Genomic DNA, 72,089 nt, shown 5'->3' with positions numbered 1-72,089 from the left:
CCAAATAAACTTTAAAGATTATCTTTCACTGTATTATGTTTGATTTTATGTTTGCATTCCATTTGCTAATTCGCCAGGAAAAAAAAAACGCTTTTACCATCTCAGAAGCACTAACGTTAGCTATGGCCGTATCAATTTCCAATCTTATGTCCTTTTTCTTAGACGATAGAAAAACCATAGATCGAGGAGAGAACCACTATAAATCTGGACATGAACAGTGCAGCTTAGATGCTGGTTTACTTGCCGGTATTGTACGGGCCAGCATGAGGGACCAGGTTTATCGAGTCTCGGTAAGTAAAACTAGGGAAAGATAGAGGAGTTATAGTAGTGTTCTATGTATTTAAGATAGCTATACAAATAATCTCTTAACAAGCATAACACAGTTAAATTCCAAACATTTAATATAATAGTTGTATATAATTATATATGTTGAATTTAAAGAGAATTGTCCAATAGCAAATGCTTATTATAATATATTATAATTAAACCATATATGTTCCCTAAATAAACCATATATACTCATTTTGTTAACATTTTCTTTATATTTTTACCTGGTAATCCACAAGCCCCAATGTGAGAGCCAGTGTAGTAAATTTGATCTCACATTCACATTACTGTGAGCTGACTGGAGTGAAGTTACAATAGTATAAGTAGTATACAATAGTTTAACATTTAATATGTGTATTTGTCAGACAGGCAACTTACAGTGCATTAAGGCTATACATATCAGCGTGTTCTCTGGGAATTGTCCACGTTTATATAGCACATTAAATATAGTTTAACATTTACTACTAAAATAACAAAGATTAATATTGTTACCGAATGCCTTAACTATACCGGTAATGCTGTTTACAAATACAATCATATTATTATAAGTGGGTAAAAGCCAAGTTCACAAATATCAGGGTGCAGGACCCACCCTTTCTATAATTATATCCAAACAAGTTACAATAAAAGTCAATAAACCAGGTATTATTTTTGAATATTTAATTAAACACATTTCTCAATGTAACGTTAGCCTTTAATAAAACTGCAGCGGAAACAGTGGCAAAGTAAACAAGCTTTTAGATATTTTAAGAGAAAGACAAAAGGTATTTTAGCTGTTGATTTGGTTATGAAAAACGTTTATTCTTGCTACTGCTAGCCTTTTTTACTCCATCTGGCACGAACCCAGAGTCTCCGCTGGGTAACATCGGACGGAAAACGGTAAAACGAGATTTCATTTTCATTCGATGACTTGTGGTTGCATCTCGGGATAAAACAAAAATAACGTTTTGTATATTAACTGAAAGGTAAACTTCTAAGAACGTGAAGCTGAACGTGAAGCTGAAACGCGAGCTAGTGAGAGATTTCATGTTTGTCATGATGACGTCTAAAGTCCCCGCCAAAGGATGTAGTCCCTTTTAGCAACGTGTTAGCAACCACCGTTTTTAAGACACAATAAAGTTTAAAAAAATCACAAGCAGGTTATAACTGGTGTGTTTTATGTCAAAGATCAAAACGTGAAAATATTTAGAGGCTTTGTTAACCACAGACCTTATTTCATGCGATTTAGCAAAAACCCAATCAAAAAACCCATAGACTTTAGGGCGAGGGAACCGGTAGTGCTAAAATGCTAACTCACTTCCGCGTTTTGGCATACAAAGTGACGTCATAACTTCGGCACTCTATTGCAGTGATAAATTAACACTGAATTGGGAATTGCAGTATTAAATGAAATTAAACAAATAAACACTAGGCGGAGCTCTTGCTCCAAGAATAGAACAGAGTCACCAGATTTGGTGCTAAACCAGATCAAATGGGCCTACTCGTAATAAATCACTGCAATGCGGGGCATGCACGATTCAGCATCGATGCGGCAAAGTGCCATAATCGATTATGTCACTGTTTTAGGGGTGTAACGGTATGCGTATTCGTACTAATTAACCGTTCGGTACAAGGCACGCATTTTCAAACCGAACGGTTATTTCAAATGTAAGCGCGTCGCGAGCGCGCTCATAATGTAGACGCTGGCGCGACCACAACATCAATTGGCTAACGCAATGTAAGCGGAACTAAACTGAGCTACTCGTGACGGACTGTTTATCAGTTTGGACCAACGCAGCGCGAGCCGATCTTATACTACACAGCGCTGAGAGATCCAGTAAAGAAAGCATTTGAACTCGCCACTAAGTAATAACATCGCTGCGAGATCTAGTGAGAAACATTCACATTTCTCCGTTATTAACGGATTAAACAGCGCTGACGTGGAAACCAGGAAGAAACATTGTGACATGATGAACTATCCAATGTCCACAGATCTGCAATATTCACCATGGATTTACTGTAGTAACACTAACTGCAACTTTGGAAGTTTGGCATGAATACTAGGCTATAATGCTTTCAAGTAACGTTATGTCGGATTTATTTCGACATTATGAATAACATTGCTGCCCTCAAATGTTAATCTGAACTAAAATAAACAACATTTGTTTATAAGCACAAAATATTACATTTAATTTTTTCCAAGGAGCTGTTTTGTTTTATATGCTCCTAAGAAGAGTCAATTATAGCTCCATCATTGCTCAAAGAAAAAAAAGTCATACTTTATGATGTTAGTTCTAATAAAAAAAAGAATAAAAAAAAATCAAGGAAATTTCTCTGGTATTTCTCTCTTTTTGCTGTATCGAAAACGTACCAAACCGTGACACAAGTCTATCGTATTGAACCGAACCATGAATTTTGTGAACCGTTACACCCTACACTGTTTATTTTCTGGCCTTGAGTTGGACAATAAAGTTGAAATTTAATTTCAAATGGTTCTCAAGCAGAGAGAAGAGAAACATTTCTCATTCAAAGCACTGAAAGCAGTGATTTATGCTTTCTTTTCCAGGTTTGAAAATGCCATATCCAATACCCTGTACCATTCAATTTTATTTTATTTAATGACATTTATGTCAAAGATACAGGAGAGTGATAATACACACATAGCAGCCAATAAAATCTGTTGTTCAATATCTGACTGCTTGTATTGCCTCATGACTGATGAAAATTTTGCCTTGTTGTGTGCAGTAGAATTTTGATGCATCGCAATGCATCGTAAAATTGAATTGAATCGAATCGTTACCTGGTGAATCGTAATCGAATCGAATCGTGAGGGCAGTGCCAATGCACACCCCGAATGGTTAACATATGCATCTGCAACACAGAACGTGATTGTCTATTTGTCAATGTCTGTTAATCGAAACTCTCTTCTTAGCACATGCATAAATATCACGACAAAACTCTTAATATAGAATTGAATAAACAACATACATATGTCTACTACTTATACACATACATGTTCACTTAAAGGGATAGTTCACCCAAAAATGAAAATGCTGTCATCATTTACTCTCCCTCAAGTTGTTCCAAACCTGTATGACTTTCTTTCTTCTGCTGAACACAAAAGAAGATATTTTGAAGAAATCGGTAACCAAACGACTGATGGACCCCATTGACTTCCATAGTTGGAAAAAAAAATACTATGGATGTCAATGGGACCAGCAACTGTTTAATTACCAACCTTCTTTAAAATATCTTCTTTTGTGTACAGGAGAAGAAAGGAAATCATACAGGTTTGGAACATCAGGGAGAGTAAATGATGACAGAATTTTCATTTTTGGGTGAAATATCCCTTTAAGGTCTATTAATGGAAACTTACATTGTCTAAAACGCACACAATCAAACAAACGATGTCTCGTTACAGCGGCAGATATTAGGCTTGTTTGAGATGCGCCTCGCCTTGCCTGAAATGTAAGCGAGAGTAGGCGGCTGCAGTGAGGGGAGGAGTTAAAAAAGTGCAGGCAAGCCGGACACTTCCTGAATCTCACTGTGTTGTGGACTGCAAACGTCAGCAATGGAAGAGTTCGCTTTCTTTATCGCAGATGAAGTGGATGCAATTGAAATGCCACTGCTTTTGCACGAAGATGGTTATGATGAGGAGAATCACCGAAGGTGAAGTGCTCATTACTTAAAATGGCTTTTTCAGTAAATAGTAGGGATATAAATCTATCTGGTCTTGGTATGTTGCAACTTGAATAGATCTAATGAAAATAAACAGTCCAGACTGCAGATAATTCAGCACTAAATAAAATAAAGGTTTAAAGGATTTCATTAAAACATAAATGAAGCTAATAGCAAGTTGCTTTTGAGAGAGAGGTCATAAGAAATGTTTTCTCTCTCATAGGAATGTCCCTAAAATTCCTCACTTTGTTGAGAATGTGGTCCATTTGTACAGTCCTTCTGAGTTTCAAAGTCATTTCAGACTTTCTAGAGGGCATGTGGAGGTATGTAGGCAAACAAAACATCATGTTAGGCATATGCCATAAGCGGCGGTTCTGTCATGTCAGTGTGGGTCACCCTGGTAGTTGGCATGATTCAAGGTCATTTCGGTTGTCAGAGGTAGGCCGACTTCTTGAGGAAGATCCACATTCCCTGGTTCCTGAGGGCATGCATATAATTGGAGATTCTCCATACCCTCTCTCGCTTCAGCTCATTTGGAATTTTAAAATCAAAATTCAGGAGACTCAGATGTCTGCACATGAAAAAAGTAAAGAACATTTATTCTGCAGTCACAGCCTGTTGCATTCTTCATAACATCTGCCTCAAATCCAATGACCAAATTGACAGGGATCAGCAGGCAGATGTTATGGAGGATGAGCCATACCCACCAGAAGCCCACATTCACAATGATGCATCACATTATAGAGATGCAATCTGTGGCCGCCTGTGAACATCACATTTACTTGTTCTACCTTCAACAATTCCCTCCATTTAAACTTATCTTAAGAAGCTTTTTGATTTGACTGTTTTGTGAGGTGGTGGATGATTGACATATATTCTGCTAGTCAACCACTGTACCCTGTCTAGGGAGGAATGTTTTGCGTTATCTCTATAATAATGATGTGATAAGCAATAAAATGATGATACACATGGGTATGGATTATATTTTTAAACTTTATTTTTTAATAGATCGAATATCATTTCCTGGGATTTACTGATTTTTTTTAGTTGTTCAATGACTTCTCCAAGGCAGGTAAGAGATATTTTTTCAAACATCCTTCTCCGCCTCTCTTTAAGCCTTCTTCGGCGCTCTAAGTCAGGCCGCACTAGTGACTCTAGAGCAGCTGTTCTCCTCTCTGAATGCGCCTCATAAACTTCACAGAATGTGGATGTTGTTTGTCTCCTTCTGTGCATTTCTTTGGAGGGCATAGCAGTGGAGGGACCTGGTTGTTCTTCTGGGAGAGGCTGTTCTTGGGAGCCTGTGGCCTGTGCAATTGAGGACTTGGTCTGGGATGAGGTAGTGTTGAACAGAGGAGTCGATCAGATTGTGCCTGATGGTGCACTCCCAACTCCAGATTTCCCAAATAAGTCTTCCATTTCCTTTGAGAAAACATGTAAAACAATGTAAATAGAGATGCTTTACAAATTATTTATGTAAACCCAGTGATTTGCAGTAATTTCAATACAAAAAGCACACCAACCTTGTAATACTCCCATGTAACTTTCCCTCTCCTGTTGACCGACACCGGTCTTTAGCCCTTTTGTACTGTAAGTGGTGATCATGTTGCCAAGTTTTTTGCAGTATTATTTCAAATCTGCCGGCAGTCGAGAGTAATCTCCCTCTCACATTCGTCACTGTGCCACTGCGTGTAGAAACGCGAAAGGCGAAGCTTGTATGTCCCTCTTTGGCCAATGTAGTTTCAAGATGGAGGGGCAACATGGCGACCGGCATTCGAACCCCTCACCCGTATGTACTTTCAATGGCAGATTATAAACTTACGAGAATACTTTATTACTTGAAAAAAGTAATTATACATTAATGAGCACATATATTTTTGAAAGAACTAAGTGTTTTTTACTAAGAATCAACTAAAAAAGTTACACAGTGTAGCTTTAAAAGAAAAATGCCTTACCTTGTTTCTGTGCTGCAGATCTCTCTTGTTGCATTATATATGCTGCATATTTTTTGTCTATAAAAAAAAAAAATTTCAATCAATAAAAATAAAATTCATTCTTTTTACATCATCAAGCAACCAATCTTTTTTTTTTTTTCTTTATTCTCTCAGCTATTTTTTCTTACTGTTAATGTGATTGCTCCCTGGAAGTCTGATAGTGTTAGTAACATATTCTCCATCTTGCTACAATTGTTAACTTTGTGGATGCCTTTTATAATCAAAGCCATAATGAGAAATGATGAGCAAACAGATGCTGCATAAAATTTACATTGTTATCCCTAATTATAGGTTAAACATTTAACCCTCTGGGGACCAAGGTGTTTTTGGGGCCCTTGAGATGTTCTGACATGCCTTGACATTTGTGCTTTTTTCAGTTATTTATAAACATGTTAATGGCAAAGGTGTAAATTCACTCTATATAGCACAAACAGGGCTACCATAATATGCGAGCAACGTGTATGTAGATGTTTGTATTTTTAAGAGAATAATGTTTATGCGTGGTTATTGGAAAAAATTAAAATGAAAGTTGCTGAATTAAGACCACAAAACACATATTAAATATGTGTCCACAAGACTTTTGACTAATGGATGTTGTCCCTTTGAGTTCTAGCTTCAAAATTATGTGAAAATAGTCTTGCTTTATCGTTCACAAAAAAAAAATACATTGATTTAAATGGTGTAAAACAGGTTTTGCTTGGAAAGCCAATATGCGAGGGGGAGGAGTAGTTTACACCTTAGATTACAATGTCCCACCCACTCTGCATAATGACTCTGCATAATTAGCCATTCATTCAGGTGTGACACTGACTGAGCCACAATGCAAGGACAAAAGATGTATTTAGAAGACTTATATTGACCATTTAAGATTTCGCTTACATCTCTCTTGTAAATATGTTTTGCTATTTTATTAAAAATGTTACAATTACAACAATAATTACAATTTCAACAATATTTCAAGTGTACTCTTTCTTTGTAAAAAAGAAAAAGAAAAAAGATTATAGGCCTACATTTTATCATATGTATTCATTAGTTTGAATATAGCCAACATTGGAACATCTAACATCTTAGTCTATGACTTTATTTTTGACAAATATATATATATATATATATATATATATATAACGTTAGATATGAGCAGAAATTGCTAAACAAAAGCTTATTTGATGTGGCAGTATATTCTACAGTAGCCTAAAAACTGTACCCAAATCTAGTAAACAAGTGACTGACTGTAACGTTGTTTTTATGAAATATTAGGGTATATAAATGCTAATTTGCAGTTTAATACGTTGCTTATACAAATACATTTTATTTCAACATATTCCAGTCGATTTTTACTCATCTCAGTAGGCTATAGCAAAGCAGTTTATTCTTTCACACACAGACGCGCGATTTATATTTAGGCTAAACAGTCTTTACAAATATGTACCCTTCATTCATCTCACAGAAAGGCGAGTCATATTATAGAAATGCGATTCATCTTTTTGCGGTTTGCATAGGCCTACACTAACGTTATTCCATAACGTTATTCCACACTTGAGAAAAGAAAACAGCCTACCTCACTCCTCAGCGGGATCTGCTCCTCATATCAGGAGATATTGCTCCTCATATCAGCACTGTTCTGAGGAATCGTTTCTCCATAAGGTAGGCTATATTATGCCTCACTCGATCGCGACTCGCTTTGTTTACAGCTGATGTGGGCGTTTCACAGATCTTCAATAGTTCTCAGAATTTGCGTTTGAAAAGCACACGCTCTCCGGGGAGTGGTCACATTACTGTGAATTAGCTCGTAATGAGCTCAACTGGAGTTGCTCTCTTTTTATACAGATTACAGAAGCTGAGAATATTTGTTTTTTATATAAGTTACTTCATTTAACAGATGCGATCTCAAGCTTTATGCCCGTGGGTCTGTTTGCCTGTTTGACTGAATTTTCGCGGAGTTATAGATCATTTTCGAACGCGTTTCAAATGGGAGTTTACTGACAGAGAGAAGGCAGAAATCGCATCATGTTAATTTTTCTTTATTTGTCAAAAAGCAAAACACTTTATTTTTATTGTGAGTATACAGAAAAAAAATAGAAACTGAACAGGATCGATTGATGTATTACACGAAAATGAAAGATCAAAATTAACAGAGCATTTAGTGTTTATTTTCATTGCTAAAAAAAAAAAACGAGCAAAACGCGCGGGCGCGTTTTTGGTCCCCAGAGGGTTAAGAGTGGGACATGACACAGCTGATTAACTTAATGATGACTATTCTACTTAAGGGATAGTTTACCCAAAGAAAAAAAAATCTTTGGGTGAACTATCCCTTTTTTACATGGAAAATATTCCATATAAATATATTACACAATTGTGTGTGACCTTAATGTAAGTTTGGATTTCATGTTTAATGACCAATAAAAGTGTGTACAGCTAATTAATATTCAAAAATTATATAAAACAAAAACACATTCTAAATTAAGAAATTAGCATGTGTGGGATTTGTTTACTGTACTCCTGGAATAAAACATACCTAGATAAAGATCTTAGATAAAAACACAAACATGAGGCCTTATTGTAAAACCGTCACATTAGATATACATGTTTGATTGACTAATTTATTTAATGGATTACTGTTGTACAAAAATGTCATTGTACAAAATTAACACAAGCATTCAATACAATAAAGAGAAAATTACAACAAACAGAACTTTAAACCAAGAAAATAAAAGGGTATATAAAGCACATGTCCTAAATACTTATAAAGTACTATAGAAAAAAAATGATAGTATTATGCTATAGGTGTCACGGACACTGTCACGGATTCACTCAACTCACCTCAGCCAGCGTCAACTCAGCACACCTGGTCCCGATCACACTCACCCGGATTCTGATTCACAGCACCTGCAGCTCATCACTTCACTTGCCACGCTCACTCTGGATATAAACCCCAGTCACCTCACAGTTCACTGAGTCTTCAGATGTCTGTGACTCCCCAGCGCTATTCCCAACGACCCAGTGATCCTGCAAGTATTCTCTAGTTCAAGACTTTCATAACTCTCTGTGTGTTCTCTGTCAGTATCAGCAATCGGTGATTCCTGGGATAACCTCAAGAAAGTCCAGTCCTGTTTGTCTCTGCCAGCGAAGCTTCATGAAACCCAGCTCTATGCCCTGAGTGACTTTATCTGTTTCATGCATTCTGAAGACTCTAAGTTCAACGTTATATTCCCTGAGTTTGACCTTTTAAGTTTCCTTGCTATCCGGAGCTGCATACCGTGTCTAAATAAACCTTTGTTATCATTAACTCTGTGTCCTCGTCCATACAGTGGTGTGACAATAGGTAATGGACTTCTTGGAATTAAGGAAAAAAAATATCAGCTGACATTCGCTGCCAATGAGCATTAAGCTGTGTCGTCAGCAAGTCGTTTCCCATCATGCTTTTGATCAGCGCAGTCGGTGGAGAGCGACTGCGCTCGACTGCAGAATCCGACAAGCCTGCCTTGCACTCGCGAAAGATTTTTGACATACGTCAGACACCGCACTCGGACACATTTCTAACCGCCAGGCATCTCGCGCTGATCACCGGTGATCGGTTCTGCGCAGATTTTGCTCATCTCAAACAAGCCTATTAACTTGTCTGTTCATGTCCCCAACTCCGCCCACATATGATGTCACAGAATAATTCAAATTAAGAGTTCGACAGGGAGTTCGACGTGGAAGCTACTGCCAAATGTTTCTCGTTGGGTCCTGCAGACCGTAGAAAAAGGGTATCAAATACAGTTTGGGTCTCGCCCACCTCAATTTATGGGGCCCTACCAAAGTGGTGGACCCCGAGCAGGTTCTGTTATAAACGAGTCCATCATGCAACTCAAAATGTTAACATGGAGACAGATCGTGCCACAGATCAGGTCCGAGCACAGGCGTAATTTGCGGGTGGGACATGTCCCCACCACTTTTTGCTAAGGTCGATATTGTCCCCACCACTATTGAAACATCATGTTTCAAAAACATCTTTTGAAACATCAACAAACGAACGAAATGAATGCTCTGCTAGTTAACTGGAGATGTTTTATTTATTTGTATTGCTACATTTGTGCCGAATGCAGTAATACAAATAAATAAAACATCTCAAGTTAACTAGCAGAGCATTCATTTCATTCATTTGTTAAATAAGAGGTGATCTAAAGCTGAAATGTTTTTTTTTAAATCAAGTGATCAAAGTGCACGTTGCCGCTGCGATCAGTGGCGCGGATAATGTTTTTGTTTTTGGCTAGCGCACAGTCTTCACTCGGACACGCGTTTCAATCCGTTGTGGAGACTCCATTCGTTCTGGTGAAATTACAAAACAAAATGCACACAAACGTGTCTCAGCCAGATATACAACCACTGATAAACATAATCGGTTTTGATGAGAAGGAAAAAAAAAACCTATATGAGTGCGGATAAGAACACAGAACCTCTGACATGCTTGGCAAAAGTTCTACCCCTGGACCATTTAAATACACGTTTAAAATTGTCGGATCTATGCATTTATTCACGTGAAAATTCTCGCCACTACCAACATAATTGGCATCATTAGACGACAAATTAAACCCAATCAATGTACTATTTAAATCGATTGCTGAATATCTTAATGTTATTGTACATACATCTGTTTTATGGTTTAGCATTGTGTTACCCTCCACCTGTCCCACCCACTTTTTAAAACAAAGTTACGCCACTGGGTCCGAGGACTGGTTTTTCACGATAGATCTCAAGGACACATATTTCCATATTTCCATCCGCCCATGTCACTGGAAGTTCCTGAGGTTTGCTTTCGGGGGCAAAGCTTACCAATATAGAGTTCTTCCATTCGGCCTTTCATGATAATATTTCTAAACACACTTAAGTGCATGTTTTAAAAAATGCACTTTTTAATAATGTCTACTTAAGTTTTACTTAAACATACATTTTAAATAATTATGATTTCATAGTGTTTTAAAGTTATAAGTTATTAAAAGTATTATTCTCATCATCAAAAGTCATTTCATGTACTAGTGACAAATCTGAGTAACTTTTAAACTTTTGCCTTTCTTCCTCAGAAGTGACACAAAGAAAGGAGAACATGTCACCATCATCAGTCCTTTATTTAGTTCACTGAAGAACATCAAGGGAAAGACCCTCAGACGTGTCATAACAGGATAAATGTGGCGACAGGTAAAATTAGTAGATGGTTTGTTTGATTTTGGTGTACCAAGTTGCTTTTTTCAAGCTACAATTGTGTGATGTGATGGATGACATGTAGCCATGATGTCCCCATACCTGGAGTTTGTGCTCTTGATTTCGCCCAATCAAGTGCACACACACAGCAGTGAGTATTGAACACACACACACACACTGTGAACACACACCCGGAGCAGTGAGCAGCCGTTTTTGCTGCTGCGCCCAGGGAGCAATTGGGGACCATTTTGTTCTTGTTGTCTGAATGTTTAATAATGACAAATTTTGGTACAATTTAAAAATGTTTTGTTTAATATTGTTTAAAGAAATGGTACAAATTAAATCTTTCTTTTTAAGGACTTATCAGCCCACTCCACCCCACCACAGATTGACCAAGGATCTAGATGAGTAGGCCTACTCGCAATTTAGTGGAGGATTGTTCATTATTTGCTACACTGCACTGTCACTTCTGATATGGATCCATTAACCTTTTGTTATGTGTGAGGTGTTTTGATTTTACTTCATTTAATAAAATTTACAAAAATAGATTTTACATAATTGACAGAGTAGTTCACTTTAAAATGAAAATTACCCCATGATTTACTCACCCTCAAGCCATCGTAAGTGTATATGACTTTCTTCTTTCAGACGAATACAATTGGAGTTATATCAATAAACACCCCGATGCTTCCGAGCTTCGTAATGTCAGTGAATGGCAACCATCAGTTTAAAGCTCAAAAAAGTGCATCCATCCATCATAAACGGCCATACGCAGTCTACTTGTGTATAAAGCACAACTTGCGCAACTTATGACGTCAGAAGTAGCGTAGTGCATCATGGTGTATTGTAAATATCAGCAGTTCGTCACATTACTCACATAAGTTGCGCTTTACCCTTAAGTGGATTCCATATGTTTGTTTGCTTGGAAGCTAGTTGTTTTACTTCATAAAGTTTTAAATATGAATATTTTCATACACAAACTCAGGCTTCGCTTCAGAAGGCCTTTATTAGCCCCCCCGGAGCCGCGTAGAGTTCTTATATAATGGATGGATGCACTTTTATCGGATGGTTGCAGTCCACTGCCATTATGAAGCCTGGAAGTGTCAATGTGTTTATTAATATAACTCCGATTGTATTAGTCTGAAAGAAGAAAGTCATACACACGCTTGAGGGTGAGTAAACTATGGGCTAATTTTCATTTTAAAGTGAACTACTTTAATACTATGTGTAGTTAGGATATTGAATTAAGTGTAATGTTTCTCTACATATCAGAAATACAGAGCCACATATATTATCAGAAATTAGAGCTGAAATTGTTGAAAGATTTTGATCTCGATTCAAATACCCACGCAATATTTTCCTAAATGACAACGATTTGTCTTAAACCTTTTGTCAAGTGAGATCACAGTGAACATTTATATCTGCGTTGGCACTGTCAGTACCCACATTGAATCTAAACATAGCTTTTACATGAATGCTAAGTCATCGGGTTGATGTGCATTTGTAAGTCACAAGCTTCAGATCTGATTTAATCTTTTGATGTGAACGTAATATGCAGTTTCCTGCTGTTGTCACAAACTAACCATCCTCCGTTGTTTTAAAAAGCAGACTTATATTTAGAGACACGGGGCACACAAAGCTTTCTGTGCTGCTTATATTAATCAAGCAGTAAAAAAACAATGCCCAGATGCCCAAAACAAGGCATCTACAGATGAGAGTCCAAAACAAGCACTTGTTGGACAACGTTGTCCTGCACCACTTCACAGAATGAGTGGGAAGATCATTTTAGATTGACACAACAGTCATTTATTATATTCTTAAATAATATTACAACAACATCAGCTCTTAATTCAAATGATCACAGAAGTACTGAGATAAAAGTTTATAGTTCAGATATAAACACTGTCTACAGTAGCAATCAAAATAGAGTAAATCAACTTTTGCAAGAAACTTGATACTTGAAACTTTAATCATTCATTTTAGAGATTCGTTCAAATACACTGATTCATCCAGTAATGAAACGCGTATTTTAGTCATTAAATCATTCATTCATTCAAACTTCTTCTTTTTTTTCATTCAGATTAAACATTTTAAATTGACTGCAGAAATTAACATTTGTAAGAACCTTTAGTAAATTACATGTTATGTTGTTAATTTATCTGAAACGCTAAAAGAATCAGGATTCTCATCTTAACTTAATTCTAACTTGTTATTAAAACTGTGACTCTTAAGTCGAGCCATCCTGGAAATGTAAGAATCATCCACACCTGTGATCACCTCAATTATTTTCCAAAGACACAAAGAATAATATTTTTATATTTTTACTTTTAAAGCAATCATAAATCATTAGCAATAAAAAAATCATTAAAATACTTTAACTGTGCATCATTTTGTCTGCCCATTCTATCATGGACTGAGAATCTGATTGTGAGAAACTACCTAATATTAAAATGACAAAAAAGTCTTGAGACAATTTGACAAATAATGTATTATAATAATTGATTTTATAAATATATATATATATATATATATATATATATATATATATATATATATATATATATATATATATATATATATAATATATATTACATTTTTTTTTTTTTTTATTGGTTAATTTGTATCAATGAATGAATTTATGCTTTCAAACATTCAATATTCATACTTTATAAACAGTTTTTTATTAATACAAAATTAAATCGGAATAGTCTGAATAAATAAACAGTAATTCTCTATTGATTTCCCAAATACCCTTCCAGTGACATTCCAATACCATGACCATTCCAATTGAAGTTTAATGCTGGGGGGTAATTCATATTTATAATTAATTAATTAGAAAAGCGATTTAAGGTAATAAAGAAAAAGAAAGGCTTATTGTATTAGTGAAATAATTGTAACTATTTGCAAATAATATTTTACTTTTAATTATGCATGCATTCTCTCTACATGAACCAAGGAAATTATAGCACATTTTCAATTCAAAAAGGCAAAATGTAATAAATAAATTAAAAAAGTTGAGTAATTTGCGTCACCGGATACCGTCGGTAGTTGAACATTTCTATTGTAAAACAGTCTAATAATAAATATTTTCCACTTACATTTTACCAGACATTCGTTTACTTCTTTAATCATTTTGACATTGATGAGCGAGACCGCTGAACTTTTAGTCATCCTAACAACAAACAGAGCGCTGTGTAATGGAGCGCATCGGAGCAGGATCAAGAATATCAATTGCATTGCAGTGAATCTCTTATTTGCATCTTAAGTTTATTGGCAATAATAATGACAGGCATGCCCGCCCACAGAAATGACTGGGCCCCTGAAAAGGTCCAGTGAATGGGCCCTCCCCAAATCTGCTATAGGCTACTCATATCATGCGTGTGCTCCCCGTAAGAAAATTTTGTGCTTTTTAATGTTAAATTCATCAATCTGGTGCACTTTGAGAGTTCAAAATTAAAACTCCAACCCATATTCAGTGTGCAAATTAAAAATTAAAACCTCTTTTAGTTACAGTGTCTGTCTACATTACACTACTACATGATAATAGTTATAATATTAATCCCATGATATAATAGCCATATATTGTAAAACAAATGCACTGAAAAATAAAGGAAACTTTCATAATAAGCCTAGTTTTGTACTAATTTCTATACTTGAAATAGTATATTTCTATACTTCACATTAAAGATGTGATTGGGCCAGCCCAGTAACCATCAAGAAAAGAACCGGTACTATACGGTTATCTGGACCATACGATGGCCTACCCCTAACTCCGCCCCTAACCCCGCCCCTAAACCTACCCGTCACTGGTCCGGATAACCGTGTAGTTTCAAAGAACCAATGGGCCGCTGATTTACTTGTTTCATAGGCCGGTGTTTCAGGAAAAAAAACTAACGCTGACTTTTTTTGACCAATGAATTACAGCGCCAGCGCCGCTGATTAAGCAAAAAAAAAAAAAAAACGAATGTACAGTTTTATAAGCCGTTAAGACAAAAAAAGAAAAAAAATATGAGATGCATCGGCCCAAAAAGCACGTCGGCCCACTGGGAATCTCCCGGTAGTCCTGAATCCCGATGGCCAGAGGCATCTACATGCCTGGACATCACACTTTAAATCCTACCTGTTGCCTTTCATCCACTTATTTAGCTGCTGTCTCATAAATTGACATGCCATCTCCTTTTCCTCTTTCTTTTTCTCTGTTTAGCCCCCACCAGCTATTTTGCTTTATTCATCTTTTTCGACGACAACTCACTACTCGTACCTGCTGCTCGCTCAGCACTCACGGCGCCCGCGCCCGCTCGCGATATTAAGTATAACAAAAAATAGCTCAGACCATTTTCAGGAAAGGGGTGTTTTATTATGACACAGGCTACATTTTACTCAAGCAACATTAAATAAAATGCATTTTTTTCTCACTTTCAACAATTAATGGTGCTATTTTGGTTAAAAATAAAATTTGGTAACTTTTGCTTATATTTAGGATGAATTACAGCTGGACTGTATGGGCCCCCTCTAGCGGCTGGGCCCCAGAAAACGTTCCCCTTTATCCCCCCTTATGGACGGCCCTGATGACAGGTTTGCGAAAGTGTAGAACTCGGTGAGCTCGCGCAAAACACATCTTTAGCACAGCGACTCATTTAAACGCCTCTGATTGGCCGATGCGTTCAACAGACATGTCTGTGATTGGCTACAATGCTCAACGCTGCAAACGTACGTGCTAAGTATCTTTAATGCAAGAGGAAAATGTAAATAAAACTGTAATATGCACTTTTCATGTAATTTTATTCACATTTGTTTTTTCCTGATTAATTGTATTGCTCTATGAAAAAGACAAGATAAAAAAATATTCGGGGCTTTACTTAAAACATTCGGGGCTTTACTTAAAACATTCGGGGCTTCAGGCTGAATCCTAATTCTCTGTCTTACCCCTTCCCCTCCCCCTACCCCTGCGTCTTACCCCTTCCCCTCCCCCTACCCCTGCGTCTTACCCCTTCCCCTCCCCCTACCCCTGCGTCTTACCCCTAGCCCTTGTCCCTCGAAACCGAGTGGTAAGCGCTAGGGGTGAAAACATACCCCTATGAAATGAGACGCCACTCCAAATGAGATTTCCTCCGCCGTCCCTGTGTGCTACAGGACAGTAACTTACATGTAAAGAACGTATCTTTTTCCCGGACATGTCGCTAGGGCTGGGTACCGAGTTTCGATACTTTTTAGGTACCGATCAAATTGCCTCGATACTATCGAGTATCGAAAAATTACATGTTGTTCGGTACCAGATTTCGATACCTAAGGGGTTAACTCGTCAACGTCTGTGCTCAAACAAATACATATGAAATGCAGAACGACACACATAAAGTCGCTCACGCACATACATGTGTAGAGTTTGCGTAACTCTACACACACGAGAAGCGCGGAACTCTCCGCGCACATACTCATATGAGACGCGCGCACGCACAAACTCTCTACGCGCATACTTATGAGACGCGAGCACACACACACACACACAAACTCTCCGCGCACATATTCATGAGACGCGAGCACACACACAATACCTTAAAAATGTGGAAAAGTCGATCAAAAGTGTGGCTACATTTCTCCAGGCTCGATGCCAACAGCGCGCGATGCAGTATTTGCGGTAAAATAATTGCTGCAAGACCGGTACTACGACAAATATGATGAAGACCTTGACAGTGCACGGCCACGGAGTAAACATAAGAGCAGAAAGTTGCTTCGCCTTCGACTGGTAAATGAAGAGGTACCTTGTTGATCACTCTGACAGTGTTTATATTGCAATAATAACCTACTGAGTACACAGCCGTTCAAAAATGTGTTGGTTAGTCAGATTTTTTTTTTTTCAGTAAGGATGCATTAAAGTTATCAAAAGTGACATTAAAACATGTGTAATTGAACAAAATATTTCGTTTTTAAATAAATGCTGTTCTTTTGACATTTTTATTCATCAAAGAATCATGAAAAAAATGTATCCTAGTTTCCAAAATATTAAGCAGCAAACTGTTTTCATATTTCTGAAGGATCATGTGACACTGAAGTAATGATTTTGAAAATTCAGCTTTGACATCACAGGAATAAATTACATTTTGAAATATATTCAAATAAGATTTTTTGTTCCTTTGTGCACTGGCTAAGAAGCATGAGTCAAACTGAAAAAATAAAACCAAAATTTTCTGAGGTAATGTGTTATGTAATCTTGTTAAAATGGATTTCATAAAATTGGTATCGAAAAAAGTATCGTTAGGAACCGGTATCGAAACTGAGGTATCGAAAATGGCACCGGATCGAAAGATTTTGAACGATACCCAGCCCTACATGTCGCCTGGATTTCGGGATCACCCAAAATGTCCGGGATTCGGCTTTTGCTTTCTGCCGTCGCTATTCATTATGTTTATGTAACCCCTAGGGGGCGCTCACACCGAAATTTGTATAGATAAACTAGAAACCCCAAAAACCCACGCTCCCTTCTTAGATATTGAGGCAGGTGGTATCCAATGAAGGAAAGGACATGGGACTGATGTACTCAATTATAAATTTATTAAACAATCAATATAATAATTGGCAGTAAAAATAGACAAATATTCCCTCCAGGTAACAGTAAGCAATTTTACAATAAATAGATCACAGTGAGTTAAAGCATCATAGTGCATGGATACAAGAAATAAAGTCTAACAATATCAAATCTACAGTGCATAAAGTCTACTAAATAAGTACTGCTCACAAAACACTCAAACACTGCAAGAAATACTCCAAACCAATACTACCATACAGACACACACAACACAGCATTTCACACTTCACTAGTGAACATTACATTACAAAATGGATACTGTTTCCAAGTGAAATATTGCACAATGCCCATAGGCCAAATGTTAGAATGGCTTAAGCCCAACTAGATCCAAGTCATCACTGGTAGTAGCCGCTCCTCAGGACGCACACATGCACACACAAAAATAAAAAATAAAACAATGATTAAGCTCAGGAAAAACAGTGGCTAGTGACCGACGTGGGCAATCCTCCTATAAATCACAAGTAAAGATGGTTTATGATGCTATAACAATTTAAAATAACTGATTAGAAAATTAAGGCAAAAAGCTGGATAAAACTTACATTTTTCTTTGCATCAAAGTCGTATGCCCCATAGCAATTTAATTAAACGATGTGGATGACTGAAAGCTGTGCACACTCTCTATTGTTGCTTCTATTCATACATATTAACAAAACAGGAAACAATCAGCGCTAACAATTATACATTTTATCTAAGAGGAAAAAAAAAAGGTCAGCGTTACTTACGTTGCTGCAACACCTGCGTAAGATCACTACGCTAGTTCTGTAAGCTCTTTACTGCTGGTACCATTTACTGGACACCATAAACACAGACCCCAGACCGAGCTACAAAACAAACAAACAATGAGCTGTGGTAAGCGGCTCAATGACTTTAATATCACGCAACGAACTGGCGTGAACTTCCACAAAGACTTGCGCCACTTACGTTGAGCGCAACACCTGTGGAAGATCACTCCTTACTATGATGACAGCAAGTTTCTGTACGTGCTCTACTGCTGGTACCATTTACTGGACACCATAAATACAGACACCAGCCCGAGCTACAAAACAAACAAAGAGCTGTGTTAAGCGGCTCAATGAATTAAATATCAACAACAAACCGGCATGAACTTCCAGCAAGACTTGCGTTACTTACATTGCTGCAACACCTGCGTCCAATCACTTGCTATTGTGAAAGCAAGTCTCTATAAGATAGTCACTGCTGGTTCCATTTACTGAACACCATAAAAGCAGCTGTCAGACCGAGCTCCTCCCGTTTGCACAACTGATACACAATAAGACTCACCCTTCAACTCACACCGCATGTTTTCCTTGTTCATATCTCCCCACATTTAAAGGGACACGTCACTTACGCCACCTGATCCCAATAATCAGCAAACCTTAAAGGTACACTTCCCAAACTCACCACCTGACCCACTACATTTATATGCACAGGGTGTTGTTTCAATCAGACTGAATCCATTCTAATCGGTGAATCTGAATGTAGTGTTTAACGTACATGAACGCTAAACAAATGATCGGTTTATGTGCGTTTTAGCATTGCTTAAATTCCTGTGTTTTTGTATCAGTCGGGATCCGTTTGAAGCTGAATGCATGACCTGCAAAGCTGGCACATATGTGTCAGTGTCAAATAATGTACACATAATGAATGGCGCCTGTAGTAAGCAAAAGCCGAATCACGGACATTTTGGGCGATCTCGAAATCCTGGTCGGACGTGTCCGGGGAAAAGGAAATGCCGGACTGATTGTACAAACCAGCAATGTATCGTTAGCACAGCCTAGCGTAGCAGACTAGTGATTTTTAAAAACGTTTAAAAACGTTTCAGTTAACAACATGGTTGCAAAAATATATGTACATGACTGTGTAGAACACTAAACAAGACTGTCATAATTTTTCAATCAATCATGTAAGCCGAAAATACTTACATTTATGGGACTCTCTTGATAGTATGCCCACCATTGTTGCCAGTTGCGAAGTGCATTCTGGGTACCCCTTGGTTTCAAGTAAGCTCGTGAAAATTCTTGGTTTTAAGGGGTATCTACCCCTTCCCCTTAGCCCTACCCCTAGATCAAAATGAGAATTGGGATAGCTCTTACTCTCACGTGCACGTGCAAAACTAAGGGGAAGGGGTAAGGGGAAGAGGTAAGACAGAATTTGGATTCAGCCTAAGCCCCCTTAGCCCAGCCCTAGCGCCGCTCCTTCACGCAAGGTCTCTTGCTTGCTTTCCCTCTCTGCCGTGCGTGCGCTACGCGGTTTGAAGCACAGTCTCTGTCTTCCATGCGTGCTCGCTCTAGATTCCGGGAGATTTTAACTAATTTGCGCCATAACTAGTGGTCCAATCAGTAGTTAAGAGCCTGAATTGTTTATAGTAATTTGGAAATTTTGTGCACATGAGTGAAAAAAAAATACAGCACAGAAGAATGTCTCATTTAGCGTGAGATTTCTTTGTTAAGCGTGAGAGCGTGAGATTGAGGCTGAATGCGTGACTGTCACGCCAGATGCTTGAGAGTTGGCAACCCTCTGCACCTTGCGCAAAACTTTTGCACTTTTTTCTAAATATCGATAAAAAACTATTGCCAAATGACGGCGTTTCCATTAACCGATGTTATGCGACTAAAACGTCATTTTTTCCTCTGGCGATAAGTCATTTCAAAAATCATGGCAACAGACGTTGGTAGGTTTATAGATTTATCACAGCCACGTACTGCACTAGTCATTATTATTATTAATGGAAGGAAACGTTGCCGTGTAATCCAAGCATCAATGGCAAGGAAAGACCCTTATACTGTGTCTGTGAGCGGCACATATGAGGTGTTTCTGGGTGTTTCTCACTCATTTCTGCTCTGAGGTCTTGATTGTGGCATTTCTTTGAGGTTTAGAATCCAGTATTCCTGTCATTCTATTGTCTTTATGAATTTAATAAAGAAGTCCGTCTCATATTATGTCCAAACACACCACGTCTTCTAAGTCAGCTGACCTGTAAATGCGCAAAAACTGTTTCCATTGCAGATTTGCGAAATATTTCTTTTTCGAATTGCCTGAAAAAACACCTCATGCGAGCGGAAAAACTTTTTTTGCCATAAATAGGAGTTTTTGCGAAATTGACGTGTTTCCATTGAGCGTATTTTCAATTCGCAATTTTAATTTGCGCAATTTGAAGGGTAATAGAAATGTGGCTACTGATTTAACATGCAGCTCAAAGTATTATGGGTAGAATCTCTCTACAGTCTATTCTGATTCATCAACAAGTTTCAATGAAGATCTAGAATAAAGCCTAAACCCAGGATACAGCGTCTGAGTGAATGTGGTCTGGACTGTGTGTATGAGGCTCAGTGTGTCAGAGACGCTGTAGAAGGACAGAGTTCCTGCACTGTAATCCACATACACTCCTACTCTCCTGATGACAGACTCTACAGGGAGTTTAGTCTCTATATTATTGTGTCTGAATGAGTAATTGGAGTAAGAGCAGAATAAACTCCAGGACTGATCATTAGATCCAAATCGACACTTATTACACCGTCCCTTCCTGTTGATGCTCTTATATGACACTGATATTAACACACTTCTCCCACTCCACTCAATCTCCCAGTAACAGCGTCCACACACACTCTCTCTACACAACACCTGATACACATCATCAAATCTGTCTGGATGATCAGGATACGGCTGCTTTGTGAGAGTGTCAGTGAATTGAATCACTCTGTTCTCCTCATACAGACGAAGGATTTTATGTGCTGTGTTCAGATCCAGATTGAGCTGATGGGAATCTGATGGAGAGAAAACACATCAGAATAAGGAATTGTGAATCTGATCTTTTAATATACACTGCAAAAAATGTTTTGGTGCTTGGTAAACAATTAAAATTAGTTAAAAACATATAATTACTGAAAATTTAGTTTTTACCTAATTTTATTGTGTGAAATCCACTTGAATATGTAAAACTGAAGATAACTTAATCCATTTGAACTATCTGAATAACTAGTGTTGAATCAATTTAAACTGGGCTGTGGATTTTTAGTTCCCAGAATGCATATCCCAGAGTTTGCATAGGTCTTGATCAGAAGAGTAAATGTTGATATTAAGTGCTATTTTATGTGTTATGCCTGTTAGTGTTTAATGTTCAGTTCTGTTTGACATGTAAAAGAGTTTCAGTTGTGTCAGTGTTTGTGTTCAGGCTGTGGGAGGACATCACAAACATCACGTGTGTCGCTTCACTCAATGAGGAAAAAACTGCACTCATGCCAGCACTGAGACGAGTCTCTTCAAGTTTCAAGTTTCAAGTTTGTATTTATTTATATAGCACATTTAAAAACAGCAAACAGGGCTGACCAAAGTGCTGAACAATAGACAAGATACAAAACATAATCACACATTCATGACAAAAGCTCACAATGTATTAAAAGCTAAAGAAAAAAAGTAGGTTTTAAGAGAGGATTTAAAAACAGTTAGAGATTGAGCCGCTCTGATGTAAAATGGAAGGCTGTTCCACAGCCTAGGGCCAGCAATCGCAAAGGCTCTGTCTCCTCTATTCTTAAACCGTGATCTGGGGACAGACAAAAGTTTCTGATCACCAGACCTCAGGTTTCGTGTTGGATTATGTGGACAGAGAAGCTCGGACAAATAGCTCGGTGCCAGATTATTTACGGATTTAAAAACAAAGAGAAGAATTTTAAATTCAATTCTAAAATGCACTGGTAGCCAATGCAGCGATTTTAAAATAGGTGAAACATGATCAAATTTGCATTTTCTTTTGAGAAACTTTGCAGCAGCTTTCTGTACTAATTGGAGACGAGCAGTAGAGTGTTTGGGTATGCCATAGTAGAGGGAGTTGCAATAATCCAACCGTGATGTAATGAGCGCATGGACAGCAATCTCTAAGGTTTTCTCAGAAAGAGATGATCTGATCTTAGAGAGAAGACGTAACTGGAAAAAACAAGAACTAATCACCGCATTAATTTGTTTTTCAAATTTGAAGTTCAGATCCCAGAAAACACCTAAGTTTTTAATGCAAGAGGAAGTTGGAGAGAGGTGATCCAGATCAATGTTACTGCTATTAAAGTTGTCATGGGGGCCAAAGACTATAACCTCGGTTTTGGAATCATTCAGAAATAAGAAATTTTGAGAAAACCACATTTTTACTTCTTCTAGGCATGCAAAAAGAGATTTCAGTGCAGTATCTTTGTTGCGTTTCAGAGGCAAATAAATTTGTGTATCATCTGCATAGCAGTGAAATGATACACCATGCTTTCTGAAAATGGAGCCCAGAGGAAGTAAATACAGGGAAAAAAGAATGGGTGCGAGAATAGACCCCTGCGGCACTCCACAGGAGAGTTTGGCAGGCGAGGAAGAAAAATTACCAAGTTTAACAGAGAAACTTCTATTTGTTAGATATGATTTAGACCAACTGAGGACAGTTCCCTGGATGCCCACAGAATATTCTAGTCGGGATAAAAGAGTTTTATGATCAACTGTATCAAAAGCCGAGGTTAAGTCTAACATTATTAGGATCACCGAGTCACCAGTGTCAGTCGCTAATAGAATATCATTAGAGACCCTTAATAAAGCAGACTCAGTGCTGTGCAGAGGCTTAAAACCAGACTGGAAAGTTTCAAGAATTTGATTTGAGCTAAGAAAAGACTGGAGTTGATTAAGAACCATTTTCTCCAATGCTTTTGCAATAAAAGGTAGTGTCGAGATAGGTCGAAAATTATTAAAATCCCTATCATCAAGTGAAAGTTTCTTGAGAAGAGGTGTAACGATGGCTTGTTTTAGGCTATCAGGGATAGTCCCTGTGCTCAAGCATTTATTCACAAAAGACACCAAACTTGTTCCAACTGAATCAAAAATTTGTTTCAAAATACGGGGAGAAAGAACATCAAGAGAGCAGAAGGAAGGTTTCAAGTGATCAACAATTTCTCTGAGAGACAGAAGAGAAACTGGGTCAAAGACGCTCCATATGGCTGAAGAACAACCCAGTTCAGGTGAGACAATAGCAGAAGGTTGTAACTGAGATCTTAGAGAGGTGATCTTCTCACAGAAAAACCTTGAGAAACCTTCACATAATGATACTGAGGGATTTGAAATCACATTTACAGGAGGATTTAGAGCAGAATTTAACACAGAAAATAAGGCTTTTGAACTATGATGGTTTTTTAAAATTAAATTAGAAAAATACTTAGACTTAGCAGACATCATGGCTTTCTGAAAAGCACTGAGGGAGTTTTTCAGCATTTCATAAGAAACTTGTAGCTTATCACTTTTCCATTTACATTCTGCTCTTCTACATGCTCGCCTCAGAGAGCGGATGGTATCATTGAGCCATGGTTCAGTCTTAGGTTTTGGCTTCTTCGTTTTTAAAGGAGCAATGGTATTTAAAACCTCGGAGCATACAGTATTGAACAGACTAAGATGTTCTTCAGCATCCAAGTCGGGTAAGGGTGACTCCAGGGACAGAGACAGACACACCTCATTAAAGGTGTTAGTGAATTCATCACGGAAACAGGGAGAAAAGGAGCGAGTCCATTGTGCAGTAGGAGTAATGTGCAATCTTGAAGGAGGAAAGGACATAGAAAACAGTACAGGCATATGATCAGAGATCAGAGTGTCAAAAACCTGAACATCAGTAATGGAAACACCATGTGAGAGTACCAGGTCCAGAGTGTGACCATGAGTATGAGTGGGATCTTTCACCCACTGAACCATGTTAAATGAATTGATGAGATTTAAAAACTCCATTGTTAGAGGTTTTGACTGACAGCACACATGAATATTAAAGTCCCCAAGCAGAAGAATATTGCTGTAATTAGTTACACATTCACCTATAAAAGCAGTAAATTCACTAATAAAATCTTTCACTAGGTGAGGGGGGTGATACAACAGCGCTAACAAAACAGGATCGTCAAATTCCAGTCGCAACAGCTGTACTTCAAAGCTACTGTAGACTGAAGACGGAACAGAGCGACTACTAAAACTGTTTTTTAAAATCACCGCTAGACCACCCCCGCGGCCAGAAGAGCGCGGAGAATTATAGAATGTGCAGCCTGCCGGAATCAGCTCAGCAAAAGGACTTAAATCACCAACCTTCGTCCAAGTTTCTGTGATGCACATAAAATCCAATGCGTGGGTAGTAAAAAAGTAATTTAAAATGAACGTCTTATTGACTAGCGATCGGAGCCATCCTGGAAGGTACCGAGTCAGAGATCGCGGGAGAGAAGACTCTATTCAAAGATCGAAGATTCTGTAGATTAGCTCCACCGCCGCGAATACAGATCGGAGGGTAGCAGGGGATCGTCGAATGAGAGTCCTGGAGAATGGTCCGAAGCCAGCGAACAGGTGGATCGAGCAAACGCCAACCAGCGCATCGTCCAACGCCTAGATTCCACGTCGTCATGGAGATGAAGCTGGACGCGCGGGCAGCGCGGCCGGTGTGTAGCGCCATTTTCAGTTTGACAGCAACCCCTCCGCGCTTGCCGCGTCTCCTGCGGCGCTTTCTGCGGGGAACACCATGAGGCCACAGATACTCTGGAATATCCCAGGTAGAGTTTGGAGATCAGGATTGTGAACCAGCCACAGAGCTTTTTAACTCTGGGTTATATGTGGCCACAAAAGAGTCTCGAATATCCAGAAGTAACTGGCGATCATAAACCAGAAGTGAGTAGCAGTTTGATGCAGATAGAAGCACAAAAATAGCACAAAGTAGCAGAGACATCAGACGGCATGCCACGTACACCGGCGCCATCTCCGGATGTCAAAGTCAGTAGACTGTTCTTACTTCCTCATCCCTTATGTTACACTCTTCTGCTAGACTCTTCCTGTATGCTAGACTCTTCTTACTTCCTCATCCCGTATGTTACACACAATTACAATAAACATAAGTGTCTTTAGCATTTGCTAGTTATTATCTACAGCAGGAACTATTATTAATATAACTATAATCTATTAGGTTGGTTCAATAAAACATTATTTGTGTAAATGAACTTGTTTTAGTCTTGTTGTACAGATCTTAACTAATTGTGTGGAAAAGTTATTCTTAATTTAATTAAGTTTATTGAACAAACAATTTTTGAGTGTACAGAATTATTTCAAACGATGAGATTCCTTTCGAGGGAACTTGCGCTGCATTGAAAGATGACACTTTGGGGAACGCCTCCAGAGTGATCGCATCTGAAGCCCGTACGGAACTAGTCCAATCTCAATTGGTGTAGCGTCATGACGTCACATATGATGGCGTAGTGGAACTATAAAGGGACACCGGCTCATAACAGCGTCAGCTTCTGTTCTTCAGCAAACGTTCTGTGTTGCCTTGTGTGTCTTATTTGGTGTTGTCTGTCCCATTATATCTTATCAAAGTGAAAAAGTATGGCGAGTCTAAAGAAAGTATTTAGGTGAAAGTGACACACACTTGCTCTGTGTTATGTGCCTGGGAGTGGAGCATGCACAGCTGTACTTGAGGGTGCTGTCTCTGCTGTCAAACTGATTTGCTGCCCATCAGAACGCTCCGCTCCTGCCTGGTTTTGTTTCATGAAGCAGGCCAGGCTTGTGCTCCCCGTGTTCGGGACCAGCAGCGCAGTGTTTACAATCATGAGGATCGCAAATGGAGCTGGCTGAGGATGTTAAGACAGCTTCGGCCCTTTCTCAGCATTCAGTGGCCAGCTCCACTGGTCCCATTCAGGAGTCAGAAGCCTGCCCCGCGGCTTCTTCCGCCCGAAATGAGGAACTGATGCCAGTCCCCCTGCCTTTGAGGAGCTGCTGGAGGTTGTGACCAGAGTGGTGGCCAATTAAATATTCAGTTTGAGAGAGAAGTAAATCTCTCATGTGCCTCTGCTGCCGACAAGAGCACTCCAATACATCCTCTGGCTCAGCGGACAGTGCTCTATTGTCACGATGCCAGGAAGAGCAGGAGATGTTGGTCGAGGGCGAGGAAGACGAGTCACCTGAGCCCTCACGACCTTCCTGCCCGGGGCATGACGATCTTTTGCATTTAGATTATATATACCCCGCTGATCAGAGTCTGTGCCCAGGCAGCCAGGGGGTCCTTGCCCAGCCCGGTTTGAGAACCGTCGCCTCCTGGGCCTCTCCCCCTCTTTCTCAGAGGCACAGGCGCTCTCAGCACCAGTACACGATCCTTCCCTCTGAGGATCTGTACATCGGCCCTCTCCTCTTCCTTTTCTCTCCCCCGTGCTCTTCTTCCTCCACAGGCACCCAGAACATCAGGCCTGAGACTGGGCCAATAATGAGTGTGTTCCATCATTTTGAAACTGTGAGTGTACCCTTTCAGGCTTTAAGAGTATTTACATTATGTACCTCTTTTACATTAAGGCCTCTGCTTCTCAAGTCACAGGTTGAGCTTTGCAGGTCTCTTCACCACTGCGAAAGATTATAGCAAACTCAGCTCCCTATAGTAAGGGAATAGGGGGATGTATATATATATACAGCGGGGAAAATAAGTATTGAACACGTCACTATTTTTCTCAGTAAATATATTTCCAAAGGTACTATTTACATGAAATTTTCACCAGTTGTTGGTAACAATCCAAGTAATCCATACATACAAAGAAACCAAAACAAATAAGTTCAGAAATAAAGTTATGTGTAATAATGTGAAATGACACAGGGAAAAAGTATTGAACACATGAAGAAAGGGAGGTGCAAAAAGGCATGGAAAGCCAAGACAACAGCTAAAAACTATCAGTAATTAAAAAGCAATCCAGCCCCCTGTCAGTGCAAATTAATAACAGCTGGTTCAGTCCCAACGGATGGCCTACAAAAAGGTCTCATTGCCAAGGTGTCACACAAGACACATCTCATGATGGGTAAAAGCAAAGAGCTGTCTCAAGACCTTTGCAACCTAATTGTTGCGAAACATAATGATGGCATTGGTTATAGGTGCCATTCTAAGCTTCTGAATCTTACATTTACATTTATGCATTTGGCAGACGCTTTTATCCAAAGCGACTTACATTGCATTCAAGGTACACATTTTACATTTTGTCAGTTCTTGCTTTCCCTGGGAAACGAACCCATGACCTTGGCGTTGCTAGCGTCAACGCTCTACTCTTTGAGCTACAGGAAAGCCTTGCGAGGAATCTTCCAGTGCTCACAGGAATCTTCCAGTGAGCACTGTTGGGGCCATAATACGGAAGTGGAAAGACAATCATTTCACCATAAATTTGCCTCGACCAGTGCTCCTCGCAAGATTTCTGACAGAGGAGTGAAAATAATAATCAGAAGAGTTGTCCAAGAGCCAAGGACCACTTGTGGAGAGCTTCAAAAAGACCTGCAATTAGCAGGTACTGTTGTCTCAAAGAAAACAGCAAGTAATGCACTCCATCGCCATGGCCTGTATGCACGCTCACCACGCAAGACTCCATTGCTGAAAAAAAAGCATGTTGAAGCTTGTTTAAAGTTTGCTGGACAACATTTGGAAAAGCCAGTGAAATACTGGGAGAATATAGTGTGGTCACATGAGAGCAAAATTGAACTGTTTGGATGCCATAATACACACCATGTTTGGAGGAGAAATGGCACTGCACATTACAATAAAAACACCATCCAACTTGGTGTTGGCTCTTGGACAACTCTTCTGATTAATATTTTCACTCCTCTGTCAGAAATCTTGCGAGGAGCACCTGGTCGAGGCAAATTTATGGTGAAATGATTGTCTTTCCACTTCCGTATTATGGCCCCAACAGTGCTCACTGGACCATTCAGAAGCTTAGAATGGCGCCTATAACCAATGCCATCATCATTATGTTTTGCAACAATTAGGTTGCGAAGGTCTTGAGACAGCTCTTTGCTTTTACCCATCATGAGATGTGTCTTGTGTGACACCTTGGCAATGAGACCTTTTTGTAGGCCATCCGTTGGGACTAAACCAGCAGATCTTAATTTGCACTGACAGGGGGCTTAATGCTTTTTAATTACTGTAAGTTTTTAGCTGTTGTCTTGGCTTTCCATGCCTTTTTGCACCTCCCTTTCTTCATGTGTTCAATACTTTTTCCCTGTGTCATTTCACATTATTACATAACTTTATTTCTGAACTTATTTGTTTTGGTTTCTTTGTATGTATGGATTACTTGGGTTGTTACCAACATCTGGTGAAAATGTCATGTAAATAGTACCTTTGGAAATATATTTACTGAGAAAAATAGTGACATGTTCAATACTTATTTTCCCCGCTGTATATGTGTATATATATATATATATATATATATATATATATATATATATATATATATATATATATATATATCGTGACACCCTTACTATATGCCTCCTCTAACTAAGAGTAGTTTATGAGGTTCTTATATGGTGGGTAACATTAGAATGAAACATCACCTTTAGTGAGTAGCTTGGCTTCCTCTCAATTAGAGAGTTAGTTTACTAAAGCCGTCGCTCATCTTAGCTCCAGATAATTGATATGGCAAGCGTCCGGCCCTCTTAGGAGAGGAATGCCTTGATTCCATTCTGTTTGAGTGAGTGGGCTTCCTCTTGTTAGAGAGTTATTCTGGAAAATAAGCCACTGCTGTTCTGAGCTCCAGGTAAGATCACTATTTCAAGCGTATGGGGCTCAGAGAGGCCTCCTTGATAAACCAGGTTGAGTAAAGTGATTTCCTCTCGCTAAGAGAGTAAAGGGCACTATCCACACAAGTGCGGTCCTCCGTGGGCCGCCTTGATAATCACCCTGTTGATAGTGTGTTGCCTTCCTCTCATTTAGAGAGTGATTATGTTGAAGCCACTGCTCCATTGAGCTCCAGGCCTATGCTGCCTTAAGTGTTGGCCTATTGTAGAGACACCCTGACTATCACCTTGTGGTGAGTCTGTGGGCTTCCTCTCATTTAGAGAGTTACTATGTTGAAGCCACCACTCCACTAAGTTCCAGGTAGATGATGTTTTCAAGTGGAGGCCTGTGGTAAGGCCACCTTGATAATTTCCCTGTGGTGAGTGAAGCTGGCTTCCTCTTACTTAAGAGAGTCGCTATGTTCAAGCCACCGCTCCACTGAGCTCCAGGTGGTCAATTCCCCTGTATTGAGTGAGTTAGCCTTCTCTCGTTCAGAGAGTCGCTATGTTGAAGCCACCGCTCCACCGAGCTCCGGAGGTCAGTTCCCCTGTATTGAGTGAGTTAGCCTCCTCTCGCTTAGAGAGTCGCTATGTTGAAGCCACCGCTCCACTGAGCTCCGGAGGTCAGTTCACCTGTATTGAGTGAGTTAGCCTCCTCTCGCTTAGAGAATCGCTATGTTGAAGCCACTGCTTCACTGAGCTCCAGGCAGTCAGTTCCCCTGTATTGAGTGAGTTAGCCTCCTCTCGCTTAGAGAGTCGCTATGTTGAAGCCACCGCTCCACTGAGCTCCGGAGGTCATGAATGCATGTGTGATCGACCCTCAATTTTTTGGGCTGCCCCGATATCTGGCCTAGGCTTAGTACTTTAGGAATGTGTCTCTTAGACAGAGGCGTTTTTTTCCAGTAGCATCTCCACCTACTAGCCTGGAGTAGCTCAGAGTAGGCCTCTCCAACCCAAGACTGGCAGCAAGTGATCCTGGTACTCCTCCTCTCACTGTGGGATTTACTCGGCCAGGGCTCGTCTTCTGCATTAGGCTAATAATGTGAGTTGCAGACCCTGTGGCCTCCTCTAGCTGCCTAGGTTGAGCTTACTCCTCTTGATACTAGCCTTTGTGCATCCTTCTGGACATTTTTAACTTTTTCAGTTTTGTTTTTATTGACAATTTCGCCTGTTTTTATGCTAACTGCATAAATTTGCTCAGGTGTGTATTTTTATTGAAATTTTACTATTTCACCCACATTTCCTTTAAAAAATATTTTTTGCACTAGGTACACAAAATATTTCCTCTCAGCACCTTTTGGACAAATATGTCTGCATTGAAAACCATTAACACTGAAATTTTTAATCCAAGGGCCATTTAATTAGGAAATGATGCAATCTTTGTTAAGAGGCTTTCATTCTGTTGGCAAGGCTTCAAAATGTAAATTTTTACTATTTTTTACCAGATGGTGACATTTTCTCAGGTTTGGCCTACAAAGCAAATATTCGTTTTATTACTGTTTTCTGCTTAGGCATATTATAGAGCCAATCGGATACATTAAGCAACGCTAATTGTGTGGGTGTGTTGGATTTCAGAGTGTGGTTTGTATGTGTTTAATAAAAAAAAAAATATATGTGTATGTGTGCATGTGTGTTTGTAATATTTGAGAGAGAAAACCTCTACTATAAATAACAAATCAAAAAAGTGTGTCCAGTGGAGTTTTGCTGCCATCCAATAGGGAAAATGTGGTACTGTGATACGCCCAAACAAAATCTTACTGATAGCTAATTTTTTGAGATATCAAGCTCACATTCTGAACGCAACTTGTTTAGATTTATGTCTTTGATTTTCTAGCCATTTTAGAGTTCAACATCTTTATAGTATTTAATATATAAAATATTTTTTTATATATAAAACTAGATTAAAAAGTTTGTCGAGACAAACTTTAAGTTGGCTTGAGAAAGCCGGACCAGAAAGTTTGAAGAAGTTTAAAATAGTTTAAAGTTTAAATTAGTGTGAAGTCTAAATTAGTTTGAAATTTAAATTAGTTTAAAGTTTAAATAAGTTTGATGTTTAAAGTTAAAAAGTTGTTTGTGGTTTAGTAGTGGGTTGCTAAGGTGTTCTGGGTAGTTGCTGTGTGGTTGCTAGGGTATTCTGGGTGGTTGCTAGGCGGCTACTAGGGTGTTCTGGGTGGTTGCTATGGTGTTGCTAGGGTGTTATGGGTGGTTGCTAGGGTGTTGCTAGATGGTTGCTATGGTGTTCTGGTTGGTTGTTATGGTGTTCCTAAGTGGTTGCTAGAGTTTTATGGGTGGTTGCTAGGCAGTTGCTAGGGTGTTCTGGGTGGTTGCTAGGGTGCTACTAGGGTGTTCTGGGTGGTTGCTATGGTGTTACTAGGTGGTTGGTAGTTGTCACAGATGTTACTATGGAGTTTTTATAGAATTCTTAGCATGATCTTGGCATGACTTAGCACTTAACTAATCGCTATTAGCATGCTAATAGCTATTCACTGCTAGCATGTGTAGCATGTTGGAAGTGCTGTTTGCTAGCATGAGTCAAAAGAGCATCTCTATACTATGCTCTGATAGAGATATAGATCTTGCAAAACGGTTGCTAGGGTTCTCAAGTTTGGTTGCTATGGAGTTGCTTGGGAGCTGGGAGCTTTTAACTTAAGAAGTTTAAAGTAGTTTAAAGTAGTTTGAAGTTAAAAGTAGATAGATAGATAGATAGATAGATAGATAGATAGATAGATAGATAGATAGATTGCTGTACTTTTTGCTTGCTGTACTTGCGATGCCTTAGGGCTTGGCATCGGATTGCTGCTTGCAGCTATATTTATTTCAGCCTTTAAATATTTTTTATACAAAGAATGAGTCAAAAAAGATAAATTACTGACATTTAAAATGCACATTAGCTTATCTTTTATTATTAATATTAAAATTTGGTCAGATTTTCCCGTGGCGTCTGTGCACTGCGCTCTCCACAACGACAAAGTTTTAGAAGCTAATGGTTTTCCACCACCGAAAAACGCTTGCTGTAGCTCTGATACAAGATTTATTTATGGGAAACTCTTCTTGCTGATGCCTCTACTCCTCCAGAGCTTCTTAGCTCAGACAGCAACCTGTCTTGGAGCTAGAGTCGAGTAATCGTTCTGGTGTCTATCCTTGAGTTTTTTCCTCGGGTCAGGCTGAGCTCATTGTGGCATGATAGCTCGGGCAGGGAGCACTTCTACCATTATTGTGCTTAGTCTTAGTTGGCATGTTTTGTGTCAGTCATTGTTTTGGCATGCACTCCCCTCAGCATCTCAGGATGCAGTGCAAGTTCCCTTTCACAAGGGAACATCTTGGCTACGACTGTAACCCTTGTTCCCTGAGAACAGGGTATGAAACACTGCATCTCGTTGCCATGCCTCCGGGCTGCCTGCACAGTCCCCTCGAATGATAAGAGGATGACATGTTCTCTAGGTGCCCCTAATATACTTCCTGGTCGCATTAGTATGATGTCATAGGCTGTCGTTGGCCAATACGATTGCCATGGTTTGACAGTTGCTTCAGATACCAGTCACAATGAGGTGTTCCCCTTAAGAGTCTCAGGTCGCAGGTTCTATTTAAAGCTACAATGTGTGATATTTTCCCCCATCTAGAGGTGAAATTGTATATGATTACCCAGTGAATATTAGTTTCTGTTCCTTTCAATTCCGTTGGCGTTGGACGCAAGTTATGCAAGAGGTCATTCTGGCATTATGCACAACCATACTATGGTTAGACAAGCAACTGTAAAACTTCAAATTTACACTAATAGGCTGAATTACCTGTGAAGAAGAAAGCAGGCAACTTTTGGCGTCCGTTTTAAAATCTTTAAATGAGCTCTTTCCATCTGGGAAAAGTTACTCCAATATTAATTTTGGTCATGCTGATTTTCCTGTCACGTTGACGTTTTAATTCTCTTTCGCTTCCTTGGCGATTCTGCTAGCAATATTTCAAATCTGCCGGCAGTCGCGAGTAATCTCCCCCTCACATTCGTCATGGTGTCACTGAGTTTTAAAACTCAAAAGGCGAAGCTTGAATTTCCAGGTATGTCCCTCTTTGGCGAATGTATTTTCAAGATGGAGGCGCAACATGGCTGCTGCCATTCGAGCGACTCGCTCGTATGTATTATAAATGGCAGATTCTATGCTTACAAGAATATTTTTTTAGTTGGTGGAATTACACATGAATGAGCACATCTACCTTTGATAGAACAAAGTATTTTTTTGTTGAGAATCAACTTAAAAAGTTACACAGTGTAGCTTTAATGCAACTACATTTAACCCCCTGGGGTCGGCTATCGCGCCTGCGCAATAATCTACCTTTTTTTTTCTTATCAGTGCAAAAGAGACTCAAATAACTCAGTCGATTTTTGTCATACAGGCAAGTGTTATACATCATTCAAAACTGTTAAATGTCTTTTTATTTATGTACACCAATAATAAAAACAAAATGGTTTGTTTTTCACACCAAATAAAGAAAATAAACATGATGCGCGTTCTCCTGTCTCTCTCAATGTGAAGATCATTCTGAAACGCGACAGAAAATTATCTGTAACTCAGTGAATGCTTGTCACTGTGACATGAAACATGTCTTTACAAAGCTTGAAGTCTCCATTTTTAAATGATGTAAATCATATCAAAAACAAATATTCTCTGTTTAAGTAATCCGTATGAAAGCAACGACATGTACAGTTTCTCCAGTCCGAGCTCAAAAACTCTGTGACCACGCCCACGCGCGCACGAGTGATTGACAAGCTAATAGTCCACGCGGGCCTGTAAACGCCCTCATCACCTCAAAACAAAGAAGCAGAGACTACAGTAACACATTTCTCTGCTTTTCGTCAAGACTGTGTTTGTGCTGTGCTCTTTACCTTGGATTTACCTCAGAATAATTAGAAGAACGCGATTTGAAGATTTTTAAGACATTTCCACTCCTAATAGTAAGCATGTTATTGTTGTATAAACTTTACATTGTAGCTACTAGTTAAACTGGTGCCAGACTAAAATGTATGCTATGAAATGAGATTGGAATAAAAACATGAAGCCTATGTCGTACATGTATATGTAGGATATATATATATATATATATATATATATATATATATATATATATATACACATAAACATCTTGTAATGTGAACTAGAGGCAACCTTTCAATGCTAAATGTATACATGTAAGACACGAGGATGTTTTTCGATAATAAAACACAGCATGATAAAAGTAGTCTAGTATGAGTGTTTACTCTAATATGGTGATTATTATAATGTTTAGACCCATGTTTACTGTTAATTACTTTGTTAGTGGATATCTGCTCAAACATAGATGGTAACAATAATGTTTCAGTTTGGAGCGGCTCGATCGCTTCAGTAAATGTTCTCCACACTCGCTGAGTTTGAGTCAGTCGCGCTGTGCATTAGGCTTCATGATTTTACTCCAATTTCATTTCATATCGTCATAACGAATGGAAACATTTGAAGTAACATTATGATTATCAATATTATCTCTAGTGTAGTGTTACTGATGTTCCTTTATAATGATGTATAGGCCGCCTGCTCTAGGCTATTGTTAATATTATTTTATGCAGCACTGCATGTATATGCCTACAAGGCACAACAAACCTGGTGTTCATTATTTCTATGTGTGTGTGTGTGTATTTTGTACATTTTAAATCGCAATTTTAACCAGTAAAATCTAAAATGTATTCCCAAAATCATGCAGCCCTATAGTTTCTCTTGATATCAGCATGTTCACAGGTGTTTATTTTTATTTTTTTATACAGGGACCAGATGCCACTGATGAGTCCTACTGACTTCAACATTCACATGAGTACATGAACACGGTAAATGAAAAATCAAACACCTTGGAAATGACAGGTATGTACTATGTTTCAGGAATGGCACAAAGGTGTGTGACTGGTTATCATTGTGTTAAATAATGTGCTTTTTGTCATTTGTTGTGTATCTTTGGATTATGTTGTTTTGTAAATAAATAAAACTAGCAACATTTTTGTAATAAAAAGCTATTCTTTTTTAACCCTCTGGGGTCTAAGGTGTTTTTGGAGTCCTTGAGATGTTCTGACATGCTCTTACATTTGTGTTTTTTTCAGTTGCTTATAAACATATTAATGGCAAAGGTGTAATTACACTCTATTTAGCACAAACAGGGCTACCATAATATGTGAGCAACATGAATGTACATCTTTGTATTTTTGAGAGAATAATGTTTATGCATGGTTATTGAAAAAACTAAAAACTAAAGTTTCTGAAATAAACAAAACACATACTAAATATGTGTCAATAAGACTTTTGACTAATGGATGTTGTCGCCTAGAGTGTTTTCTTCAAAATGATGTGAAAATCATCCTGCCTAATCATTCACATAACACAATACATTGTGTAAATATATATATTTTTTATTAAAAAGGTTACAATTACAACAACAATTCAAGTGTAATCTTTCTTTGTAAAAACTAAAGTATACATTTTATCATACATATTTCAAAGTTAAGGATTCATTACTTGAATATAGCCCAGGCTACATTGGAATAAACATTATAACATATTATTTGATTACTTTATTTTTGACAAAACATACTATATTTAACATAGGAGAAAAAATTGGCAAACAAAAGCTTATTTGAGGTGGCAGATATTTTACTGTAAAAATGTATAATCTATCCAAAACTAATCAACGAAATGTTTTCTTTCATATGTCAGTAACATAGGTCTTTCGTTTTTATTATAAAGAATATAAATGTTAATTTGCAGTTCAATACGTTGCTTATACAAATACATTTTATTTCAACATATTTCAGTCGATTTTTACTCAGTATAGCAATACAGTTTGCTAAAAGCGAAACATTCATTCACACACAGAAACGCGATTCAAATTTAAACTTTTTGCCAGTTGTGTTAAACAGCGCGCATCTCTGTCATTCATTCACACACAGAAACGCGATTCACTTGAGAATGAAAAATAAACTTACTACAGTATTCCATAGCTCAGGATCCGATGGTGTAAACAAGTACAATGATCTGAATAAGCTTGATGTGTTTTCTTGAGCTGATATGGGGCGTTCACAGTTTGCACGGATTGCCTCAGTCATTTACGTTTGAATAGCGCGCGCTCTCCGTGGGCGGGGTCAAATTTAAAATAATGAGCTGAGATGAGAACGACTGACATCTTTTTCTTTTCATACAGATTGCATAAACTGAGAATATTTGTTTTTTATAAAAAAATATTTCATTTAAAAGAAGAGAATTCAAGCTTCATGCCTGTGTGTCTGTATGCCTGTTTGACTGAGTATTCGCTGAGTTATGGTTCAATTTCGGACGCATTTCAGAATTGACTTCACTGGCAGAGAGAAGGCAGAACTCGCTTCGTGTTTATTTTTCTTTATTTGGCAAAAAGCACAACACTTTGTTTTTATTGTGAGTATACACAAAAATAATACACACTTAACAGGATCGATTGATGTATGAAACTCCTATGGAAAATCAAAGTCAACAGAGTATTTATGAGTCTCTTTTACTCTGATAAAAAAAAGCGAGCTGGTATCGCCGGCGATACCACCGACCTCAGGGGGTTAAATCTCCTCATTCTTGGTGCAAGGTTGCTCAGAATGATAGGGCCTAATAGCACCTGATAGGGCCATTATCCCTCCCTATGTCTTTGTCTTTCTCAGGTGTGAAATCAGGTTTCAATATTCATGATGTGTTCATGCCTATTCGCATAAAGCTTTCTTACACAAAACATGTCTTACAAATTTAAAATCAATATATCGTTTTATCTGAATGAGTTGTCAGGAGGATTTTCACATAGTTCTGAAGCAATTATTGTAAGCTACGTGATACAATTTTCAAAAGTCTTGTGCAGAAATAATCCGTGTGGGTTTCATGACCTTATTTTAGTGAACTTTTTTTTTTCTTTTTTTTTTTTTAAACCATCATTATCTCAAAACTACAAACTTTTACATACATGCTGCTAACATATTATTGTAGCAGAGTTTGTGCTGAATACAGTGTAATTAGACTTTAGCCATGAAAATGTCACAAGTAACGTAAATAAGAACAAATGTCAGAGCATGTCAGAACACCTCCAGGGCCCAGAAAACACCTCAGACCCCAGAGGGTTTATCTCTCTCTCATCAAACATCCACACTAATTAGTGGCTTGACACAAACCGGGGCAGAGACTATACAGAGCTTTCTTCTGTGTACACATACATTTGCGTGCTGTATTAAATATTAATTTACGTGACATCTGCTCTCACAACTACCCCTAGCCTACATATATGGTAGACTTATTAGCCTACTTATTTAGCTGACCAACTCTCAAAATCTGTGCGTCAAAGCTGCGTGACACTGGACAGCACAGAGAGAATGCATAAGCTACATTGTAGTGAAGCACAGAACAGAATCGATTCAAGGGTAGACTATGAAATAACAGTATTTTTTTATATCTATTGCCATTTATTACTGTCAGAAATTAATTAAGCCTAGATACCTAGATTTTTTTCTAATCTTATTCAATATGTAGGCCCATGACATCTTTAAATTTAAAATCTTAAAATGCAGTCAATAAAATTTGAGTTTGACACTATAGGCTGTTTCAACCAAAGGCATCTTGTGCTGCAGAGGTGGCATAAAAGCAGCGTCTGAAGTTGCTTTTAGATGTATGTACACAATTTAATGCTGCTTAGAGTTTTAAATAAATGCATTTACACAGCAACTGGAAATGCATAATACAATGAGATTTTTTGTTTTGTTTTAAACAACGTTTTGAATACAGAACTATTACATAAATTACAAGATGAAACGATTATGAAATATCACCAGTAGGTGGCAGCAAGTCACTGTGTTAAGGAATGAGTCATTTTATTTAATCGATTAGCTCGAAACGCTGATTCATTCAGTAATAAAAGGCTGTATGGCTGGTGAATCACTCACTCAACAGATTTGTCCGAAGACAGAGATTTCAAGAGTTGGTCAGCTAAATAAAACAGGTAGTGTGCCAAATATGTAGGCTAGGGGTAGTTAGGAGAGCAGATGTAACGTCAGTTAATATTAATATAACACGGCATGCAAATGTGTGTATACAGAAGAAAGCTCTGTCAAGCCTCTGCCTCAGCACAGTTTGTGTCGAGCCATTTATTAGTGTGGCTGTAGATGCAAAATACATTAAATGTAGTTGCAATAAACTCTGTAATACAACTGTATCAGATGACTATTATTCTGTTGCACAAAGCTGAATAAGAGCTGATGACAGCACCGCTTTATCTTCGGTTGACAAATCAGCGGAAAGGAGCATTTTAAGGAGCATTTTTATTCCCGCCTATGCAGAGATTAAATAATCAAGCTGTTTATCCATTTTGGTTTTATTGTGTTTCCATTTGGCAGATTAGAACAAAGCATAGATATATACACTAGATGTCACCTTGGGGTTCTAAGCATGCGTCAAAACCGCCGCCATCTTGGAACAAGGGTCTTGTCATAGGAAGTAGCTAGGTAACGCTGCTGTCGCCGCCTGTACTTCGAATTCATGGATGATGCCGGACTTTTGTGCTGCGTATGGATGTTCACGAACGAAATCTAAAAACCAGACAGCAAGGGATTACATTTCACAAGTGAGAATGTGTTTTATGATACTGAATGATACGGAGATATTTTTTTGGTTACGTTGGTTTGTTTCAGTCCTTGGTTAATGACCAATGTGCTGTACTCTTTAGATATTATTTTAAATTACCCATGTGTTTAAAATGTACAATATGAAGGAGTTGATCCTCAATACCCACTTTTGGCTGTTTTGTTCCTAACTTAGATTTTGACCGATTGTACTCAAACCTTTTAATGAAGGAGCAGGAGCTTCAGCACCCCCAAGAAAGACCAAAGCACCCCCAAAAATAATTTCTGGAAGCAATTATATACAGGCTGTATTCTATGGAAGCCCTACTTTATTACACAGTTATTTAATGTGGCAAAAGTATTGCGGGACAGGAATAAAGAAAAGATGAAACGGTCTTTGGCACCTCAACTATCTAATTTTCACATTATGTTCCTCTCAAATTTTTGATTTGCTTCCACCTGCAAATTACTTTGTTTATCATATTTAATAAACCAATACAATTTAAGTGTTTAAATTAACATGTATAGTCACACCATTGTAGCCATTTTGCATGCAGTAGGCTAAGGCTAGTGCATTCTAAGTTTACTCAAGTGGAAGAATGTGACTAATAAACTTAGGCCTACTAGCACTATGCATTATATTTTGAAAAAGAAGTAGATTATCTTAATATTAAAACCTTAAATTTTCTATGGACTCAATGATAAATACTTGTCTGACCATTGGAACGAACCAAAAAAAAATAGAAAATCGCATTCATGACGATTTATGGTGATTTTATTTCTGTTAGATCTTTGCCTAGATTGACGCTGATGCATTAAAGAGGAGGGGCTCCCCTGTTCCAAGATGGCGGCTCTATTGACGCATTCGTTCCAATGAACTGCCGCTGACAAGGCGACATCTAGTGTATATATCTATGAGAACAAAGTGTGATGAATACTATATATATATATATATATATATATATATATATATATATATATATATATATATATATATTTAAAAAAAAACGAAGCTAGATTTGTTTATTATGTTCATAAGAAGGGTTGAATATATGATAAATGAACTTCATGTTTCTTCATTTTTCCATTTCCATTTTGAAGACAAAAACTAATTATCCGAATGTACAAGGACCTAGAAGGCATTTACTGTGCATTCAGTTAACCATTAATTATTGGCTTTTTTCTGCTTATTTATCTTTCAAATGTTTGATAAGTTATAAATAATACTAATATCCCCTTAATATATGTTCATTATTAATTGCTGGTTTGTTAAAACTTAATTACCTCATAAATAAAGGCAAATGTGCCTTTAATTTATGTAAAGTTAACCTTTAACTATGTGTGTTTTAATGCTTAACTACCGCATAATTATGGACCCTTAAAATAAAGTGTTACTCAGTGTTATTTTTTTCAGTGTATCTGAACTCTTCATGTTCAATATATCAGCAGTGTACAGTATACCAGATATCCTGTGCAAATCATCATTTACATGATCAACTCTAAAACTTCTGTCATGTTTTCTTTCACCTTCTACAGGATGAACATGAACACACTCAGTGAGTTTTTCTGCTTGTGTTCTTAGTGACTTACATTGTAGGAAGTCGCTCCTGGTCTTGGGAACAATGTTGGTAAAAGTGACTGTGGAAATCAACAGACATGAAGAGTGTGATTATCATGTCAAGAGAAAATTATCCCTGCATCTGTTCCTAAGACATTTCTAATATGATCTTCTACATGATATGAGATGATGGAGGATCATTTCTGAGAGCAGAATCTCCTGGACTTTACCTCTGTTAGAGATCTTCTTCAGCTCCTCTTTGAAGAAATCCTCCAGTTTGTCTCTCAGCTGAAGGACAGATTCTTTCACTCCATCATCAAAAGAGGAGAGAGAAATGAAGGGATTGTCATTTACGTCTGTAGATTCAGGAGGAGCTGAGAGAGACTGGAAACTCTAGAGAAAACAGAAATCAAAGCTCATCACCTTCACAATTCATCAATAACCTGCACTACTGTCAGATTTGTGCGGCTCTTGTTGATCTTTAGTAATTCTCCTCAATCCAGCACTTCTTATATTTATTGTATGACATTAGATCTACAAATTCTGGCATTTGCCATTTACACTATTTGTGGACTTTCTAAGAAATCATTTGGATGATAAGGCATCTTCATAAATGTAACAGATCAAGTGCATCAGTGGTGTCACATTGAGGGCTGTTTCTAGACACTGGTGAAATAGTTAACACGGTAACATAATGACACTGCATTTTAGCAGAAAATCACCATGTGCTAAGAACATTTAATAATAATAATACATTTTATTTGAAAGGCGCCTTTCTGACACTCAAGGTCACCGTACAGGCCTACATAAAAGTTAATACATAAAACAAATGATAAAATAATGCAAGAAATAAATTAAAAACCAGTTAAAATCAATTAGAATTACAGATGAATTGATGTTACAATGAATAGGCTAGTTTAAACAGATAGGTTTTGAGTCCAGATTTGAAATGAGGGAATGAGTCCATATTTCTGAGATGAGGTGGAAGAGAGTTCCAAAGGCGGGGAGCAGAGCGGCTGAATGCTCTGCTCCCTATTGTGGTGAGACGGGCAGGTGGGACAGACAGGTATAATGAGGAGGAGGATCTGAGAGAGCGAGATGGAGTGGGAACATGGAGGAGGTCAGATAGATAAGGGGGTGAGAGGTTGTGGATGGCTTTGAATGTCAGCAAGAGGACTTTGAACTGGATACGGGACTGGATAGGGAGCCAGTGGAGCTGCTGGAGGACAGGAGTGATGTGATGGATGGAGGGGGTTTGGGTAATGATTCGGGCAGCTGAATTCTGGACTAATTGAAGTTTACGGAGGGATTTGTGTGGGAGGCCCAAGAGAAGTGAATTACAATAATCTAGACGTGAGGTGACAAGGCTGTGGACAAGAATGGCGGCAGAGTTGGGGGTAAGGGAGGGGCGAAGACGATTAATGTTACGTAAATGGAAGTAGGCTGACCGGGTGATGTTATTGATGTGTGATTGAAATGATAGTGTGCTATCCAGGATGACACCCAGACTCTTAACCTGAGGGGAAGGTGAGACGGAGGAGTTATCAGTTGTGATGGAAAAACTGTTGGTTTTGGATAATGTGGATTTGGTGCCAATGAGGAGAACCTCGGTTTTATCACTGTTAAGTTTAAGGAAGTTTAGGGTAAACCAGGATTTTATTTCAGCAATGCAATCGGTGAGGGTAGTGGGTGGGAGAGTGACTGAGGGCTTTGTGGTGAGGTAGAGCTGGATGTCATCCGCGTAGCAGTGGAAAGTAACATTGAATTTACGGAGAATATTGCCAAGGGGAAGAAGGTAGATGATAAAGAGAAGGGGCCCCAGGACAGAGCCCTGGGGCACACCTGTAGTGACGGGGGAGGGAATGGATTTGAATGACTTAAAGGGTTACTTCAGGATTTAGCATTAAGCTTTGTATTAGTAGAAAACCTGTAGTATTTTCGAATTACCATGCTTTCCCCCCTCATATCCCCCTGAGAGGAGAGATTTATGTATTTTTTGTCTGGAAAAAATCCTCCGATGACGCAAAAATCGTCATTTTGCGTCATCGGAGGATTTTCTGTCCAGAGGCTAAAGACTACAGCCAGTAGATGGCGTTGTTCCGCATGTTTACAACCCGCCAATAGAGGGTGGGATCTCACTCACAGAATGTACACAGTATCAGCCGTCTTTCTTTGGAAGCTAAGCTAGCATGCTCTTGTTCTGTGGAGAAAGCTGAATAATAGGAGAAAGCTGAGTAAGTAGGGGTTACCATCTTCCTTTTCCCGGACTTGTCCGGCGGGCGAGACTGTTAAAAATGTCCGGGATTCGGCTTTTGCGTTCTGCGGTCGCCATTCATTGTTTACATGCACACCTCTCGTTTCAATCTAACTGAATTAATTCCGATCGGTGAATCTGACTGTAGTGTTTACATGAACGCTAAACAAGTGATCGGTTGATGTGCGCTTTACCCTTGCTAAGAAAATTTCCGCTCCTCCGTGAGAGATGCGAGACCCGGCGCGTCTCAGTAATGACGCCACCGGCCTCGCGCCGTTCTCCCGCGGCCGTCAGCCTCGTCCTGCTCGCCACAGTAAACATGATGAATGGCGACTGTAGAACGCAAAAGCCGAATCCCGGACATTTTGGGTCTCTAAATCCCTGGCAAACTCATCACTTACTTAGGCTAGCCTTGTTTTCAACTGTGCTCTCTAACCGGTAGGCGTGGCCTCCTAAGGCAGCGAAGCAAGTGCATTCTGGGAGTTGTTGTCTTTCATCCACATAAGCCAAAAATACATTTTCTGGCTTTTCTCAGTCTAGAAAGCTCCAAATTCAAAAATTTCTCCACATTTCTTCTACTTAAATGACCTATTTTAAATACACATTCATCTTCCCAGAGGTGAAGTATCCCTTTAAGCTGAACGAACTGAGTGCGGCCAGAGAGGTAGGATGCGAGCCAGTTTAGTGGAGTGTGGGTAATACCAATTTATTTATTTTTTACTTTATTTAAGCATAAAGACACATATTAGTATGAGAAAGATATAATTTTTAAACGTTATTAGAAAGACTGCGATCATGAATCTAAATGTTTAGTGTATATTGAAATTATATATATAGCACAGGGCTCTCAAGCTCTAAAGTTTTATCAAAAGTTTGGATTGAGATCTGTTAGAAAAAAAAAAAAAAAAATAGCAGCATCTGCCCCTCTGCCCAAACAAATCTGCTCAAATTTTTGGTAGCAGGTCATATATTTCAAAAACACAAATTTTTCAAAAAATAAAAATAAATTTGGCCCCAAACGAGACAACTGAACAGCAGTTCTTCAAAGTGTTTGTGTGTGTCTGTGTGTTTGTGTTTGTGTGAGTGTACACATTTAGCTTATGATTGGTGTTTTGTGTTATAAGTGTTTGTTGCACATTTTGATGACAGGGGTAGGGGACTTCCACTTAAAGCACTGTGGCTCAAAGCCAGCCATTTTTCTTACAGTCATGATGGATGATAGCGTTCCACCCAGAGCCAAACTGTTACTAGTTTTGGTTTTGTTCAAACCCACCATGGAGAACACTCTCTCTGCATCTGCACGTGAGTGAGGAAGAAATAAAACCAGTTTGGCAATCTTAGACAGCCTTCCAAATCTGCTCAAACCGTTCACCTTTAAATGGGTCATTGGATTCCCATTTTCCACAAGTTGGTATGATTCTTTAGGGTCTTCATGTAAAGTTTGTAATATACTTTGGTTAAAGCAACAACATGGAACTTTTCCTCTGCGGTCGCCCTACAGGTTGGAAGCGGAATTGTCCATTACCGCTGTCGTAAAACGATTTACGGTTACTGTATATGAAGCATGCAGGTTTTTTTCATATGGGCAATGATAATATTATTAATCTTCCCCCTTTCATAATTTATACATGTTTAGTAGACTAAACATTTTAACTCAAACATTTGCGATTTGCATGTCGATTGCAATGCTCAAATCTAAACGAGAATGATAGCGATAGCATCCTAACCATCTAAAACTACCATGTTAGTGTTTACTAGCTACCAGATTGATAATTCGCTCATCTACTAGCTGATTCATGAAGATAAATAAATGGAGGACCAGATAGTTTCCGTAACGTAGCCAGGCAGACAACAGATTAGAAAAACTAAAGATAGTATGCAAGCAATTTACAGTTACTTACTAGTTCAACAGCATGACGGCCAAGTCAGCATCGGTCTGGTAACTCTCCTCCTCCATAAGCTAACGCCAGCGAGCAAACGCTCGACCAATATTGATCCTCGTCCTGCCTTTCAGTTTATCACTCTCCCTTTTCCTCTTCCGACTCTACTCCGACAAAACCTTGGACTTCTTACGTTTCGCTGCTGCTTCAGCCATGACGAAAACAGACGTACGAAAACAAACGCGCTGGTTGGCCACATTTGAGGAAGTGGTGGGCAAAGTGACGTATGCCGTAAAGCAGTCGAATTTTGTAGTTCTTTTTGAGCGCTGGTTACTACCCGCACCCCGAAGTTACATAGTGCCAGTAAAAGCGATACAGACCCCGTCAGGCTATGGCAGACGTCTCATTCAACCTATTGTAAGTCGATGTACCATCACAAGGGTCTTGGAAATATATTATGAAGGTTGAAAAGTTACATGTTGTTACTTTAAATTCCTTAATGGTTGTGTAAAACAACACTCTTTTTACCTTCTCAAAAACAGCTCTGTTCACAGCGACCCGTTTCGACCATGTCTCTTTAAATGATAATGAGCAACTGCCATGGGGCATGTCAACACAAGACACATAAAGTGCTGCCTTGGCAACCTGCCATTATCTCTACAATAAGTAAATCCACTTCACCAGCGAATTACTCCTCGACAGTGATGCCATAGAAATATACAGAGCGACCGCAAAAACAGGAGTTCAAAGACAAAATTCTCCAGATGGCTGCGCACTGGTTTCTCTGGCACATAAGGTCTATAGAAATGGCTGAGGGCGTAAATATGCTAATACGGGACAGTCCGTCAGTGGTCGTGGACAGAGCATGACCAATATGACACCATATTGCTCAGAAAATCCAAACGGCCTGATTATTGAGAGTGTTAAGGCTTTTTGAACATAAAAAAAAAAGAGTGAGTGGATTTTTTTCATTGTATGGCGGTTGTGTCCAAACACAGCAAAGACACATTTATATGCAAACACCATATAAAAGTGAATTTTGTATCCGATGACACCTTTGAAAGCAGTTGGAGAGTTTTAACAGCATCACAGTTTGGTAGGTGGCATTAAACTCTGTATAACTTGAGACAGCAGCTATGAACTCTGCAGAGAACTTCCCTCCGTTTGCCTGTGCCTTGTCCATTAATTGTATAGCGGGAGAAGTTATCCCTTACTCCTCAGCATGAGAAAAACAAGGTGTGGTGTGTGAGCGTGTGAACTGGTTGAAATGCGACTCGGGTTTGTAGAATAAGATAAGACTTGTAGTTGCCAAGTTACTTATAGTCAGTAGAATATCTGTTGGGGGACCATCACAATAAAGTGTTAGCAGATATTAAGCATTCAGTCTACTAATACTATAATGACTCTTAGTTTACATGTAGTTGCAAAGTTACTTATAGTTAGTAGAATGTCTAAAGTGGACTATCAAAATAATGTGTTACCAAAAAGTTTATATGTTCTGGGAGTTTTGAACTGTTCTTTGCACTAGTGGAGTTTGGCAGCTAAATATATCTCCCAGAAGATAGAGCTCAGAACATGTTTCCTAAGAGATTTCAAGAGCAAGTATCTCTGTAAGTAATACTTCTAAAAGTATCGTCTATTTTAAAGTAAGATAACCAGATGAGAATCTACCTTAAGATTATATAACACAATACTTCAGTCAACAGCTCATTCTGCTCTCATAAAATGTTTCTCTGTGAGTCTCTTGCTCAAGTCCACTATGGCCCTGGGTAGGGTTGCACCAGCCGTTCGTAAGTTCTCACTTAAACTGGAACGTAAAGTCCAAACTAGAGGCTTAGTAACTACTAGCTAGTTTATAACTAACTCTGTACTTTATTCGGTTGCACCATTTGTTCTTAAGGCAGAACGTAGCTAGTAGGTCGTAAGCTCTCCGTAAAGTAATGCATTGTCGCATAGAATGACGTCTATTTTTCTTAACCCAATCACAAGCCTTCTAATAGGTAAACAGGAAATAATCTGAACAGCACGTAATTTCAAACTCATTCTTGACTGGCCTAAACTGAAAGTTAAAAAAGACATTAAAGCACACGTTATCGAACTCAAAACATTACACTTTTAATTGAAAATATCTATCCCACAGATGGAGGAGAAAAGAAACAAGAAGAAAAATTTCAGTCATGAAGAAATTCTTATTTTAATTGATGGATACAAAGAAAACAAAACAGTCCTTGAAAGCAAATTAAACTCATCTGTCACAAACCGGAAAAAAGGTGACATTTGGCAGGACATAACAAACAAAATAAACGCAAAAGGCTGTGAGCAGAGGGAGATAAAGGAAGTTAGGAAAAAGTGGAGCGACCTTAAGACACAAGCAATCGAGGATTTTCCTCGCACAAAACATGTGCCCACTGGAGGTGGTCCGAGACCTGAGCCTAGCCCATATTCAACCGTTATCCTGGAAATAATTGGCGACAACTCACCCACCGTCTGCGGAATCACTGGAGTAGAAAGTGGAAGTGAAGCCACAGACGACATTGCTCAAAGTATTCATAGTTTCTTATTATTTTATTCTTATAATGTTTCCTAAAAGTACATATTGTGCCAGTCATATGAGATAATGAGCAAATATGAAAGCCACGGAACGGAAAAAAACTAACCTGTATTTTCTGACTCGCAGTTGTGAGAGAAAAAAGTCAGAGTAACATTATTATTATTATTATTATTAGTAGTAGTAGTAGTATTATTGTTGTTGTTGTTGTTGTTGTTGTTATACACTTCATACTTTAATGCAAAGCGAATTAGGACACAATTCTGTAAAGTTACAAAAGCAAGTTCTTGTTTATTCATCGGCAGGTGTTGCATCAAGTCAGCCAACTTGCGACAGCCAACTCGCAACAGAAACTTGCACTGAAAACACTGTAGCGCCAGCATCAGCGGGAGATCTCCCTGTCCTTCGTACAGACCGTCCAGAGAGCACACAAGACAAAGAACCGCTAGTCGAAAATACAAGGAAAAGGAAACGTCCAAATGAGCAGGATGAAGACATAAACTATAGCCGCTGTAAGCTTATCAAACTTGAATGTGCGAAAGTAGAAGAGGAGATCTTGAAAATAAAAAGTGAACGGAAAAAGCTAGAACTCGAAAATGTGAAATTAAACCTAGAAATCATTAAATTACAAGAGGAGTTAAAGCCTCTTGGCTACTCCTTCAACATCGTTGAAATGTAGTCATATTGATAGTTTATTTGCCAATTGTTGAAGGGTAATGGTTAAAGTGTGTAATTGTTGAGACCTACAGGCTACTGCTCATTATTTGTATATTTAATAACTTGTTTGCACTACAACATTTATGTTTTAGTATTTATTATTCTTGTACTTTAATACACCTTGTATTGTTATTGAATATGTGTGTGCAGACACCATTAAATAAATTTGACAAGAAGAAATATTTTACAATAAATGTTTTCGGATATGTCATTGAATTCACAACTGAGAGATATTAGATTACAAATTGTGTTGATGCAGAATGAGGTGAGATGAGGAATATTTACAATGAATGGAGGTTACAGTTTAATTAATTAAAAATAGTATATGAAAACAATACAGTTAAAAAAAATAGTTATTGTAAATAATTTGTGTATGGACATAATATATAAAAAAAGACTATTATGTGTTATAGTGTAGTTTAAGTGAAATGATTCTGTGTGATGAAACGCCTGACAGTTACACCCTCTTGCACTTCTGGGTCTTGAAATTGTCTGCAGTGCTCTTCCTGTGGGACCTCCTCAATCTCTTCACCTCCCAGATCATCAAGTGGCATTTTCCACAGCATGGCTAAATTATGCAATACAATGCATGCTCCTATCACCTTTGCTGCTCTCTCTGGCTCCATTGCAATTCCTAACGAGCACATTTGGAGTGTATTCAAAACTTGTACTTTATTTGAAATATTAGCCAGTCTAAACTGATGAAATAATCAAACAAATTAAAATCTGCAAGCACATACCTCTATGAAGACATGACCACCTCCTTTTTAATACACCTATACTTCTTTCCACTGTTACCCGTGTTTTGGTATGTGCAGAATTGAATTTTTCCTCTGTCTGTGTGGAAGGGTTTAAGTATGGTGTCATCAACCACTTTTTAAGTGGGTAGGCAGAATCACCCAGCAGAATGCCACGATACTCCCCAGAATCAAATTTTTCAAAGATGTTTGACCTTCTTAGGATGAAACTGTCGTGCTTTGAACCTGGCCAACACAGTTTAAAAAACATAAACTTGGGTCACAGATGACTTGGGTGTTTAGTGAATGGAAGCCTTTCCTATTCACAAACGCATTCTCATCTACTGTGGGTGCTTTTATCCTGATTTGTGTCCCATCAATGCAGCCGAGTACATCAGGGAAACCGGCAATGGCATGGAATTTTTGCCTGTTCGTATTTTGTGCGTTTATGCTTGGCATACACACGTAGGTATTCATGTGGCGACACAAGGCTAGCGACACCCTGCGGATCACTCTACATACTGTAGATTTATGAATCTGTATGCAATCGCCTATTACATTTTGCATCGATCCAGTTGCAAAAAAACGTAAGGCGACACACACTTGAAGGCTTGGGGAGAGAGCGCCGTTTCTGTCTGTCTCGTGCTGAATATCAGACGCTATCAAGTCCGTTATCCGCATTATTCCCTCTCTTTTAAAGCGCAAACGAGCATATAAGTCGACATCATCATAAATATCCAACGGATGATGTCTGTCTCGTAAAACTCGTTGACGAACTTGCGGTTCTTCATGATCAATTACGAGCTCATCGATGTGATCTAACCTGGCTGACATCTTATTCCGACCGTTATTCATGGACAGAGGCTTCCGTAAATATTTAGTTACAACGTATAGTTACGTTTAAACTAAGTTTAATGGTGCAACGCAAAAACATTTAGTAGTGCATAAGTTGTAACTTAGTGTCCATTTACGTCAAAACTAGGCTAAGTTATAACTTACGCACAGCTGGTGCAACCGGCCCCTGTTCTTCTAGATCTCTGTTACCTGCAGGAACTGGATGTGATCCTGTGTGTGTGAAAGCTGCTCCAGCTCAGCGTCTCTCCTCATCAGATCATTGATCTCCTGCTCCAGTCGCTCCAGTCGTTCTTCAGCTCGACTCACTGCAGTCTTTTCCTGATCTCTGATCCGCTCTTTCGCCTCAGAGCGGCTTCTCTCAATGGAGCGGATGAGCTCAGTGTAGATCCTCTCAATGTCCTCCACTGCTGTGTGTGCAGAGCGCTGTTAGGACACACATCACAATCACACAGTGAGCTTCAGTGAGTCCTGACTGAGACTTCTCAAACTTCTCTTCTCCAGACTCACCTTATGAGACGCCACAGCCTCTTTCAGCTGCTGAAGATCTTTCTCTCTCTGCTGGATCCTCTGCTGGAACGACCTCTGCGTCTCCTTCAGCTGCTTCTGCACCACAAATCAAGAACAGAGATGTCAGTTTATACTGCTGTCACTATATCTGTCAGGCTTCTGTCACTTTGGTCTAGATTATTCTTGGTTTTGTACCAGAGTCCTGACACTCCTGTATTGTCTTGTTTTTGTGTGAGAGTACTATCTTTTGTCTGTATAATATTCTTATCATGATGGTCGGATTCCAGCACTCATGTCGAGTTTGGTTTCGATTTTGCCATGATTCGGACATTCATGCTCCGTGTGTTTGTATTCTGTTGTGAGTTCACAGGATGAGCATTCGCTCGTTCTCATACACTCTGTCTTGTTGTGTAGGCATGCGGTTTGGAGTTTGCTCTGGCTGTACTCTCTTCTGTCTGTGTGTGGTGTTATGTTCTGTGTAACACACGATTCACGTTTCCATCGGCCACAAGCTTTCATGTTATGTTTGGTCTTGTGCTAAATGACATGCACTGATTTTGTTACCTGATCATTGGTTAATTTGCCCCACCTGTTTTCCCTAATCACCTGCCTTGTTTGCTTCCCATTTATTCTCCTTGTGTTTGCAGTCCTGTGCCAGATCGTCATCAAATGTTCCCCCTGTGTCCTGCCCTGACAGATCCTATTTTCTTAGCCAAGTCATGCCTTGTCCAGTTGCTGGTCTGAAAAGTGTTTTTGTCTTTTGCTACATTTAACTTGTGTTATTGTTGACAGAGATCTAGTTTGTCAAACAATCTGTGAATATTTTCCATTATTTTATGTTGCTTCATCAAAGCCTGTTTTACAAAAGTATGTTTACGGTGCATTTTCACCATATTTTCTGTTAAGTTCAGTGCGGAGCACAAATACACTCAGCAATGAAAGTCCACTTCTGTTCAGTTCTGCTGACGTCTGCAGTGTGAATGATGTTACCTGATCATATGGGTGCCAATATAAATAATGTCAACTTTATTTCATCAGTGTCTAGTTTAAAGTGCATACCTGTTTCTCTGTCCTCTGAGCTGCAGCTGATACAGTGTCGTGGTTTTTATGTTCATCCATCGTACACAGCAGACATATACACTTCTGATCAGTGCGGCAGAAAACCTCAAGGAGTTTATCATGTGTTTGGCAGATCATCTCCTGCAGTCGTCCAGTGGCATCTGTCAGATTGTGTCTCTTTCTTTTAAAGAAACTCTCATGTTGTTCAAGATGACTCTGACAATAAGACTCCAGACACCCCAGACAGGACTTGACGGCTTTGCGTTTTCTTCCAGTACAGACGTCACACTGCACATCTCCAGCTCCAGCGTAACAGTCAGCAGGAAGTTTAGTCTTCAGTTTCTCCAGCACTTCAGCCAGCATGGTGTTTTTAGCTAAAGCAGGTCTTAGACTGAACGTCTGTCTGCACTGAGGGCAGCTGTAGACTCTCATCTGATCCTCCTGATCCCAGCAGCCTGTAATACAGCTCTTACAGAAACTGTGTCCACAGGGAATGGTCACTGGATCCTTCAGGAGATCCAGACACACTGAACACAGGAACTCATCTTGAGAAATTCTGACTTCTGCCATTTTACTGCTTGAATACAGAGACACAAACACACACCAGCTCAACTTCACTTCAGTTTCAGTTTCTCTGAACAGAAGAGTTTCCTGTTTCCTGGTTCTGTGTTTGAGTGATGTGTGAAAAACATGTGTCTGCAAATCTGTAAAGCAGGTTCCTCACTCCTGGTGTAATGGGTTTCCGTCTGAGTTGTGTTTTCTTCTTAAAAAAAGAGATTCCACACAATGATGCAGTTGTGATGTGATTTACTCTCGGCTTCTTCCAGTTTCTGTATCAAAATATAACAGACCCAAACTCTGATCTGTGCCTCTCATCACCATGACATCCCGCAAAAGAGAGAGGGCGCCCGGAAATAGCATCAGCTTTAGCCTCACGCTTACATGATGTAACTTACGTAATAGTGCTTCCTTAACATTTTATACAGATAAACACATTTATAAAATGAGTAAAACAAAGACAATAACAAGGAAATACAAATGTATATGTAAAGAAATTAAAATAATAACATATTTTGCTTATGGTCACGTGACCATAGATTACTCGATTGTCCTTTCTTCCAAAACAAATTATTTCAAAATAAAATGCGTTTAAATTAATACCATTAGTTTACAGTTATTCCAATAATCAAGAGTAACAACATACACTCATCACATCCACCCCCACTGTTTTACACTAGATTACTGGACGGACCAACATCTTGACATATCAGTGATGTCATTTCATATAAACCACCTTAGGTTGTACAGCTTTAAAGCCATCTTGTTAAAGATTGAGATAAATCAAGGGTAGCTAATCCCCAATCTGTCTGGTAGCTCAGATAAATGGAGGACTCAGTTGCGGTGATAAACATAAGTAAAGTTAATTAGAAAACTTTGGGAACAATAGAAATAGTTCATGAGATACAATGCAAATTATTTGATTCTATGTATGGTGGTTCCCGTACGCTCCGCACATACAGCGGACACACAGACAGAAGATTGTGTGCACAGTGCTACAAGACAGGGCCATAACAAACAAAGAAGAACTGGTGACACACACGGAACTATGACACAATCTACCATTTCAAAAACCATGCCATGTACATAGTCCCAATTATGACATACACTAGCAATCTTCTCTAGATCAATCAGGTTTCTGGGCTGTCGCTGAGAAACACGGAGTTTGAGTTCCCTCCAAAGATTCTCTATTGGGTTTATGTCTGGAGACTGGCTAGGCCACGCCAGAACCTTGATATGCTTCTTACAGAGCCACTCCTTGGTTATCCTTGCTGTGTGCTTTGGGTCATTGTCATGTTGGAAGACCCAGCCTCGACCCATCTTCAATGCTCTAACTGAGGGAAGGAGGTTGTTCCCCAAAATCTTGCAATACATGGTCATCCTCCGGTCATCCTCTCCTTATAAAAGAGATTACTTAGCACACAGACACGAGAGATATGTCTTTATGAAGCTTGATTTCTCTTTTTTTAAATGAAGTAATTTATATAAAACACAAATATTCTCAACTTATGTAATCCGTTTGAAAGCAAGGAGAGGTACCGTTTTTTCGTTCTCCCTTCATTATTTTTTTTTTTTTGTGATCAATATTTTTATTATAAGTTATCGTACCAGAAAGATATCAAAGCTCACTGAACTATATACAGACAGATGCCATGAAAACTGTCCATATACAAAAAAAAAAAAAAAAATATATATATATATATATATATATATATATATATAATAAAAAATAAAATAAATAAAAATAATAATAAAATTACAGAGAGAGGGAGATGTAAGATGTCAAAATCTCAGTTTATCTAACAGAATGTCCGCAATTTTTATCCAGCTCTGAATAGTATTGTCCTTTGCACCATTGACCTTTGCAGTGGTACCTTCCAGCAATACAATGTCTCTGAAATAAGATAGCCAAATGAAAGTTGTTGGTATAGATGGCTCTATCCATAGCTTTAAAATAGTCTTTTTGGCAGCAGTGCTTGCTGTCAGTAAGGTCCTTTTTTGATGAGCATTCAACTGAAGAGCGGAGTCATCTAAAAGTAGAAATAGCAACGGGTCTTGAGGTATATCCAAATGTAGGATTTCCGAAAGAACAGTACTTACAAAGGTCCAAAAAGGAACCACCGTTGGGCATCCCCAAAACATGTGCAAATAAGAACCTACTGTAGATGTGTTGCATAGATGACAGTATGGATCCGATCTAACCTTCATCCTATATAATACACTGGGAGTAATATAAGCCCTATTAATACATTTATAATGAATCATCTGGTGAGCCAGGTTCTTAGATGCAGTGAAACATCTGGCCCATACCACATCCCAGTCAGGTTTAGCTAAACCATCCCTTTCCCAGGAGTGGACAGCTGGAATATATGAGTATTGCAATACAAGAATTGAATTATAGACCTTAGAAACTAAGCCACTAGAGGAGATATTAGGGTCCAGCCATTTCCACAATGGATGTGGTAAAATGTTAGTGGACCAAGGAACGCCATATGCTTTCAGGGCTGACCTCAGTCTCAAATATAAAAAAAAAGAAAATCCAGGTAAAGAAAATTCTAAGCTTAATTCCTGGAATTATTTGATGCCTTTTTTACAGAAAATATCCTTCAAGGTATAAATACCAGCATCAGACCAAGCTTTGAAGACCAAAAGGTTTGTTACCAGTACACAGACAAGTATTGTGCCACAATGGTGTTATTTCGGTGTATAAGAAGGGGCCTCCCATACTTTTCTCAACCTTTTTCCATACCTCAAGGGAATACTCAATGATTGGTCCATAATTTTTCTTAGAACATTTAGAAACACCTGCAAAGGGTAGATTTTGTAGGCGAACCGGATGGGTGATATTTACTTCTAGATCTCCCATTGGAACCCGGGAATCAGGATTAACCCAGGTTTGGATTGTTCTTGTTTGGAAGGCTAGATTATAAATCTTAAAATCAGGGAATGAAAGACCTCCATCAAGTTTCTTACGCTGCATTGTCTTAAGTCGGATTCTAGGTTTTTTCTTTATCCAGATAAATCTAGAAATAGCCGTGTTGAGTTCTTTGAAAAAAATTTCAGGTGGTGATAACGGTAACATAGAGAACAAAAAATTTACCCTTGGAAGTACATTCATTTTAATAGTAGATATTCTTCCATGGAGAGCTAAACATAAGGGGGACCACCTATCTAAATCTTCCTTGATCTTATTCAGGAGAGTTTGATAGTTGGATTTAGGGATAAGATGAATTGAAGGGGATATAATGATGCCCAAATATGTAAGCTGTTTAACTATGGGAATCAAAGGAGGTAAGCTACTGGATTCCTGATTCGCTGCGTCATTAAGGGGCATTAATGCTGATTTATTCCAATTAATTTTGTAACCCGAGAGAGTACCAAATAAATTAAAAAGATTTAAACATTCAGGAACAGACTCAGAAATATTGGAAACATAGAGCAAGATATCGTCAGCATAAAGAGAGATTTTGTGGGGCTCCACTGATAAAGTAAAAAGCAAAGGCGATAATGGACAGCCTTGGCGAGTACCCCGACTAAGGGCAATGGGCAAAGATATTAAGGATCCCGTAAAAACACGAGCTGAGCAGCTATTGTAGAGTGTTTTAACCATTTTAATAAATCCTTGTCCGACCCCTACATATTCAAGAACTGCCCAGAGAAAGCTCCATTCAATTCTATCAAAGGCCTTCTCCGCGTCCAGTGAGAGAACTGCGGAGGAGGCTGGATAAGAATCGGATTTTTGAATGATATGTAATAGTCGTCTGATATTGTCTGACGCCAAACGGCCTTTGAGAAAACCGGACTGATCAAAGTGAACAATACTGTCTATGCATTTAATCAGTCTAAGAGCTAGAGCTTTGGCGAAAAGTTTAGCATCGGTGGTGATTAAACTAATGGGACGGTAACTAGCACATTCTAAAGGATCTTTTCCTTTTTTAAGTAAAAGGGTTATCAGAGCTGTGTTTTGGTCCCTATGTAGGGCTCCGTTTTCAACTGCAAAATTAAATGAGTTTTAAAATAAGTGGCGATACTATATCCCAAATAGCAAAGATCAGTTCAGGGGGAATTCCGTCAATTCCTGGAGATTTATTCTTTGGCATAGAGTCCAAAGCCTACTTCAATTCTTCAAGCGACAAGGGACAGTTTAACATCTCCTGATGATGTTTATCAATTTTAGGAAGATGAAGCTGTTAAAGAAAAGATGTATGTTGCTGGTAACTTGAAGAATTTGAAGTGTATAGTTGTTCAAAGTAAGTTTTAAAAGTCTGATTTATATCTTCGGGTTGGGTGCATAAAGTGTCTTCATTCTTTATAGCGTGTATGATTGCTCTAGATTCCATCTGCTTGATTCGTAATGCTAATAATTTACTTGGTCTCTCTCCATTGAAATAATAAGATTGCCTTGTTCGATGCATAATGAATTCAGCTCTGTGCAAAAGTAATCCTTTTAGCTCATATTTAATTGCACAAAGTTCTTCCTCCTTCCGTTGACAGTATTTGTTTTTAAGGTCCTGTTCTAACATCTGAATTTCTTTCTCCAGCTCATTTATGCGGCTATTTCTAGATTTTTGACGAAAAGAAGAGAAAGAAATGCATTTCCCTCTAATAAAGCATTTTGTCACCTCCCATAAGGATTGTGGGTTGTTTGAAGAACCATTGTTCAAACCAATAAACTCAACTAAGGAGGTACGCAATTGTGATAAAAAATTTTGGTCATGGAGTAAGGATGTGTTAAATCTCCAACGTTTATGTCCAGAGGGAGCGGAAAATGGGAGAAGACACAAAGTTACCGGGGAATGATCTGAGAGAAGAAGGGGTAATATATCAGCGTTATCAATAAATGGAATATAGACAGGAGATACAAGCAGATAATCAATGCGTGAGTACGATTTGTGGCGAGATGAAAAGAATGTATAATCCTTAGCGCTATCATTCTTTAGTCGCCATGTCACACACATTGACCTGTTTTATAAAATCATTAAACAACTTTGAGGAGGTTAAATCAGAGTGAGATATTTGGAACCTATCAAGTAAGGGATTATGCACAGCATTGAAGTCCCCGCCTATCACAAGATAATAATCACTAAAACTTAGTATCATATGAACAAGCTGTTGATAAAACTCACTATCATGTTCATTAGGGGCATAAACTGAAACAAAAGCACATTTAATATTGGACCATGTACCGAGTATACAAGTAATCCAACCTTCTGCGTCACTCTTCGAACAATGTATGGAAAAGGGGAGGCGCCGAGCTACCAATATCAAAACCCCCTTAGCTTTCTTAGTAGACGAAGAAAAAGAAACTAATTTATAGTGCCTATTCTGAAAATGATGTACATCACAAGCTTTCAAATGAGACTCCTGTATTAATACAACCGATGCTTGCTTAGTTCGTAAATAATCCAAGCATTTAGTTCTCTTAATGGCGCCATTTAAACCATTAACATTCCAAGATACTACTTTAAGAGCCATAAATCATTAATAATAAAGTACCTCCCTTTGAATATAAAACAAACAATTGTGGACTTACATGGAAAATCATGGCATCTGAATCTCTAAAGAAACAACAACAGGAACCGAATGAGAGGGCAGAAAGCAGAGAGTTAGAACGAACTCTCCTGCCTGCCAAAACAGAAAACTCGTCTGGATACGTGGCCAACATAACAGTTGATCACTCGAGTCCAAAAGCCGACCCGGCATCACAGTTCACCAACTTGCTCGGCACAATCGCAGCGTTAGTAGAACCTTTAAATCCGTTCCTAGGGGCTGTCGGCGTCCGTTAACATTCTTGCAGATGTGTCATCAGATACGGGCAGAGGCGTAGCGAATGCCTGTTGCTGGGCAGCATACGATTCCACTTCAGCCGGCGTTTCGAGAAGAGAGGTTGATCCGCGATGAATCACTTTGATCGTAGAGAGATAAATCATGAAGGATGTGAACCCAAGTTGCGTGAGTTTTTTCCTAGATTGGTTCATCTCACGTCTTTTCATGGCGGTTTGGTTACTGTAATCGGGGAAGAAAAGAAGCGAGCTACCCCTGTGGAGAATTTGACCCACAGATCGGGCTCCTTTAAGGATCGCGTTTCTGTCCTGAAAGCGTAGCAGTTTGAAGATTAATGTTCGCGGGCCCTTTCTGTTGCTGTCCCCGGCATAAATGCGATGTGCTTTTTCTATCTCTATCGGTCTGTCTTTAAGAGAGGGAATCCACAGGGGTAATTGAGTCTGCATGAAGCCCACAGCGTCGCTGCCCTCTTCCCCTTCTTTAAGACCAACGAGGCGAATATTGCATTGACGACTCTTGTCTTCCAGCCTCGCCATCTTGTCTTGAAGCATATCTACGGCCAACTTAACTGTAGCCGAGTCTTGCTTAACTTTCCGAACTGCCGTCTGAATAATATCAAAGTTGTTGCTAATCATTCTCATCTCTTTCTCCAGGGAACCAATTCTTTCTGCGATCGGCTGAAATTCCTCCTTAAATATTTCTCGCACGACACCAAGCTGTAGTTTCAGCTCGTCGGCCACCATGACACGCATTGCGTCGTTATCAGGATCCTTCAGCCGTTTTTTCTCCGGAGGGCTGGTAAAAGTTGACGTTTAGACATCACCACTGGTAACAAACCTATATGCTGCGTTAGTGCCGAAGTTTAAACTTAAACGGATGATTAATCGACGCCGAGTTGGGGAGCTAAAGACTCAAGCAGCCATCTCTGTCAAAGGGTCACGTGATCTCCCCTTCATTATTTTTAATGAGCTAAGGCCGCCACGCCCCCGGCGCTATTCACATGGTAAATAGTTTAGGTGATCTATGCATCGCACCCGCCCCCCGATCAATGCCATAAAACACGAAGTTTCATCAGATCAGATTCACTGATAGTTCATCGCGTTTAGAGAGGATGGCACGTTTCTCCGGTAAAGACGCCCTTCAGATGATTCTGGACAGCGAAGAAGAATTGACCTTTTCCTCGGAGGAAGATTGCAACTCGGATGACGAACGGCAGCATTTTCAATTGCGAATTTGTTTACTGTTATATAATTCCTTTTCTGAAAATATATAACTTTATATTTAATTTCTGTATTTTCAGACTATATTTTGCCTAGTTTTGGCTAGCTTTTGACACCTTACAGGAACGATTGCCTTACAATATCTATAGGCGTCGATTTCGGTGGGGACGGTGGGTTGAATTTCGTTTTGTATTAATTATATCTTAATTTTAATCAATGTTTCATGAACCAATTGCCTGGATTTAATAAATAAGAAGTAAATATCAGACAATAGATAATCACGACACGGAGGCGCCGGCAAGTGAACTGGAGTTTGTCTCATAAATGAACCGAAACTCAGCGTATAATGCACATTCACATTCACAGCGTATTTAGACACATTTAGACGCATTCATAATCATTACTTTTACCAGTTCTTTGTGTCAAGCTTTATGCGTGCGGTCGTGCGCTTGAGTGCAGCTATATTACGTAAACGCTCATTATCCTGTAGGCTATATAAGTAATAAATGAATATAAAGGGGCGATTTGTCCACGAATGACTTAAATGAACAACTAGCCTACTAGTGGACTAGAAAAAAGTTTTTTAGTCGAAAGCAGCCCTTATTCCACATATTTTCGAACCAGACAACAGGACATCTGGGTTCAGCGAGCGACCCAGCGGAATGAGCGAGCGGAATATTCAAAAATGCGTTCTCCACTCAACAACAAACCCGAACCTCACTGTCTGCTGAACTTGCGCAGAAACATCAAAATATAACCAGCTTTGTGAAATGTTTTTTAAAACTAAACACTATTTTAGCACAAATGATGAGCTTATTGGCAATTTTTTTATAATTATTGACAAAATTTGAATAGAGTAAAAGTGTTTTTTTTTTTTTTGAAAGTTCTGGGTGGGCATGTTGAAAAGTGGGTCCGTGCCTGAGCTACAGCACATCATCTTTCAAAACATAACCTGTGTGAAAGAGAGAGAAAAAATTAATGCGTCATTGTACCCAGCACTTCTGAAAATGCACTTCCGAATGCGTCTCTGTCCCCAGCACGATTCAAACCAAACTGACGCCCATGACAATATCCCTAACATTTGTGTAAGTTTTTTAATGTGATATTGCTATTTAAACATATTTGTATATTAAATATATTTCACTCAGTTTTGATTAGCTTATGACACTGATTCATGCTAAAATACTGCCTTATGCGTAATGTAGCTTGTTTGTGAATATCTGCTTAGATTATATAATGTGGTTTAGTGCAAATATATTTCAGCCTCCGGTAAAATATGTGATACTGTCTAAATACATTATATTTTTAAATGTTTTGGTTTTGGTTAGCCTATGACAGTGTTTATCATGCTTCAATACTGCCTTATGCACAGATGTTTTGTGAATACAGGTGTAAATGTTTTAGTGATGTGTCGTTTGCGAACTAACATGGCCAAGACCAAAGAGCTGTCCAAAGACACTAGAGACAAAATTGTACACCTCCACAAGGCTGGAAAGGGCTATGGGGAAATTGCCAAGCAGCTTGGTGAAAAAAGGTCCACTGTTGGAGCAATCATTAGAAAATGGAAGAAGCGAAACATGACTGTCAATCTCCCTCGGACTGGGGCTCCATGCAAGATCTCACCTCGTGGGGTCTCAATGATCCTAAGAAAGGTGAGAAATCAGCCCAGAACTACACGGGAGGAGCTGGTCAATGACCTGAAAAGAGCTGGGACCACCGTTTCCAAGGTTACTGTTGGTAATACAATAAGACGTCATGGTTTGAAATCATGCATGGCACGGAAGGTTCCCCTGCTTAAACCAGCACATGTCAAGGCCCGTCTTAAGTTTGCCTATGACCATTTGGATGATCCAGAGGTGTCATGGGAGAAAGTCATCTGGTCAGATGAGACCAAAATAGAACGTTTTGGTCATAATTCCACTAAACGTGTTTGGAGGAAGAAGAATGATGAGTACCATCCCAAGAACACCATCCCTACTGTGAAGCATGGGGGTGGTAGCGTTTTGTTTTTCTGCACATGAGACAGGGCGACTGCACTGTATTAAGGAGAGGATGACCGGGCCCATGTATTGCGAGATTTTGGGGAACAACCTCCTTCCCTCAGTTAGAGAGCATTGAAGATGGGTCGAGGCTGGGTCTTCCAACATGACAATGACCCGAAGCACACAGCCAGGATAACCAAGGAGTGGCTCTGTAAGAAGCATATCAAGGTTCTGGCATGGCCTAGCCAGTCTCCAGACCTGAACCCAATAGAGAATCTTTGGAGGGAGCTCAAACTCCGTGTTTCTCAGCGACAGCCCAGAAACCTGACTGATCTAGAGAAGATCTGTGTGGAGGAGTGGGCCAAAATCCCTCCTGCAGTGTGTGCAAACCTGGTGAAAAACTACAGGAAACGTTTGACCTCTGTAATTGCAAACAAAGGCTACTGTACCAAATATTAACATTGATTTTCTCAGGTGTTCAAATACTTTTTTGCAGCTTTATCATACAGATAAATAGTTAAAAAATCATACATTGTGATTTCTGGATTTTTTTTTTTAGATTATGTCTCTCACAGTGGACATGCACCTACGATGACAATTTCATGATTTCTAAGTGGGAGAACTTGCAAAATAGCAGGGTGTTCAAATACTTATTTTCCTCACTGTATATATATATATATATATATATATATATATATATATATATATATATATATATATATATTAGTGCTATCAAACGATTAAAATATTTAATCTGTCATGAACCGGTATCCTTTTCTTTCTCCCTCTTCTGGTCACACTCACACATACACACACATTCACCCACACGCGCCTTCATTCTACTCAGCTGTTCCTCATTACCTGTTGCCATTACACTTAACACACCTGTCCCCTCTTTCTCCCTGCTGGGTTGGCTTGAAGAGGAGCTTTCTGCTACAAGACACGCTGTGGAATCTTTGGCTGCTCAGATGACTGATCTGTCCGAACAGTTCCAGCACTTTCTCATGGACCCGCTGCCTTCTCCAAAACTTCAGGATGCACCCTAGCCCAGAGTCAATAATCCACCCTGTTACGCTGGTGAGCCCACTAAGTGGCGTTCTTTTCTGACCCAATGTGTTGTGGTGTTTTCCCTCCAGCCCGTCACTTATTCCAAGGATTGAGCCAGGATCGCTTTTGTGGTTTCTCTCCTGTCCGGATGGGCTCGTGTGGGGTATGGCCATTTGGAACGCTGAGGCGGACTGTGTTAACCGGTTTTCCTTGTTTAAGGAGGAGATGATCTGTGTCTTCGACCGTTCCGCACATAGTACTGAGGCTTCACGTCTCCTTTCATCTCTCCGTCAAGGGAAACGCTCAGCCGCAGATTTCTCTATCGAGTTCCGCACTCTGGCCACCTCCTGTGGCTGGAATGAGTCAGCTCTGGTTGCTCGCTTCTTGAAGGGGTCTCAATGCAGATATTAAGGATGAGGTCCTCTCTTGGACTCCTGCCAGTTAAAATCCAGGGCTCGCCAGTAGAGAGAGGGTTACTGGCGAGCGCAACTGCTCTAGTCCCTCCGCCTAGAACCCGCACTAGCTGAGGGAAACTTTATCGATGAGTCCTGGGCTCTCGAAGAAGGCATTCCCCTGGTCGATTTAAAGGAACCCTCCTTTGTTTTTGCCCTCAATGGTAGTGTCCTCACAAGGGTCCATCGAGCCACTGTTCCGGTGAGTCTCACCGTCTCTGAAAATCATCGAGAGACTATTTCCTTTTTAATTTTTCAGTCCCCTTATACCCTCTTGGTTTTGGGACATCCTTGGCTTGTGGAACATAATCCTCAGATTGATTGGTCCAGGGGGACTATCCTCTCCTGGAAATTGTCTTGTCATGTTAAATGTTAGTGTCTGCTGTGTCTCCTGTCTCTTCTGTTTCTGTGTTTCAGGAGGATCCTGGCGATTTGTCTGGAGTGCCGGAGGAGTGCCATGATTTGTGGGTGGTTTTCAGTCGGTCTCGGGGCCACTTCTCTCCCTCCTCATCGACCTTATGATTTTAGTGTAGACCTTCTTCAGGGTACCACGCCCCCCCGCGGAAGGTTATATTCCTTGTCGGCTCCGGAGCGTGAAGCGCTCGAGAAATATCTCTCTGACTCTCTCGATGCTGGTACTATTGTTCCTTCCTCCTCTCCCGCCGGAGCGGGATTCTTCTTTGTAAAAAAAAAAGAAAGATGTATTTTTGCGTCTCTGCATTGACTATCGTGGGCTTAACTGTTAAGAACCGTTTCCCACTTCCAATTACGTTATCTGCTTTCGAGTTACTTCAGGGAGCTAAGATTTTCACAAAGCTGGATCTTTGCAATGCGTACCATTTAGTTTGTATAATAATAATAATAATACATTTTATTTCTAACGCGCTTTTCTTAAACTCAAAGCGCTACAATCAACAAAGAGATAACAACATCAAGAAAATACAATAAAAATAAATAAAATAGTCACATTCATTTACAGTAAGCTGCTCTAAAAAGGTGTGTCTTTAAAGAGTTTTTAAAACAATCCAATGTAGGAGAGTCTCTAATTTCCGGTGGTAGAGCATTCCATAGACGTGGTGCTGAGACTGAGAATGCTCGACTACCCATAGACTTTAGTTTATATCGAGGGTATAAAAGAGAGGGAGACGAGTGGAAGACGGCGTTTAATACTCCCCTTGGCCATTTTGAATATCGGGTTTTACCGTTCGGCCTGGTCAACGCTCCTGCTGTTTTTTAAACTCTGGTTTATGGCGTTTTGCGAGATATGCTCAACATTTTTGTTGTTGTCTACCTGGATGACATTTAGATTTTTTTCTCCCTCTCTCAAGGTGCACATCTCGAACGTTCGATGGGTCCTCCAGCGCCTTTTAGAGAATCGTTTGTTTGTTAAGGCTGATAAGTGTGCGTTTCATGTCTAGTCTGTCACGTTTCTTGGTTCGGTCATCTCGACGGAGGGGATCAGTATGGATCCCGCTGACGGAAAGGTCCATCCCTGCGCTAATTTTTCACATTGTCTTTCTCCCTCAGAGCGCAATTACGATGTTGAAAATCGCGAATTGTTGGCCATTTGTCTTGCTTTGGGCGAGTGGCGTCAGTGATTAGAGGGTGCGTCCGTTCCGTTCATTGTCTGGACCGACCATAAAAATCTTGAATACATTCGTACTGCCAAGAGGCTCGTTGGGCACTATTCTTTGGTCACTTTGATTTGACTATTTCCTTCCTACCGTTCTAAGAATGTCAAACCCTAAATTCGTAGGGCCCTTTCGCATTACCAAAGTCATTAGTCCTGTTTCAGTCAGACTTAAATTATCTCCCAACCTCCGAAGCATTCATCCTGTTTTCCACATATATTGTATTAAGCCCGTTATTCGCGCGCCTCCTCGTCCAGCTCCTCCTACTATTCGTGTTGAGGGTTCTCCAGTTTACAGGGTTCGGAGATTATAGGATGTCCGTCCTAGGGGTTGCGGTCATCAGTTTCTGGTCGACTGGGAGGGGAATGGCTTTATCCAAGCTCTCTCTTCTTGTTTTGTTAAGTCCTGTTTGATACGCTCAAGTCTGTCTGTGTGTGTTTGCTAAACCTGTGCTCTGCCCAGTTACCCTGCTGTTGAAGGCTGTGATCGGTCTGGTTCCTCGCCCATCCTACGGCTTCTGGTTTTGTTTTTGGACCCGCTCACCCCTCCCGGGGGTTTTCAGCTGATTTTTTGCATTTATTCTAAAGAGAACTTTTTCTGTTTAAAAGCCAATCTGTGGCGCATTGCCTTTGTTATATTAAATAGACAATTTACCTGCCATCGCTCTTGGGTCTTCTCTTCTCCTTGTGACATAATCGTGATTAATCGCATTAATGTCATAATTAACTCGCAGTTAATCGCAATTAATCGCACTTTTTTATCTATTCTAAATGTCCCTTGATTTCTTTTTGTCCCATTATTTTTTTTCTCATTTTAATGCTCTTATCAACATGGAAAAGTGGATTGGCTTGCTTTGTGCAAATGTTTTTTATTGAAAACAGAAAATAATCGCATCAGAGAATTCACATTCGCGTCAAGTGGTGTTTCAGACTGGACGTGCTGTGATGATAGCTCAGGTCTTGTCAATGGAACCATTTGGCAACTTTTTAAAAGTAAACTTTCCATTCAGAATCTTATTGGCATCCATTTCGGCGTCTCGCGCTCGTCATCCACTCAAAACTCAAGCCTTGTTTATACTTTCGCCTGGCTTCGCAGCGTGACTCTCCGCAGACTGCGTGCGCACCTCTGGACGAGGCATTTATACTTGATGCGCTCGCCGTTGTACTATACTTTGAAACGACATGGGGCGACTCGAGTAATTATCCTCTAAACCATCAAGAATCAGAGGTGTGAAGAAGAAAGCTATACACATGTGACAATGTAGAACCGGTCCACCACGGTCAAAACTACCGTGTACCCCTGAGAGGGTGGGAGGGCGGTAATAAAATCTAGTGCTATATGGGACCAGGGTCTCGAAGGGACAGGCAGCAGTTAAAGTAACCCATCAGGGGGTCGATTGGAAGTCTTACCAGTGGCACAAACTGAGCAAGGCAAAACAAAACTGTGAATGTCGCGAGCCATAAGTGGCCACCAGAATCGTTGCTTGACTAAAAATTTTGTTAGACTGACTCCTGGATGACAAGCCACATTGGAGCAATGCCCCCACTGAATGACGTCTGACCGTAATCCCTCTGGCACAAATAAACGGTTCGGTGGACAACCGGACGGAGGCGTTACCCCTTCTAAGGCCGTCTTGACCTTCGATTCAAGCTCCCATGTGAGTGTGGAGACAAATAGGGTCTCGGGTAAAATACACTCGGGAGTAGACAGGCGTTCAGAACGATCAAAAATGCACGATAAAGAGACAGGTTTGACATTTTTGGAACCCGGGCGGTACGAGAGAGAAAAATCAAAATAACCGAAAAAAGTGCCCACCGAGCCTGCCTAGAGTTCAATCTTTTGGCGGTTCTAATATATTCCAGATTCTTGTGATCGGTCCACACAATAAAATGAAACCCCCGACCCCTCTAACCAGTGATGCCATTCCTCCAATGCTAGCTTGACTGCCAACAACTCTCTGTTACCAATATCATAATTACATTCAGCAGGAGATAAACGATGGGACAAAAACGCGCCCGGGGGAATCCTGTCATCTATGGGAGAACGTTGGGATAGCACTGCACCTACCCCCACCTCTGACGCATCGACCTCCACCACGAACTGCCGTGAAGCGTCAGGGTTGACTAGGATGGGGGCTGAAACAAAGCAGCCTTTAAGTTTGGCAAACGCAGCCTCGGCTGCGTTTGACCACCTGAACGGAGTTCTGGGAGAGATCAAGGTGGTCAGAGTTGCGGCTAGTTGGCTGAAATTGCGAATGAAACGCTGGTAGAAGTTGGCGAACCCCAGAAACCTCTGTAGGGCCTTACGGGAATCTGGACTTGGCCACTCCACCACAGCCTTAACCTTGTCAGGATCCATACGTACTCCCTCAGATGAAACGATGTACCCTAGGAAAGGAACAGACTGTGCATGAAAAGCGCATTTCTCTGCCTTGACAAAAAGCCCATTCTCTAGCAGCCTTTGAAGCACTCGTCGGACGTGCTGCACATGTTCCTGGAGAGAAGAGGAAAAAATCAATATGTCATCCAGGTAGACATATATGAATTGATCGACCATATCTCGCAGCACGTCATTGACGAGTGCCTGGAAGACCGCTGGGGAGTTCGATAATCCGAACGGCGTTACCGAATATTCAAAGTGATCCCTGGGGGTATTAAAAGCGGTCTTCCACTCATCCCTCTTCCTGATGCGGACCAAATGATAAGCATTACGTAAATCCAATTTTGTGAAGACTGACGCTCCCTGCAACCTCCCGAAGGCTGAAGACATCAACGGCAAAGGATAAGTATTCTTTACCGTGATGCTGTTCAACCCCCGGTAATCAATACAAGGTCGCAGAGACCTGTCCTTCTTCCCCACAAAATAGAACCCCGCCCCCGCTGGAGAAGAAGAAGGGCGGATGAACCCCGCTGCTAGAGAATGAGAAATATATTTCTCCATAGCCTCCCTTTCTGGAACAGAAAGCGAATATAACTTGCCCTTAGGCGGAGACTTACCTGGCAGTAAATCTATGGCACAGTCATAGGGATGATGCGGAGGAAGAGGAGCAGCATGAGACTTACTGAACACTTCCTTCAGGTCGAGGTACTCTGTGGGCACGTTAGACAAATCCACTGTCTCCTTCTGAAACATAGGAACAGAAACAGACAGACAAGCAGATACAAGACAAGACTCATGACATTGACTGCTCCATGACACCACTGACCCCTGCTGCCAGTCCACACAGGGGTTGTGTTGTATAAGCCAAGGGTGACCGAGAACGATGGGTGCAAGGGAGGAGTCCATGATGTAGAATGAAAGTCTTTCAGTATGATTGCCAGATGTGACGAGAGTGATGGTTTCAGTGGTGAATTCGATGGTGGGGAGATCTTGACCGTTGAGTGCATGAACTGAGATCTTGTGAGTGAGGGGTTTTATGGGAACATGAAACTTGAGTGCAAACGAATAGTCCATAAAATTACCTTCAGTCCAACAGTGCCCGACATTCGTGGGTGTGTGTTGACCATCTAAGTCTTACCGGGAGGAGCGTAGATGTTGATGAGGTCTTCTCGGCGGAGATCCCACCCGATAGTAGCCTCATAGTTCCTATCGGGCTTGGCCTTTTACCGGGCAGCTGTATGCGTGGTGACCCGTCCCACCACAGTAAAGACATAGTCACTGGGATCTCCGCCTCTCCTTCTCCTCCCGGGAAAGCCGAGCTCGCCCCACCTGCATGGGCTCGTGATCGTAAGCGGGGCTGACCGCATCCGCTCCGCTGAAACGCTGATTCTCAGCTCCTCCAGACAACCGACCGGGTAGAACCCATCTCTCGACTTTGGTCACACGTGCATCGAGTCTTAAAGCCAGTTCAATGAGCCCATTGAGGGATGTGGGTAGATCCAGGGTGTAAATTTCTCTGGGTGCGGTCAGCCAGCCCATGCAGGAACATGTCCCACTGCGCCTCCTCGTTCCACTGACACTCTGCCACTAATGTCCGAAATGGCAGTGGGAGCAGCAGTGGGAGCTCATAGAAGTTGGACCTGCTGGGTGAGCTCAGACACCTGCGCCACTTGAGTTTGAATAGCTCTCCCCGTGTTGTTGATGTTCGTCTCACAGGAATCCATTCTCTGAATGCTGTTGTTGACGAAAGCTTGAAGAGACGCTGACGATTCACCCGCTGCTTCCATAGAACGGTCAGACCGTTCTGTCATGGTAGTAATGCAAGGAAGCAATATGCAAGTAAAACTCTTCTTTATTGACAAATGTAAAATCAAATGGAGACAAGAACACGGGGTGAGGCGCAGGGACCTCGATGGCAAACAGAGTGCAGGTGGAAAGAGATGAAGTGATGATGGTGAAATATCTAGAACACGGAGACGAAGACACGACTTGACTATCTTCTTCCCTACAGGTCTCATTCAGTCATGCAAATCTCACAAACCTACTGTCTCCAGCTGTTTTATGAGAGGTCAAAATAAATACTTCTGGTGCGAATGGTAGAGGAGTTTCATTCCTAGCAGCAGTAGAGCAGTCAGAACAAAGAAAACAATGCCCGTTCTTCTGATGTGGGAGATGCCCCAATAAAGATCATTCATAACCATTTGTTTTTATCCTCCAAACTCAGGCGTGACCACTTGGGGCACGGGAAAGGGTCCAATGAAAGCTGAATAAATATTTGGGGACATAACCATGTCTCGGATTGAGGATGACTTTAGAGTCATTTGGTCAGAACTCGAGACACGCGGTGTTAACAGATAATGCTTGTAAGTCACCCACGCATTTAACTGGAGACAGGGCTATCAGAAAAACGTTTTTGAACGCGAGGTATTTCAGATACACAGTTTTTAAAGGTTCAAAGAGATGAGCTTTAAGGTCCTCCAAGACCAAAGAAAGAGCTAGTAGAGCTAGTGCTCGCTTTATATGAGTGGGCTATGTGAGAGACACAGGGGGATTTGTGCTTGTGTGTAGGGGTGAACACTGGGTGGTGGGCACATTTTCTACACTCAGAACACCGTCAGCATGAGCCGGAAAACCAGACATTATACTCTTTTTTTAGATTTATCTGGGTTGCCATAAAAATGCTGTTTGTGTGCAGGCGAGCGAGTTGAGCAACTGACTCGTTGGCTGCGGAATACACTGCTGCAGTAGCCTTTTCTAAGGGGACTGTCAGAGCGGGTCGCTTTGATGGCGGTCCGGCCGCGGCGGGACTCAACCATCTTTTCCTCGCTACGGCTGCTAGGAGGACTTCGCGGACTCAGGCTTCAACGCGATCTTAGGCCGGGGTCCCCAGGGGGTAGGCGGCCTGTGATGGCTGGTTAAGCGCAATCTAAGGCGGACGCATCAATCCCGCTTACCGCTGGGCCAAAGAGGCCGGTGGGGGAGAGCGGTGCGTTGAGGAACACGGCTCGCTCCGATTCGCCCATGTCGGCGAGCGTCAACCAGAGGTGTCTTTCTGTGACGGTGAGCGAGGCCATGCATCTCCCAATGGCCTGTGCGGCGGACTTAGTGGCGCAAAGTGAAAGATCCATTGTGCTGTGCAGGTCCGTGACTACAGTCTGGTCCGGGCCTTTCTTGTCCATCTGACGGAGGAGATTGGCCTGGAGAATCTGCAGAACTGCCATCGAGTGCAGGGCTGAAGCAGCTTGTCCAGCGGCAGAGAAGGCGCGGCTGACAAGAGCTGACGTGGTCCTGCAGGCCTTAGATGGGAGGGCAGACTTTGAGCGGCATCTAGCTGATGGTGGACAAAGATGCGCTGCGACCACCTCTTCCACTGGGGGGATCTGATTATAGCCCTGCTCGGCTGCTCCGTCCACCTGGGAGAGAGTCGCAGAGACAGGAGAGCGGAGTCTCGCGGAGAATGGAGCGTTCTACGATTTATAGAGCTCAGTGTGGAGCTCCGGCAAGAAGGGTGCTAACCTAGAGGCAAGCGCTTGGCGGCGGCTAGGTAGAAAACACCCGTTGAGCCTGTTGGGCGCGGGCGCCTTCGGTGGTGACCACTGGAGGCCTAGCTGGTCGACAGCCTTGGTGAGGAGGCGAAGAAGTTCAGCGTCCATGCTGGACCGGGCCCGGCCGGACTCCTGGGTCGAAGAGGAGGTGGAGCGATGAGATCCGGACCACTATTCGCTGTCCGGCCGCGGCGGGACTCGACTATCTTTTCCTCGCTACTGCTGCTAGGAGGACTTCGCAGGCTCAGGCTTCAACGCAGTCTCCCTTTTTGGGAGCATGAAAGCATGGCAGGTAGTGCCCAGGGTCAATATTCCCCGCCAAACGAAAAGATACAGGAGAAACTTGTTTTAATATCTGAAATGGTCCAACATACCTGGGCCTAGGTTTGCGGCAGGGAAGTCAAAGGCTCAGATCTCTTGTGGAGAGCCATACCCACTGACCAGCGCTGTACTTCGGAGCAGGGCGCCGATGACGATTGGCCTGTTGTGATTGTCGTCTGACTGCATGAAGGAGATGAATATGAGCCTGATACCAGATCACCTCGCTCTTGTGTAGCCACTCTGTGCCAGATGGTAGTTCTGTTGGTTCCCCTGACCAAGGGAACAATGGTGGTTGAAAGCCCAAGACGCATTTAAAAGGAGTAATACCTGTGGCAGGTTTGATCAGTGAATTTTGTGCGTATTCAGCCCAGAATAGATACCGGCTCCACTCGGGTTGTTCCTTCTGGCAGTAGGATCTTAAGCCTGTTCTGCCTCCTCTGACCACTTTAATCTAGTCGAATGACGTTTGGTCATCACGGTTAAAGGAGCCGCGATGATGCTGAAATTTCTAATGAACCTTCTGTAGAAGTTGGCGAACCCCAGGAAACATTGTAATTCTTTGAGGGTTTGAAGTAGCGGCCAGTCCAGAACTCCTTTTACCTTTCTTTCGTCCATAGCAACCCCTTCCTGACCAATAATGTAACCCAAGAAGGACGTTCTTGTCTGATGAAATTCACATTTCTCAGCTTTGGCGTAGAGTTGATGTTGTATGAGTCGCTCAAGGACCAGCCTGACCTGCTGAATGTGTTCCTCCATGGAATTGGAATAAATTACAATGTCGTCAATGTAAACGATCACCCATTTGTCCAGCATGTCTCGGAAGACGTCGTTCATAAAGGATTGAAACACGGATGGACTGTTGGATAAACCGAAAGGCATGACCAGATATTCGTAGTGCCCACTAGTGGTGGAAAACGCCGTCTTCCACTCGTCCCCCTCACGAATACGAATCAGATTATAGGCGTTGCGTAAGTCCAGTTTAGTGAAATACTGGGCTTTGCGGAGTTGTTCGAGTGCCACGGGCACAAGTGGTAGGGGGTAGCGGAACTTGACTGTGATATCATTTAGTGCCCGGTAGTCAATGCAGGGTCGTAGACCACCGTCCTTCTTCTTGACAAAGAAAAACCCAGCGGCAGCAGGGGAAGTTGAGGGTCTGATGAAACCTTTGGATAATTCCTCATGGATGTAGTTTTTCATGGCTTCGGATTCAGGTTGGGATAGAGGAAATATCCGTCCACGAGACGGAGAAGCACCCGGAAGGAGGTCTATGGCACAGTCTGTAGGGCGATGTTCGGGGAGCTTGGATGCTTTCTTCTTGCTAAAGTCTTCGAGGAGGTCTGTGTATACAGCAGGTATGTTAGGTTCTTTGTTAGCTGAGGATTCAGACTCTGTGTTTTGCAAAGAAATGTAATTCACCCTAGGTAGTCGGTGAGTTGGGCTGCTGGGATTCGAGGGCTCACTTTTCGTCTCTTGAAGCGATATGCGAGTCACAGGAGTCAGGCAGCAGTTCTGGCATGAAGCACACCAATGTATGATTTGACCCTCCTTCCAGGAAATATGTGTGTTATGAGCGTGTAACCAGGGATGCCCCAATATGATCGGATGATGGGGTGATTGAATGACATAAAAACTGATGATCTCTGTGTGCAATGTGCCAACGTGAAGTTTAATCTCTTCGGTGATGTCCTGAATCCTTCCCTCTTCGAGGGGTCGGCCGTCTAACGCCTCCACTGCCAAGGAGGAAAGACAAGGCGTTAGATTGAGTCTGCATTGTTCAGCAAAAGTACGGGACATAAAGTTTCCAGCAGCCCCGGAGTCAATGAGAGCTATGGTTCTAAAAATCTTTCCTCTGATCGTGATAATTACTGGCAATTGGAAACTGGATGGATTCATAGAAATTTGAATGCGTGGACTCACCGCACGGGAACTGGCAGAAGGACGGGTTGGGCATGCAAATTTCATGTGTCCTGATTGACCACAATACAAGCACAATCGGTGTTGTATGCGGCGCTCTCTCTCCTCTGGAGTGATGTGAGTAAAACCAATCTGCATGGGTTCATGTTGAGTGGGTGTTTCGTGATGATATAGCTGCAAGGGTCGAACTGATCGTCGTGAGCGAATTAGATTATCCA

At 40.3% G+C, this 72,089-nt stretch overlaps 1 protein-coding gene across 6 annotated transcripts; it reads right to left on the bottom strand.

Moving 5' to 3' along the window:
- Nucleotides 1-17,683: 17,683 nt before the first annotated feature.
- LOC311081660 (tripartite motif-containing protein 16-like) lies at nt 17,684-51,937 on the bottom strand. Of its 6 annotated transcripts, none has more exons than XR_014605960.1 (8): nt 51,039-51,922; nt 49,980-50,075; nt 49,662-49,895; nt 40,712-40,874; nt 40,514-40,561; nt 18,462-21,503; nt 18,279-18,369; nt 17,684-18,187 (listed from the first exon to the last, which is right to left on the bottom strand). XR_014605960.1 is itself a non-coding variant. In XM_084112270.1 (6 exons), exons 1-6 carry the CDS (start codon nt 51,606-51,608, stop codon nt 20,965-20,967), a joined length of 1,650 nt encoding a protein of 549 aa, XP_083968396.1. In that variant the 5' UTR covers nt 51,609-51,922; the 3' UTR covers nt 17,684-20,964. The 6 variants fall into 6 exon arrangements, 1 of the variants encoding a protein (XP_083968396.1); XR_014605962.1 differs by having other exon boundaries at nt 17,684-18,369; nt 18,462-18,560; nt 18,661-21,503; XR_014605958.1 differs by adding an exon at nt 38,736-38,890 and having other exon boundaries at nt 17,684-21,503; nt 51,039-51,937.
- Nucleotides 51,938-72,089: the final 20,152 nt, after the last annotated feature.

Source organism: Abramis brama (genome assembly GCF_963993115.1).
Source record: "Abramis brama genome assembly, chromosome: 4".
NCBI classification, from domain to species: Eukaryota; Metazoa; Chordata; class Actinopteri; order Cypriniformes; family Leuciscidae; genus Abramis; species Abramis brama.
This window is presented reverse-complemented; position numbering and strand designations above follow the sequence as displayed.

Coding starts and splice junctions, on each gene's coding strand:
- LOC311081660 (XM_084112270.1), bottom strand. CDS start 51,608: ATGGCAGAAGTCAGAATTTCTCAAGATGAGTTCCTGTGTTCAGTGTGT. Junction 50,076..51,038: donor CTCAGAGGACAGAGAAACAG/GTATGCACTTTA, acceptor TTTGTGGTGCAG/AAGCAGCTGAAGGAGACGCA. Junction 49,896..49,979: donor AGGCTGTGGCGTCTCATAAG/GTGAGTCTGGAG, acceptor GTGTCCTAACAG/CGCTCTGCACACACAGCAGT.